Below are 54,893 nucleotides of genomic sequence, written 5' to 3'. Positions count from 1 at the left end.
TGAGAGCATTATAATAGGAAACAAACTCAAACTCATTTGAGAATTGAAAATTGAAACGAAAAAAATTTGAATCACAACATTATGGGCCAATTAATTTGTAGCAAAAAGTTGGTTTGGGGAATTTGAACCAATCTCAAATTTTTAAAGGGAGGGATGTTAAAACTTCCAACAGATTGATGCATTCGTACTAAAAGGCAACCAAATTAAAACCAATATGTGATTTTAAGCTTGTGTACATATCTGGGGAAACAGTTTATCAGTGGATTGAAAATATAGGGAGCTGACAGTAACAATCCATAAATAACCAGTTACATGAGTCACAATCAAAGCCATTTCAGTTTGATTGTATAAAGATTGATTCATAAATTATCTGCGGCCCTACTTCGAGCCTCAAGCTCTAGAATCCTTAACATTATTTCTTTCTTCTTTAGTTTTAGATTTTCAATTTCTAGGTCCAGTTTTACATTTTCCCTTTTAAGGACTTTAAGGTGCATTTCATTGATGTCATCAGTGGTGACCATTTTTCTTGAGTGTGGCTTGGCAAGTGTTGCTGGCTCCTCCAATGGTAATGATGGAACTGTATCAGAACAGATACTGGGGCAATCTAGCTGTGACAGTTCACTGGGGTCTGCGGATTCACAGGTGTTTGGAAGTATGCAGTGTGAAGCAACAGGGTGAAGTTCACTTTCTATTCCAAGAACCCCTGTATCCACTGTTGATAAGTCTAAAACTTGTGCTGCGTAGAATTTGTACAAAATGTATTAAACCTTTGATTCCTATATGGTGTAAGTTCTGACCATAAATTGGTACGCATTCCTTGAAAATTACTCTAGAAAATTTGATTTAACACTCCTATTAAATTAAACAATATATTCATTATAATAAAAGGAATTAATTTCAATGACAACAATTATCACCTGTCAAGAACTTTTAAAAAGGAGAATTTCAGACAAGTAGGTCATCTCTAAATACATTGCGGACTGCCAAGGAAACCGTTTTAAAAAAGTATTCATAATTTCCTGAAATTACCCCCCTTCAAAATTTTATGTAGCTATCAAGCAAACCAACTGAACCCCCTTCAGAAATTACTTGTGAGAATTTCTGTCAAGGGTACTTTATGGCGACCCCTCTCAGAAATATGTTTCAACCCCCCTAAGAAAAAATATAGCATTGACCCCCTCCCCCTAAGAAATCCCAGGCCTTCAATAGGAGGAGTGCGGATATTAAATGGAATGGCCCACTCAATTCAACAAGGGTCCGCTGAATTTTAGAAACGTCGACGAATTACAGGGATAATAAACTTTCCAAAAGAAGAAACATCACCTGCTACCCTGCTTCATGTTTAAACAAAGTACTGCAGAAACAATCAGCACATTGTGGTAAGTATCATCGTAAGTCAACCAACTTGTAAACATTAGTGGCTTACCTGAATCGACACCGCCCAAAATGCCACTGACAGACGGATCCGTTTCGAAGAGCTCGATAATTTTGGCTGTGGTAGCCTTTGGAGAAGCCGGTTTCTTTCCACCCCCGGTCTTCTTTACTGCCGTGGTACATTTGTTTTGCTCTCTTTTTGCTCCACTCACCATTCCTCTCCACTTTTCTTTTACCTCCACAACAGTTCTTTCGGAAACTCCGAGGGCATTGACTTTCTCGGTTATTTCCTCCCATATTCGCGTTTTGTTTTTATTACAAAGTGTGGAGGAAAATTTACTTTTGATAATGTTTATATTTTCTTCCGCCTCTTCCAAAATAACTGCGCATTCGGCGGGTGTAAAATTGGGTTTTCTAGCGCGCTTTGTCGGGGAAGGAGCAACATTTTCTGCCATGTTGTCTCGCCACTAGCACGCGCGAGCGAACAGATCACGCAATGCCTGGGCTGTAACCATGGCAACTGCTTGGATAGCGAGTTATCCATCGGGTAGTTATACTTCTCGCTATCCGTGCTTTCTGCAACAACTTTTTATCCGCCGGATAACTATCCAGTGGATAGCCTTTTTATCCACCGGATAAGCTTATCCGGTGGATAAATTTATCCATCCTTTGAACAATCGAGGCCTGGACGATAAGTCTGTGTCAGTGGTGAAGGTTTTTCGACATGCGCATAGAAGAACATATTAGACCAGAACGCGTCAGTCTAATTAAAATTTAATGTGTCTTTCGTGGTAGCGCCATTGCTTAGCGTAACAATTTTGTCTAGTGAGCGCAATCAAAGCTGGAAATAAAATGGGCGAAGTTCAGCCACAACGCAAAGATGCTGCCAAAATAGTGGAAACTTCAGCATTAATGAGTATCATAAAAACAAGGCAGAACCACGATCCAGAGATTGTACAGACCCACACCAGGCAAATCGAGTCTTTCAAGAAGGAGATCGACGAAAGGGACAAGATTCTGTCAAAATTAAACAAGGATTTGGAGGATTTACAGATTACATTGGAGTCTAAGAACCAAGAAATCGAAGCTCTTAAAGACAAGGTCGATAAGCTTGAAACCGAGAAGAAAACTTTGGAAACGAAGCTACAAAAGTTCCAACTCCAACTAGACACGGTGAAACAGGAGGTGGCGGAGTTTAGAGATTTACGGGACCAGAAGGCTGCGATTATTCTTGGTCAAATGTGCACCCAAGTGCTGGCGATGAGGTACCAGAAAGTGCATTCAGATAAATATGAAGAAGATTGTTCGTACTCACTAAAAAACATCGAAGACATCGAAGAGATAGAAGACAAAGGAGCTAGACAAGAAGCGAAGAATAAATGGGAAGACTTGAAAAAGAAACTAAACTGGAATAAAGCCTTCACCCCTAAATACTGAAAGCGATCAAGAAGGAAAGAAATATTGTAGCTCAAGCTAGTTCGCTTACGAAGGGTTTACTTCTTCGATCAGTAGAGGACATGAAGGAGGCAGGAAAACTGGGAGGCTGGAAGTCCTTGTCTCGTGTCCATAAAATATTAGACATGTGGGACCTTCTAGGACAAATGGAGTAGTGGAAACTTCAAGCACGTGCTTAATAGACTGATACACGTATGTACAATTAGAGTAACTGACTTCTTCCATGTTTGGTCCACCCCAAGTGTTGGACTAGTCGATATATGCTGTTGGTATTAATTGTACCTTTAGGGAAAAGCGATAAATTTCGCAGAGGTTTGCCTCTAGAGCGATTCAAACATTAGTTATAGAATAGCGTTGATAAGGCGTTTAACCCTTCTCACCGTTCGAACAGCAGTGTTTAAAATGGTTTCAAACCAAATTCGGGAAGCGGGCTGTCTTTGAGTGTAGTTCAAGTAGTAGAATGCTGGCTTTCAATTCATGATCTAGAGCAAATAGTTCAAGTTGGGCATCGCAAAAACTGTAAGAAATGAACGGAAGATGTGCACAAAACCTAAGACGATTAATCGAGACAGGTTATGCAATGGTAGCCAAAGCATGATCTAAATGTAACACGCTCTAACATTCATCACAAGCTTTGAGTGTCAAAAATGTTAAAGCAGTAAATACTTCCATTGATATATTTTATTATCTTTATACAATTTGGATCTTATCGCTTAGTAAATTTATATCACGAACATTCATTCATCTTGTTTTGTTTCAGAACTGTTGCAGTCCAAGTCTTTCCTAGTTTTGCATAGGGCTACTACAATCTATTTGAACATATATCTAGTTTTGGTTCGATGTAACTGAGGACATAACGTAGTACTTTCAGATAGACTTACTAAGATCCTGATAGAATATTTTTGGCAACAAAGGGTTTTTTTCGATGATCTTGCCTGCTCTCGCTTTATAGATTATAATTTCTTTGATGCAGTAAATGGTTTGAACCCGGGGTAACATGTGAAGGTGTAGTCTGATCGTCCGGGTGAGTGTAGTCCTGACTTGTGTACACCTTCACAATTTCTTTAATGGCGCCTGAAAATAGTTTTAAACTACTCACCTACGTAAGAAGAATTATAGGTCTGAACAAGAACAATTACTGTATTCCTCTAAATGTATGCTTATACGAGAAGCTCGAAAAGTGCTTCCCTCTGAGTAGCAAAATTCCGAGAAACTGTAAGGATAATTGCTGATTTTCTTTTCCGAGAATTTAACCGAGTGGAACATCGCTTTTAAATACGAGGTTACATTTCAAGAAAGCAGAAATAAATATTTGCCAAGTAGTCAATATCAACCAATTATGACAAATATTGCACAGGAAGTTAATGTGGGAATAAACTAAGACTATTAACTTCAGATGGTAAGGAAATCTTAATTTTTTTGGAATGGAACATTTAAAATGTTAGAATGTTGTTTGTCACTTCATGAATATAATTTGGACAAGGTCCAAAGGTATTCCCATTTAAGGTGGCTCAATAGGGTTATGCAAAATCACGAAGCGCGCACCAGTGACATCAATCGAAAGTTAATATTCTGATTGTTTTTGCTATTTTTCAAATCAAAGCTACTGAAACATAAAAAACAAGGGCCTAAATTTGCTGCACAACAGTCACCTCTGAAGTCAAGGCTTTTAGTCCCAAATTAAAACTACTCAAATATCGCCATTTTTTGACCTGTTTGACTATGATTTCGATTTTCTTCAATTTCCTTCGGTAAAATTTTCTATTATTCTCCGACCGGGTAGAGTCTGACAAGACGAAACTTTTAAAATCGAAAAAAATAGGGGTTGTCAAGGTAGTTTTTTCGCTTTTAACATTTTTGTTGTTTTTTGGCTAAGCGAAAAACTTGTCTTACAAATTTTTCTGATAAATTCACAGCAAGGAAAGCTAAAAGGGTATAACATCTCTGCCAAATTTAAAGGAATTTCACCGAAGGAAATACGAGAAATCTGAGGGGGAACTTTCTATTTTCTCACCTCAATGACAATCACGTCATCAGAATAGGAACTTGCCAAGATCGCTATTTGAGCATGCGCGAACTTTCGAACCACGCGGCTTTGTCGAGGACGAACGTGTAAACACGGGCGATCATTATCTTTGACGTTTTTGGACAAACTGCTTTTGACCTGAAAATCAGTTGAGAACATACCATAATTCAATGGAAATCTCTTCGAAGTGTTTCAAAATTGCGGAGACTATTCTCGTCGTGTTTGTGACCCTTGGAAGCGATGAGCGACTGGACAATGGCGGTCTCGTCAAAATACACACAAGACCTTTCCGTCCAAATCGTTGGTACAAATTATTTAAATCCTCATATCTTAGGCCACTGCCAGCAATTTTTTCGGCAATGCTTTGCTTTATTGGGCTATCCGCATGAACTGGGTTGTACAGCTTTCCTCGAAAAGACAGGAGTCTCTGAAGACGGGTGTCAAGATATTTCAGGTCTTCGGCGGCGTCCTTGACAGGGATTACAGAACTTCTGTTCACCAGCATTTCATCAGACAAAGCCAACCTACGCGAAAGCAAGATTCTTCGAAGAGCGATCACGTCCTCTAGGGCGTCGTGGGCATCAAAGGTGGTTTGAAATAAATGTTCGTAAACAGAACTCTGCCTAGGCTTTGGAAGTTTACCTTCTGCGTTTTGGATGGAAGAGTGCTTGCTTTTGATCAGTGATTTCATCAGTGTCAGAGTGTCTGCAAACCGGATGGAACTGATGGAACTGAGCTCGGCAATAAAATTTTCGCCACCGTTTCGAAGAAGTATTGGAATATCAAATGTGGCGGCGTTGTGTCCAGCCAAGATTGTGCAAACAGGCTTTGTGGATAGTGTTGAGGCTGAATCTATGCTGGCCCTCAAAAAAGTTAAGAACTGCCTAAGTACTTGCGATAAGTCAAAGGCTTCTACTGCTCGATTATCTTTGAAAAGTCGGCGGTTTCCAGTGAAAGTATTAACTGTAAGTTTGTTGACCTTTGACGCGTGAGAATCTATGTCTCTGGTTGGTAGAATATAGCATGAGAGTTTTTTACCTGACCTATCCACGGCAGCGAGCTGACATACTTCTGCTGATTTTCCCGTTGAATTTGTCTCGATGTCAAATGAAACAAAGTGATAAAATTTACTGTCATCCAATTTTTCCTTTTGAACTGTGGGTCTCGAAGTGTATTTCGGAACTGCATTTTCGTACTGTTCTTGTTGTTGTTTCGTGACAGCAGCGGTTATATCATAAAGATCAGTGATTGAAAGTTCAGAAATGTTCAACTCCAATGTTGTTGCAGAAGAGTTTAGGTTCAGGCCAATGCGACTTTCATACATGGTACCTTCTTTGTCCTCGTTTTTCGAGGTTTCTGAAATCTGGTGTTTGCGTAATTGTGATCGACGTCGCTTGAATGCAACTGTTGATTTCCTTTGTTTGTCCTTCGAAATTTTCATGTCCATTTTCGTATTATGGTCTACACAAAAAAGACCTGGCTCTATGTTAAGTGACGCTAGAGTTTGAGGAATGTACCTGTAACCTAAACTTACTATAGAGACACTGCAGGACACTCGATAATCATTGCTTTCACTTCCCCCGTAAAAGCGAATTTTGGGGTTCTTCGAGCCCACCACACTGTTCAGACTCGTTACGTTGAGAATTTGCTGCAGGTGCAAGTTTGTTTATAACAATGTCTGTGCTATATTCATCAAAGAGAGATTTCAGGGCTTATTGAAGGCTATCCCCTTGGAGGTCTTTGCTATAGGGAAGATCTCTGTGACAATAATGAGAAGGGTCTTTCTTGTATCGACACCATGTTTCTCTACAACCAGTATGGTCACCAAATGCATGAGGCACAATGCTTTGGATTGCAGATTTTATGTTTGTAGCATCCCCCTTATTTTGTGCAATACGGTATGTAAAGGATTTGACAACGTAATTTATGACTTTCTGTGACAACACTGAACTGTTGGGGAACTTACTTCATTGGCTCAAGTTGTGTAGGCGTGTTGTAAGGGATCTTTTTATGTGAACTGTATCACTCCATTTTTTGACACCATAGGGTACCTTTTGCTTTAGGTGAGATTCAGTCATTGAATCATCATCCCCAGTGTAAATTGAAAATTTGACATTTGATTTAGTTACCTCATTGAAAAGTTCAACTGCAGCTAAAGGCTCCATTGACTTTGAAGAGCCTGAATGATTTTTTCTACAGTCGTGGTCATTTGGTTGTTTTCCTGCCTTTTTAGCTTCATCACGGGAGCGGCACATTTTAGTTTTTGTTGTGTAGTCAAGGACCTTACCAGTTGAAAGGCCCATGACTGCAGCATGTCCGGTCTTAGAGTTGAAACCTCGCCCCCGTTTCTGCCACCCCATGTCGTAAGAACAGGCAATAGATACCAAATTGTTCTGGTCAGGCTTGTTGCCATTTTCAATTGCCTTCTCTCGTTCAAGGTTTAGGAATTGCTGGCAACTATTTTTGCTACTAGCTCTATTGCCTCTCCAGCTTCCCTTTCCCGATTTTCAAAAGTTGATGAGTTCAGTGCAGGCACATTGAGGATTGAAAGTAAATTGTTTAAATGGGTGTTGCCCACTCCTGTGTGTAAACAGCCAAGGGCAGCTCTCGTGTTCACATCAAAGGTCAATGGACCGCGTGCACCAGATCTGTGCTCTTTTGATGTTTTAATGGTGTTTTCCGCTTTGCATTGGCTGCATATAACAGTAAACGTGCTTGCCAAGCCACTGTGCTGTTCTTCAAAAACATTGCCAAGAGACAAAGCGCCTAGAAATATTGTAAAATACACTGTAAACTGACAAGGAAAAGAGACTCCATCCACAGTATTTGTTATGTTCTTTTATATGAAAATGGTGTAAAATATGCTATGGTGCAGTTAAAAATAGTGAGAATTTACCGTAATTTTAAAATAAGCATTCCTTCAGACCATCTGTAAGGGTTTCTAAGTCCACCAGTCTGGATCCTCGTGGCAGGTTCGCCTTCCTCTTAGCTTTATTCTGCTGATGGGAATCAGGGTTGGAGTCAACAGAACAGGTAGGCCGATAATTAGAACAAGCTTGACAGGAAAATCTTACCAAAAATTAAGACTTCCGAATAAAAAAAATGTACTGACCTCACGTGCTCGTGTCATTCGTTTTGCTGGGGGTTCGTTTTCCTTGGATATGTTATCATACTGGACCTTCCTTTTGGCATTCCACGTTTTGAACCCTTCGTGTAACCTTTTTATTTTTGTTTCTTTTCTGGTTTCGATCGCTTCCACTTTCCGAAAGCGAGCTGACGCATTACGGATGTTGTGTAGGCGTTGAGTAAACTTCTGGTCTTTCACTGTCAATATTGTGCTCATTACTGGAAAGTATCGATGCCGTTTCACCCTTGTCAAGTAAACTTCGCGATTATGTGACAAAAATTGTGCACTCGCGTGAAGCCGCCATGTTTGTTTACATATTTGATTCCATTTAAAAGCTCGCGCCATTTTCGTACCCATTCTTCGCCCGGCCAAAAAACCCTATTGAGCCACCTTAAGGTAAGGGTAATCACGAGGATACAGTGGCAGGATTGGTAGGAACACACGTGTAGCTCCACGTTGCCATGAGAATCAATAGCCATGGACTCTGAGTTTATTCTGACAGCCGTATTGTTGAGCGATCAATTGGGTGTCACTCTAACAACATACCTCAGTCGTGACAGAAAGTTTCCACCACGTACAAAAATGCACTGCGGTCACTTTCACTTTCGAACAAGTTATCATCCTCGCTATTTCTGTGATTACTATACTACTTGTTCTTCTATAAAATAGGCTATCAGCACCACATTAGCTCTTAACTGCGTTTAACCTTGCTGGTAGGAAAAGTAAATAAGCACCCAACTTCAAAGAAACAGAATTGATCCCTAACAAGAAACAGCTAGATATGTCCATTAACGTTGCTCTTAAGATACCTCAAGGCTGTACAAAATTTATTTGAGTACTGTCCATAAGGAACCGTTGCGAATCTTAAACTGCATGTTTAAATGAACACTATTTTTTTCAAGTTTGTAACAGAGAGTCTACGCAAAAGAAAGAAAATGACATCATGTAACTGGATTTTCTTAGAAATATGTATCCAATCCCATGCCCAACTGGTGGTTTTACCGGGAAGATGTCCTTATCATGTCCAACTTTGTCTCAGTTCTTACGGTGTTGTAGGATAATTGCTCAAAAATCCCCAGTCTTCTTAAAATTTTGGATAGCATCGCCTGGAATAGAACAAGAAATATCTGTCCATCTAAATTTTCCTGTTTTACAAAGCAGACTACTAGGTAAGATTTAACGGAACATCTACAAGACAATGTAATACTTTTATTACTAAATACCCCTAAAATAAGCTTTCCATATTTAATTTACCGACCACATGATGGAAGTATATAATAAAAATACTTGAAAAACGTAAGGAAAAATAGTTTCAAAATGTTAGGAGTTACAATGAAGCTCAACAATGCATATAGGCAAATTCACAAAGTTCGTGTCAGGGGTTACAACTTATATGGACATGCGCGTAAAAGAAGTTATTAGACAAGAACGCGTCACAATGATCAAACAGTAAGCCTAGCATTTTATGCGCTCAGTGGCAGCGTCCAAGGAAGCAATTTTTTCGTGTAAACGTAGTCAAAGCTTAAACAAAATGGATGATGTTCATCCACAACCCGAAGATACTGCCGAAATAATAACAGGTTCAACTTTGATGAGTGTTATCGGAAGAAGGCTGAACCGCGATCCAGAGATTTTACAGACTCACACCAGGAAAATCGAGTCTCTGAAGAAGGAGATGGACGAAAGGGACAAGATTCTGTCAAAATTAAAGAAGGATTTGGAGGATTTACGGGCCCAAAGCGATGACTTACGGATTACATTGGAGTCTAAGAACCAAGAAATCGAAGCTCTAAAAGACAAGGTCGATAAGCTTCAAACCGAGACTCTCATGGCCAGAATTTAATTTCACGCACGCGCAGTAGTTATCGACACTTAGAAAAAACCGTTCAGTGTAAACAACTGATTTTAGGGAGAAATATGTGGCACTTTAACTTCTGCGATAAACTGTACAAAATCCTATGAGCCTGGGTAAAATGTTCGATCTGATATGGACACTGCAACTTCCATGGATTAAAAATTTGCCAAAACCGAGTCCGTAGCTTAAAGTTTCGCGCTTCCTAACCAAAAATTGAAAAGCAGCAAAACCTACCTTCGTATTCCGTACAAATATCTATAACATCAAGTACCACGCTCTAAATGATGATTTTCTTTGCTTCGTGGGCACAACACCGTCTGTAAATTCCATTTTGTTCGGTCCGAAATTTCAAGTTGACATTCCCCTCTTTGAAGTTGTCACTGTTTAAGCGTCTGTAAATGCATCCTCGTCCTTCCCATCCCCCAACAATGAAGGTCAATATTCGGGTCTCTTTATAAATAACACAGCAGCGTGATGACATAGAACATTCGAAAATTTTCAGCGCGTCATGGTACTATCTTTCCTGTGATACATCGATCTTCTGCTAATTTCTAGCCGCCATTTTGCTCTCCTCACTTGATTTAGGGCTAAGTACTAGTCATCCTCTTATTACAGGACCTTTGATTGGTCTAAAAAAGGCAAAAGATGATTGTATATATCCGGATACGTGATACGAAGATAAAATTTGCCGCGAAATATGAATGAACGCGCGGCAAATTTGACAGCTTTGTTGCATTTCATTCATCAATGAAAGATAAAATCTTTCACTTAAAAAATGTCAGATACGCCGATTTGAAGGAGATTTCTACCTCACTACGTATCAGAAGGCATCCGTGGCATAACTGTCCAGCCTTGGCGGAACAATCAACTGAAATATGTACAACAACAAAAACAAAATAGTAAGGAATCCTTTTGCTGTGTTGACATCCCCATTACGTTGCTGCTCTGCTGGGAAACCATTAAAAAAAAAAACTGCGGACTTCAAATCGTTTCTGCGGGTTTTAAATGAACACATCCCTGGGGATGGATTTGCTATCAAAGACACTGCAGGAAGAATCGAGGAGCGCCTTCGCGTGAAATGTGCGTCGATTTCAAATCAGTTTAAAACTGCATCTGGCCGCAAAAAAAGGGATTTGCTGAGTAGCTGTTACAGGATGAATATTTCTTTGGAGGAAGTTCAGTCAGTTGAGATGTTGCATACAGAATTACAAAAAGAGACAAAAATAAAAAAAAAATCTAGTAAAAGAAAACCAAAAAATATACGAAGAACTCCTTGAGGAGATCAAGCAAAAAAATATCAGGGAAGATCAGATGTTAACTGAAACTGAGTCACTGAAAAAATGTATTAAAAGACTGGAAACAAAAAATGGGACAGACAAAACTGCAAAAGAACTATCAACCCTCAGTCCCACTACGAAGTGGAGATATCTGAAAGATCTGAAACCAGGGCACAAAAAGCTCTATGGTTTTTTAGAGCCTATGGCCTCAAACTGAACAGTTTAGAGGTTGAAGAAAGAAACAGTACATGCACAACCCATAATTTCAGTTTAGATGACCCTTCCTCAACAGTCCCTACCAACACGGGTAGCACTTCAAAATACTCAACACTCATAGAAGATGACAAAAAGAAAGTGGAAGAGGTTTTATTTTTAATGGACTGGTTCAGTGTGAGAGAAGAGTTCTACCATCAACTAACAATGGTGTGTGATGGACTGCCAAGATCATATTTGGTAAAACAGTGCAAGAATCATCTCAATGAATTAAGTCACCGTACTGTTACACCTGGGAAATCACAGGGTGTACAAACTTCATTTAAAGAATTGCTAAAGGAGCAAATAATCGACTTGGTAAGTTACATAGCATTCATTTGTAAAAGTCCTTCTTCAAATATGTTTATGTAATAGATTTTTTAACTTGAACCAGCATGCCACTGGGAGTGTAACAAAATACATGTACATGTACCATAGACACAGGAAATATGTTCAGCATTCAGAGCTTTTCAGTTCACACTAAAACATACAGCATAACATTAACATCATTCTGTTTATTCATGCAATTTTAGGAAGAATCACGTGATCATTCAGTGAGTGATACACAGAGACCGATTAAAGTAAAGATCAGTGGAGATGGCACACGAATGACAAGAAACAGCAACTACATTATCTTGTCATTCTCAATTCTACAAAAAGAAGACCAACTTATGTCATCAAGAGGTACTTGATGGTAGAGCTAAACAACACTGATTTACAAACAAAAAGAGCTTATAAGTCACTAATTAGCTCACATTTCTTAACATTTTATTTAATCAGGTGAACTATATTTTCACACCATATTAAAGCCTGAAGACCTCTCAAGGATACAAATGTTACTAGTCACTTTTTCTCCCTTTCCAACACAAGAGCTGTTTGCAAACACATGCTCACACACATTTTAATATTAACAGGGAACCGCACAATTGCAGTTGTGAAAGGCAGCGAGGATTACACTACAATTGCAGAGTCATTTCAGGATGTCTTACAAGAAATCAATGAAGTACAAGAGGTTGGCTTTGTCAAAGTGGGGGAAACCAAATCCCTGTGAAGATATTCCTTGGTGGAGACTATAAAGTTAGTAAATGTTACATTTGAAGATGCATGAACATGGGTTTGATTATTGGATGTCTTCGGCCCATATTATATAATCCATCACTGACATTAACTCATTTAAATGAAGTCGAAACAAATTACCCTCAAATTTCTACCATATAAACAAAATATGATGCTCAGGAAAATATACTTAATTCCACTATTACCGACACTGTTGTTACTCTTCTCAAATCCTCATATTATTATCCTCTTTTCCAGTTTCTTTTGCTAATCATGGGTCTAAGTGGTGCTACATCACACTATTCTTGCTTGTGGTGCACAACACACATAGATACAAGGTTAGTGAATCTGATAGAGAAATACTCTAGCAGATTAAAATCAACATGTCAATAGAAAGAAACCAACCATTTTTAACATTTAGTGACAGAGATGCTCCACCTGGAGTCTTTTACAAATGCAACACATTTTCATTGTGTACATTGACTGTTGTTAGTTAAGAGAGCTAACCTTATTTTTCACACCATAGGTATGATATGTCCAAGCCAGATAACTATTATGAAAGCAGCCCACAGAAACGAACACTAGAAGATTTAAATAGGTGCTGTCATTTAAAGCGAGGAAAGAAAAACTTTTCCTGTATCAACCACCCACTACTCAACATACCCCTACATCACATCATCCTTGATGAGCTGCATCTGTTACTAAGGGTAACAGATGTACTTACTCGCAATCTTCTGGATGAGATGATTGAGTGGGATGATGAGGAAGCCCACCAAAATAAAGTTTCCAATCCTAAAGCTATAGGGCAGCATTTGCAGGAGGCAGTGCAGACCATAAACAAATGTGGCGTAACATTCCATGTCTGGGAAAAAAAGAATGCCGATGGCAAAGGTTCAGGTACTCATGACTGGACCAGTCTGATGGGAAATTAAAAAAGCTGTTGCTAAGGACCTTCCCTGGACACTTTTCTACTCTTTTGAGAAAAGACACTGCTACAACTGTGGAGAAAATATGGAAGGTACCAATATTACTCTTTCAAATAAGAAATTTTTTAAAACTGAAAAGCATTATTACTTTATTTTAAACTGCATCATTTAACAGTTTTTGTGTGCAAGTAAATCAATATCTTAACCCGCTAACAAAATTCTACAAATTACTGTATGGCTCATTAGAGCAAAGTACATGCCCATACAAAGTTACCCGAGTTATATAACAATTGGTTCATGCTTTAGCGTGCACTATCGAGTTATGGAGCACGCGGGAAGTTGGGAGAGCATGAAAGAAGCGTAAGAGTTTCCCGAGGCAATAGCCGATTGATCTTGTTGCTCTTCGTTTGTTCATATCTTGCAACTTTAGAGATGCCCAACTTTTACCAATTGCTTTAGAATCTTGACTAGCACGCCAGCGCGAAATTTCGGTCGCTTATTCCTGAAAGGTGTATTTAATGCTAACGACATATATCGACTAGTCCAACGCTCAAGGTTACCAAACAATAAAGAAGTCAGTTATTCTAATTGTACATACGTGTATCAGTCTGTTGAGCCATTCTTGAAGTTTCCACTACTCCATTTGTCCTAGAAGGTCCCATATGTTTATTATTTCATTGACACGAGAAAAAGACTTCCAGCCTCCTAGTTTTCCTGCCTCTTTCATGTCTTCTACTGATCGAAGAAGTAAACCCTTCGTAAGCGAACTGGGGTGAGCTACAATGTTTCTTTCCTTCCTGATCGCTTTCAGTATTCTGGGGTGAAGGCTTTTATTCCAGTTTAGTTTCTTTTTCAACTCTTCCCATTTATACTTCGCTTCTTGTCTAGCTCCTTTGTGTTCTATCTCTTCGATGTCTTCTTCGATGTTTTTCAGTGTGTACGAACAATCTTCTTCATATTCATCTGGATGCACTTTCTGGTACATCATCGCCAGCACTCGGGTGCACATTTCACCAAGAATAATCGCAGCCTTCTCAACTTGAGTGGGGCTTCCCATTGTCAAAGGTAGGCGTCCAATCCTCCCAGAGTACTCCAATCGTTGGATATTTTCTTGAAGATCATCTACTTTTTTTTTTAAACTACTGTTTTCATCTCGAAGATCGCTGATTTCCCTTTTCAAAGTTTTGTTTTCAACCTTACTTTCTTCGCGATCCTTAGTCATTCTCTCAATTTTCTTCGAAACTTTGTCATAACTCAGGGTCAGTTTGGTTATTTGTTCCTCGCGTTTCTTGTTCTCCTCTTTCGAAACCTGAAATTCATTCTCCAATTCTTCCACTTCTACTTCAAAGTCCTCTTTTCATTTTCAAGCGTATTGATCTTGTCTCTTAGAGCATTCATTTCTTTATTTTTGAAATCCAAAGAATTCTTTAACTTATCGTTTTGGCTCTTCAGATCCTTGACTTCCCTTTGCAGGACTTCAATTTCTTCGGTTTTAGACTCCAAAGTATTCCTTAAGTCCTGGTTTTGGTCCCGTAAATCTCTAAACTCCGCCACCTCCTGTTTCACCGCTAGTAGGAGTTGGAACTTTTGTAGCTTCGTTTCCAAAGTATGGCCAGAAATTCATTTCACTTTTGCACGCGGCACCGCTGACCGAAACGCAGGCTCTTGAGACGACCAGCACATTGCTCGCACATTGCTAAATCTCCTCGCCAAATCGCACATGCTGCGATTAATTGTGGAGGAGGCTCGATCGTGTCTAGATCTTGTAGTTGGATTACAAAAAATTAGACAACACATCAACGGTGGATCTCCTTAGTCACTTATACAAGGACTACCGTTCGAAGAAGAGGAAGAGAAAGGATGTTTATGAGGTTGAGCGGCTCATTTATAAACACGAAGGAATTGAGGTGAGCAAACAAATAAGCTCATTTAAGTTTCATCTGTTCGCTCGTCACTTTGCGGCCCGTTTCCGTCGCTTGGCCGCTCTGGTTAGATTTTGAATAAGAAAAGATAAAACCTCCAAGAGCAACTTCAGAATACCTGGCCATTTATTTACATCTTTTAGAGCTATATTTTAGTCTATATTTTACTTCATATTTTTGAAATAGTTACATAGCAGGTCCACATCAGCTGATAGCTGCTGATGCAGCTATTACTTCAGTAATATTTCTAAATTTAACCTGCTTTATCAAATAAAGTATTGATTGATTGATTTAGCGTCTTAAGAAACGACGCGTATGAAAACAAAAGCATGCATTTAAATTCAGTGAGATATTCCGTTAAAGATCCTAGAATTTGACCTGAATATCCATGCCCTTTTCCATAAAGTATATTTCATATTCGATCATGGCTTTTATTTGTTTTTTACTATTTGCCAAGTTCTCAGAAGCACTGTGTTTAATGATATTTCCAGGATACAGAGTGCTTGGTTAAGTGGAGTGGCTACTCCAAGTAATTATGAATCCACGTGGGAGGTGTCGGATAACATTTCCGAGGATTGTATTTGGTCAGTTTTTTAAAATAAATATTACCATACAAGTGTAACACACTGGTCTAGTACTGCGATTTCTTTTTTGTGTGTGTGTCCTAAGTTTAATTTCATGTGAACCTTTGACATTGATGCAAAGTAATTGTTTTGTTTCTCCCTATCTAAAATTTTAAATAAACTTGTATACTTTTAAAAATTATATAAGCTTATGAGACATGGAATGAAATGCAGAGAAGCATATACAGTCTCTTATTTGTGTGAATAGTGAAAAACCTCCATTAAAATAAAGACTCTGATTCTGTATTGTTAGGTTGTTTGAAAATCCACAGCCAGGAAAGAATGAAGTAGTTCAGGCAGTAGACAACTTCAGAATAGCAAAAGAAAGAAGATTGAAATCTAAGTGCTGCCTTCCGGTGACAATCGATTTTCCTTCTCACATGTCACTCGAACACTTGTTAGAGGGTAAAGGAGAGTTCACTGGGGGATGGCATTACCTTGAAGAGAGGCACTTTGACAGAAAATATTTTCCACATGATTGGGATAGGTGTCTTGACTCTTTTGGAGAAGGGCATAGAATTTTTTTTCCAGTAAGAATGCATTTTTTCTTGTCCTGGTCATCAAAAAGGTATTTGAAGCTGCAAAGTGGGGAGGTGCAGCGATGCAGAACGGCTTACCAGGAACGTCTCTCCTTTTCCTTTGCAAGAACTCCATGTTAAATAAAACTTTTCCTGTTTTAGCTATTTACTGAAAGAGGTCAGAGAGAGTAGATGGGGTTTTACAATTCAGTTGGCTGAAAACTGCTGAACCTGGAATATTTTATTTCAGAATTCAAACTTGACCTCTGCATTGACAAGTGATAATTGTAAAGTACATTTAATCCATCTCTCACTTGCAAGAGTTACTGTCCAAAGATCTGGAAAATTCTAGCACACTACCAATCAGAGAAAACCACAATACAGTTGTCATCATGTTGACAAGCGTCTGATTTTTGCTCTAGATTCTTTAATTTCAGAATCCCAGTACTTTTAATTTTTTTTTGTTGTAAGCTCTAGGCAGTCTTTCTCTTTTTCGCAATGCCCATTGACGACCTTCTGTGCGTATAATGTCTGCTGGACTGTCCCAGTTGTTAGATTTGCGTCTCAAAACTCTTCTTGCATCGTCATTATTCTTTTCTACTCCTGCAATTAAAATTACAGCAGCTAGTTATATTTTAAACCTCTAGGCAGGCATTGAGATGTATAGAACATGGCCTATTACAAGTTTATTCAAAGCTTAAACCAGGTGTGAACAGTAACCACTTAAAAAAGACCTAAGAAAGTCATTTTTTTAGAATTCCATTCAACATAATATTTTTTGTTGACTTGATGTTCTGCCAGAGATTTTGTGTAAAATGTGTTATTTTATTGCTGAAAATATATTACAGCTGTGTAACAAGAATACTCTGCAGAGGCTTTGTAAATTCTAACATGTACCTTGTCCTGTAAACTTTTTCACATTCCTGTGTGTTTTCATGGCTTCTGGGACATGGAATACCATAGAATGCATGTAGCATGTCACATTCTTTTTACCATAACCAGTTCTCTTGTTGCCCAAGTAACAAAACAAATTCACCCAATCTTTTGCCTTTAAAAACAGCAATTATAACAACAAACAAAAATACTCTGGTAAGAACTAATATATCAAACACAAGAGGCTGTGTTTCACTGGGATATCCAAACACAGAGAAGAGAGTTGAAAATATGACATGCAGCGGATTATTTTTGACAAAATTTGAGGTGTTTGGAGAGCCAATGAGACTCTGTTTCAAGTGTTTGATATATCTTCTCAATCAAAAAAAAACTAAGGAGAAAATGGAGAATTAAAATTGACAAAATCTGTGCTAATTGAGACCAAAACTCCTTCACGTTTGTGATTTTCTTTGTTTTACCTTAGCGAATTATTAATCAGAGTTTGAGAGGTTAACTTCTGAAGCACAGACTGAACTACAAAATGAACATAATTTTAAAAAATTAGGAAAATTTGAGAACAAGAAATTTATTGCCAGCACCTTTTGGCAGAATGAAGAAGCATCTACAGAGCCCATCACTGAAATGTGATCAAAATATAGTTCTCCAAAGTCCTGTTAAATAAGATATGTGACATTATGAGATCAATATATTTTAGGTGGTTGAATAGGGGATACATGTACCTGTATTCATGTGCTGAAGGTCAGATTTGACCACCTAAGTTTTTTTAGAACATAGCTAGCAGAGCCGCACAATCAAATTCAGTATACGTAAGCGTGCTCAAAATCCCAATAGAGCACGCTGATATAGTGTGAGCAAATCACTTCGGCAGAAAATTTTTTTCGCGCGAGCGGCCATTGTTGGCTCGGGGAAAAATGATATATTTCGCGACAATTCACCATGTTCTAAACGAGTCAGGGATTGGGTTCGAGTTGGGACCGCAAAGCATCTATGGATTGATTGAAGGGACAGACGAGTCATATTTACAAAGTAATTCTGAAATGCCTCACTATAATTGTTGCGTTCCTGGCTGTACAAACAGCTTTAGGAACGCTTCACATCTGCATTTCTACAGATTACCGAAAGATGAGTTTACCAGAAAGCAATACAAAGTCATTTAGAAGAATGATTCGCTAAAATTGGACTCCACAAATACTCGAATTTGCTCAGACCATTTCGAAGGTGGCGAGAAACTCAGTCGAGCTCATCTGCCGACTATATTTCCTTGGAAAAAGGCAGAAAGCACTAGACGACAGCTAAAAAGAGTCATCAGCTTCGAAGAAAATCTGGCAATTCAGGAAGCAAAAAAGAAGAAGAGGGAGGAAAAGAAAGACATGGCACAAGCATCAGTGACAGTCGAACATGAGAACAATCGTGAGACACAAACATCTCTCACAGGATTGGAAATCGAAACAATGTTAAAGGAGTTGCAAAAGCTTAAAAAGGACATCAGTGAATTGACAAATGAAAAGAATCAGCTGCTGGAGAAAAATGCCAAGTTGAGTGAAGAAAATGCAAACCTACTCGAGGCAAACTTAAAACTCGAGCAAGAAACAAAAAGACTAAGACACTCTCTTGAAAACTTTCGTTTCGATATTGAGAAATATAAAGACAATGCTGAAGACATTGCCTTTTATACTGGTTTACCAGACTATAATGCACTGCTGATATGTTTCGACATGGTTAAAGATGCAGCAGAGCATATTGAATATGAACATGAACGAACGCACCCAGGAATTCAGTGTGGCAGACCTCGATGTTTAACCAAGTTCCAAGAGTTTACTTTGACACTAGTGAGATTAAGGCTTGGATTGCTGGAAAAGGACCTTGCTCATCGGTTTAGTGTCTCAAGACCCCTTGTATCCAAAGTTTCAAGGGCCTGGACGAGATTTCTGAGGGGACAGTTTGAGCCACTTATTACTATTCCACCCAGGGAAGTTCTCAAACTCTACATGCCTGACATTTTCAAATCCTTCTATCCAGACTGTGTCATTATTGTGGACTGTACAGAGTTTGAGATGGAGAAACCTTCAGCACTTAATTCTCAATCTGCTTGCTACTCGTCATACAAGTCTAGAACGACGATGAAAGCCTTGCTTGGTATAACACCCAGTGGTGCTTTATGTTTTGTCAGTGAGCTATTTCCTGGTTCAACTTCTGACAAGGAAATAACAGCTCAAAGTGGACTGTTGGACAAGTTACAACCTTATGATCAAGTTATGGCAGACAAAGGGTTCAACTGCACTGATGAGCTTGCTTCTGTGGGAGCAGAACTGATTAGACCAGCATTTTTGGTTAAAGATACACAATTCTCAAAAGAAGAAACCAACCACAACAAGATTGTTGCCAGTTTGAGAGTACATGTTGAGCGATTGATGGAGAGAATAAAGAATTGGCACATCTTTGACCACCGAATTCCAATTACTCTTGCCCCCATAGCATCTGATATGTTATTTGTAGTGGCTGGACTTTCTAATTTTTACCCTCCTTTGATTAATTAAAATTTATGTGAATATAAAGCAACATTTTAATACTTAACAATGGTATGGATTTATGTTTTATTGCCTTGCATTAAAATAGCATTGATAAACTAGTGTTTGATAATGTATTATGATATTGCCATCATACCACTGGACTGTAACCAGACTGGTTATAAGTCATTACAATAATCCAAGCACACTACACATGTAGTTAGTAAATATTTTACTCAGTCAAATATGAACATAACTGTGTACAATGTATAAAAATACTGAGTTAATGTGTATAGACAAAACAGATCGCTGTTTCTTTCAAGACAAAGTTTATCTAATCTTAGCTATAGCAAATACCTATAGGGTGGTTTTTAAAAAACCTGTGAAACAATTAATACTATTTACTTTCTAATAGTGCCAGTATTAAACAATAGAAACAAAAGCATTTAAGCAGAAAAGCACTAAACATGTACAAAACTTAGTACGTGTTTCACAGGCTTTTGAAAACCATTCTACCTTCACAAATAAATTGTTTACACTCTGATAGTACTAAAAACTGTGCAACATAATTTGGGCAAACCACTAATTCCCATTAAATTTTGATTTGCCTATTTCATTGTATAGTTTTCTTAAATTACACACTTTTACTGAAATGAACACATTGATTTTGACTGTTTTAAACTGAACGAGCATTCAATTTAGGAATTCCATACTTGACTCTAGGATACACAAGTTCTGGAACAATCCAGTCATTAAAAAAGGATTCTAGCTTGGGCAAAATAGACTTCCAGCGGTCTATTGAAAAATGTACTCTTTCACAAAACAGTGAATCACAGCCTGAACCCTTTACAACAAAATCTGTCCACTTTCTTCCAGTAACAAACATTTGCTGATGGACTTGGTAGAAGTATTTGTGTTTGTCATTTAATCTCAATGCATTACTGTTCTTTTTGCAAATGCTCTTGCGTAACAATGCCTTTTTTAGTGTTTCATCCTTTGATGTCTGGACATACTTAACTTCTATAAGTCCCTCTGAATCAGAGGCTGATGGATCATGTACAAGGCCATCGGGGCTAGCACCAAGGTAACCATGTTCTTTTGAAACAAAAAACCCACATTTTGAGACTGTTATGCCTTCATCTCCTTGACTTTGCTTGAGAAGCTTGTAATCATTGATAATCTGGTCTTCCATTTTCAGTCCTTCCTCCATTGACTTACTTTGATAGGCCTTGTTGTAACCAAGTATATCTTTAATTATCTTAGTAGGGGACGTACTTTCTCTCTGTACAGCTACACGGTAACATTTTGTGGCAGTAATCCTTGGTTGTCTGTGGCGATGCCATAATTCAGTGTTTGATTGACCTCTAGTTTGTTCCTCAATATCTTGCCTTTGTAAATCATCAACCATAAGATTTCTCTTTGCTTTTTCAAACTTTTCTTTTAGCTCTTTTGCTGACACGGGATGACATTTGACTGGTGAAAGCAGAGAATCCTTTACATCCTGAAGTTTCTTTACTTCCTGAGGCAGTATATGTGTCCAAGCTACAGTGTTTCCTGATACCCTCTGGTACTCCTTCATCATTTCAAAAAACCTTGACTTGTTTTCATCGCGACAAGCATTTTGGTTTGCATTTACTGGAGAGTGATGAGGCTTACGTATCTTCTTCTCTTTCGTGTAGTCGTGCTTCACAAAAGTCATCTCATTTATGGGCTGTATTGCACCTTTTCTCTTTCGTGGCACATTCCACTTGCATGGTTTGGAGGTGCATGACTCATCAGACTCATCCAGTTTTTCCCTTACTTTACAATAGTTTTCTAAAGCAAAAAGTGTTGATGCAACATGGTTACATCTCCCATCTATGCCAGCAGGGCATTTGCAGTGGGCTCTTAGCATCTTTCCAAGTGAACTAATAACTAAGTAGCATGTATAAACTTTGTCCTTTTTCATAGATGGGAGGACTTGGCTTTTGATGTAGTGCTTGCCATTTTGTTGTAGGTGGCCTATGTACAGGACATGACCAGATTTAAAAAAGTTGAATCCTTTAACAAGTGGCTTAGCAGTGGAGAGCTGCTTTTTACATTCTACACCTTCGATCATAAATCTCCACACAGTTCCAAATGATATTTTTGGTAGTGCCTTTATATCTGGTTGGAATCCTTCTTTTGGGAATGAATCCTTTACTTCAGGCTCTTGATTCTCAAGTACGCCAAGTTGAGCTTTTTTCCGTAACAAATTGACGCCGCCATCCGGATCACGCAAGTATTTAACATCAAATCCATGCTTGATGTAGTCGTGTACTCTATAAGTCAAAACTAGAGCACTCATAAGTACGAGAGGACTTTATTAAATTCGAAAATTTCGATTATATTAAATTTTTACTCTTAGGAAATTTTAATAATAATTCTGAAAAGGCATATAATTACAAATAAAGTTGTTATAAATAAAAATAACTTATTGCGTGTAAAGGTTCTTAGTTTAAAAGTTGCCGGCTTCGATACGAACCTCGACACTAAAGCTTTCTTTGTTCCCGTCGTTTTTGCACCTCTGCAAAGCAGCCACCTCTTCAACTGGACAACGCTACATTTTTCAACAGAATCCCTTGGAAGTTTTGCCCCAGGAATATCTTCCTGAGTTAGTTTAACAGTTAGTTTGGCTTTGCTCTCGCTTTCAGCCATATTGATTTGGAAAATCTGTCCCTTCAAACAATCCATAGATGCTTTGCGGTCCGAATTCGGACCCAATCCCCAACTCGTTTAGAACATGGGGAATAATGGATACAAACAGAGACTTGACCTACTAGTACCAAAATGAAGACAATTTTTGGACCTTTTCCCCTGGGCTAGAGTTCTTAAATAAGGCAGAAAAAGAGAAAAACAATGGAAAAGGAGACCCGGCATCAGCGCCATCAAGAGACGGGGGAGAGCGCGGTGCGTGACAATACCGCACGACGCCCGCTAGGAGCCTTCAAGAGACTACAGTAAGCGTGGCACTTGTGCAGTTTATTTCTGCTTACAACTGTTCAGACAACAGTGACAACAGACCACAAAATACTTGTGTCTGAGTTTATTCCATGTATACTGGAAGGGTCTTTTTTACTCTCTATCGTACGGTATTTGTTTTGGAAACTTGCTAAGTTAATATTCTTATTCTTTAACAAAATTTAAAACTCAATTTCACGGTATCCCGCTTCAACCTACCCATCCAAAAATGAAATCTTACATGCGTAGCACGCTTTTGTTTATAAAAGCTGCGCAAGCAAATTGGGGATAGGGAGACGGGGGGAGGTCTGGAGACAAGTGACAAAGTCTCCCACAATAGGCTCTTTGCAGGACTTCGTCACGTGCTTGGTTACCACATAGCAACGCATTGCTGGTGAGCAAGCAAACCAGCGTCCCGCTCATTGTACTGTACAAGAATTGATCAACTCAAGCGAAGCGAACTTTGACTTTTTGGTCGAAAATATCCCTAAAGCTAGTTGTAAAAGAACAAACGAGATTTATTGTGACTTCAGTTTCACTGGACTTGAAGTTCGCCTGATTTACCTTTGCTCTGGGAGTAAAAGCCAGGCGAAAGCTCAAATATAAGACAAGATATGGCCGATCCTTCGGGAACGAGTGACGGTGAGTTTCCTTGTTAATAGACATATTTTAGTCTTAGAAATGTAACGTTGTTCGATACAGAAAACGGTTTTTAGTGTTAGGAATTAGATTTGCTTGAATCCAGAACATTATGATCTCTATTTCTGATTTTGCGTGTTGAATTCTTTTAAGTTCGTTGAACACAACTAGTGTTCACATTCTCGCTCGCTTTCATTTTTGCCCTAAGTGAGTGGCTAAATTCTCACCGTGGTATTTCGTTATCATAATCTTTTCTCCAACCAATTGCGAACACAAAACTGAGAACAACATTTTGTTCTGTTTTAGAACCTGTCAAGAAGAAAAAACGAGGTTCTGCGTTGCATTGTTGTGTTCCACAATGTAACAATGACTCCCGTTACAACAGCTCGTTGTCTTTTCATCGTTTTCCTAAGAAAGACGATCAACTCAGAGCAAACTGGATCGTAAAAATTAGACGAGACATTGGTGACAACTTTAAGGTAGGTGCTAACTACAACCCCCTGAATAGTAGTACTTGTGAAATTTCACTCAATGTACTGTCATTCAATTTGCGTGGTTATCTACGTGTTACTTATAATTATGTTTCTCTTGGATTGCATGCAATTTTTTAGCTTTAATATCTTATTTTTTTCTAGCTCACTGAAGGCACCAGGGTTTGCTCTGCACATTTTGCAGAGGAAGATTTTCTGCCCCCTGACCGGGCTGGTCGACGGAATTTGAAAAAAGATTCTGTCCCGTCTGTCTTCAATTGGTCAGCTAGAACGACCCAAAGAAGAAAGATTGTAAGACATGTTGAAAGGTAATAATATCAATTGCAGACAGAACGCATTGACATATGGGTATAGTAATAACAGTAATAGTTATGATAATAATAATAATAATAAGGATAAAAATAATAATAATAATGATAATAATGCTAATAAAAATGACAAAAATTTAGTAGTAATAATAATAGAAGAAAATCTCTACAAAAGCCTCATTTTGCTTGTGTTTGTAGCCAATGACTCACTCTGAAGAGAATGACCCTCTGTGGCTCCACTTTCCTTTAGACCCTTTGTATCAACAGCCCCTGATTTCTTTCTCTGTATGTCTACATCATTTATATGTTTATTAAACTTCTTCCCTTTAGTGAGACACAAACAGACGAGAGTGATGTAGAGCCTGAGCCACCTAAAGCACCATCCCAACTAGAGCTAGATTATCAGGCTGCAAGGAGTGAGATTCAGAGCCTAATGGAGCAGCTGAAAATAACTCAGTTAGAAGTGCAAAAAAAGGAGGCCGAGATGAGAGTACTCAAGGAGGCTGCTGCTGCCACAAAGGAGTCATCAGAGGCAAAAATTCAAGAATTAGAGGCAAATCTTAAGATTAGTCGATTTGGCCTGGAAAGGTTCTCTAAAGATAATGCTCTTGTGAGATTTTACACAGGTTTTCCAACTTATGATCACTTTAAGCTATTTTTTGAACTTGTTAAACCAACTGCAGAAACAATGGTTTATGTGTATGCTTCAGGAATAGGTGCAAACAGGCCAGGAGTACGCAAGATGCAACTGATAGATGAGCTTTTTTTATTTTGTGTTCGATTGAAGCTTGGTTTATTTGAACTGGACTTTGCCCAGCGTTTTAGTTTGCATGTTTCTAGTGTGAGTAGAAAAATAACAACTTGGGCCAATTTTTTGTACTTCTTTCTTGGCAATCAGCCAATATGGCCAACTAGAGAGTGCATTAATGAACTTATGCCAGATAGCTTCAAAGAGCTGTATCCATCGTCACGTGTCATCATTGACTGCACTGAAATTTATGTCCAAACCCCTTCTTCATTGCTATTACAGTCTCAGTTGTATTCATCGTACAAGTCTAGCACTACTTTAAAAGGTTTAATTGGGATTGCTCCTCATGGGGCTATCACATTTGTTTCTAGCCTGTACACTGGTTCGATATCAGACAAAGAAATAACTCGTTGTTCTGGCATTTTGGATCTTCTGGAGGCACATGACAGTGTCATGGCAGATAAGGGATTTGATATTGAAGATCTTTTAAGCAGTAAACAAGTTTCTTTGAATTTGCCACCCTTTCTTCAGAATCAAACTCAATTTTCAGCCCAGGATGTTTTGGAAACAAAAACTATTGCAAAAGTAAGAATCCATGTGGAACGTGCAATAAGACGAACGAACGTCTGCTGAAACGAATGGGCACATTCCTTTCCTATTGTTCAAAACGATCTATCAGAGAGCACGTGGGGATCACCGAAGAGCCAATTGGCGCTTGGTTATTGTTCGCTAGAAAGCCAATCATAAGCTGTTATAGAGCAACCCCCCGAGAGACTGATTAATTTTCCCGCGCTTATTATTACTTACGTACTTAACTTATGAAAAACAAATCCCAAATGCATGCTTTAGAAACTCCAAAAAAAATCGTCGGAAATAACTTTTCTGTGCAGTTTTCCGTTAATCCCACACGCGAGAATAAGAGTGTTTGGCAAGAGTTCAGTGGACATCGCACACTTAATTGAATGCGCTGTGGAAATAGAGTTGAGTGCTTTTACGAAAAGCGCCCCGTTCGTCTGCAATAGGTGCTACAAACGGTTACTTCGTTTTGAAAAAGCTAAAACAAATCTGCGATCCCTTCCGGATGAGGTAAAGGAAGACTTTAAGAAAGTATCAAATAGAACGAAACGCTTACGTCGAAATACCGCTGAAAAGGATGGAGACATTGACAACATTAGCGTGCCGATCGATCCTTCAACAGCTTTAACAGTGCAGCAACGATCTGCAGCGAAATCATTAAAATTTGAACAATTCTCCTTTTTCACATTACCCAAAATACCTTGCGCTTTGGGGGGTAACTTTGGAGCCCTAGTCACAAGCAAAATGGCGGCTCCAACCAAACAAACGGATTTAAAGCTACCAAATTGTTATAAAGATGCTTCTAAACTCACGAAACCAAAGCTTAAGGACGTTTGTAGAGCTCTCTCTGTAGATTTTGAGAAAAATATCGGGAAGAAAGTGCTCGTAAACATTGTTTGCAACGCTTCAAATCTGTCAACATCATCCACGACCGCTACAAAGACCGAGAATCAGTCAGCTTGCTGGACTTTACCAACCATAGCTTATCTACAGAAGCAAAAAGAATGGAAGAAAGACTTAACAGGCATACCAATGCTCATGGATGAGTCAATGGTCAAGTCATATTTAATTGGAGTTGGTTATGAAGAGCAAACTGTGCGAAAGTATAAGACACTTCGTGCATGGGAGCACAAGCAAGATGTACATTCTGTCAATTAAGTCTGTGTTTTATGTTTGATTATAAAACATTGCGACTACACTTCAAGTAAAACATAATAGCATGTCTGAGAAAATAAACCCGTCTTCAAAGTTAAATTGCAACATTTTAGATAAGTTGAAACTTTGTCTTTATTCTGTCTCATTATAGTTTTGACCTTTCCTCTACTGTTTTGTGCTTTAGAGTTCATTTGCTGCCCGATTTCCCAAGTTTTTGGGCTCTAAGAGGAATCTGCAACCCGTCATTCTCAACTGATCAGGAGGAAAGCAAAGTGATGTACGTTGTACTGGAAACCCAATCAAGCAAACCAGTGTTTTGCCAATGCACATGCACAATTGGGTAAGCTGGCTGTATTTATTTAAAAAAATGTCAAATGAAATTGATTACTTAAATGTAGCATTTGTTTTCTAGGTTGAGAGGGGACTGTAGCCATGTGGGAGTTATTCTCTTTACCCTGTGTCATGTAGTAGCTGAGGGAAAACAGCATCTTCCACCTGACCCCACCTGTACTGATCTGCCTTGTTCATGGTCAGATCCTAAAGGTATCCTGAAAATTAACTTTATAATATTGTGGATTATTATTCTATTATATGTCGGGATTTATTTTCTATTTTTCAAATGCATTTCTCTTTTGCCCATTTTACAGGTGCCAAAGTTGAACCTTTCATTGTAGAGGATATCAACTTTTATAAGGCCAAAGTAGGTAAAGAACCACCCACAAAGAAATTCCATCCATCCCCTTCTGTAACAGAAAGTTTCTATGGAACCACACAGTATGATAAAAGGACCATGGATGAATTAAAAATGAACTTAAAGAGAGACCTTTTCTATGCAAATCATGGAAACCCCATGCCACCTATATTCTACATATTAGCCCAAAAAGATATTCTACCCCAATCACTATTACAGCAAGAATTGCCTGATTTCTTGCCAGCTGATGATCCACATTTGGCGTACAGTTTTAATGTGGACATTGAAGACATCACCGAGCATGAGAATGTTAGAGCAATAGTAAGCCCCATCATAGTTCGTAGAGGGGACTGGTTAGGAAACGCGGCAAACTTCAAAGGGCCGGCCTATTGTCTGTCCTCTGAGCTTCGCTTGAACGTCACGTGACCAATGACCCTGCACAGAACAAAAACAACATGGAGGACATGAACGACTTATTTTTCTTCGGCGACGATTTTGATGCCATATTGGAAACTTTGGAAAACGAGGAAGAATTACAAGAGCACTTTGTCGAAGCAGCTGACTCTGTACGTCTTTCAGAAGCCTTTAAAACGTTATTTTCGCCCAAAAACTTTGTAGTTATTGATGCCCTTAGCAATGGCATCGGTCGTAGTACAACAACATATTTTTTTTTACTGAAAGTCTTCGATTTTTCGGTTCAATATGAAGAGGGAATTGTTTGCGAGTTGTGCCAAAAGAAATGTAAGACTAAGGCTGGATTAAAAAGACAAGACAATAAAGCATAAGGAGGAACAAGCGCGGTGAAATCAACCGACTCAAGAAGCCAAATTCACCGCTGAAGACTTCGAAGCGTTATCAATGAAAGCACGAGATAAAAAAATTGAAAGAAAATCTACCCTCAAAGCGTAAAAGAAGAGCTACGAAGATATACGATTGCCTGGGATGAAGAAAATATGAACTTCTCAGAAGAAGAATCCATGTATATGCGTTTGGTTAAAACTGAAAATGCAGAACAATTCTACTCGAAGTACTATTCAAGAATAGGCCTCAATTCAACAAAGATTTTTGTGGGGTTGTCAAGTAATGCGGCAACATTGCTTAGTACCAAAGTGGCTGATTGTTTGATAGCTCACAGCAAACAGAAAGATGAATCACCAAATCCCAATATCCCTACTAAACTGTGTAATAGAGAAATGGCAGGGTTACAATATATTGGAGGATATGTACTGCACAAGCTTTGTAGCAAGGTGAACAATGTATATAATCCCACAGCACATACTGAACAAACAGCTTCAATACTGAAAGCTGGCAAAGCAGAAGATTTGCATGTTGCAGGGAGTCAAAAACTAATTTCATCTTTAAACCGAGGTGGACTTTGGGTTATTTCTAAACAAGCTCAAACAATTTTTAAGAGAATAGAACATAATTTTAGGATTCTGACCACAGGAAGTCTCCAGCTGAAGATTGACAATGTTAAGATAGAATCCAAATCAGCTTGTGATGTTCAATTGGTCTAAGCATATAACACCATGTTGTTGGACTCAGACACAGTGGTAGATAACAGCATTGCAAAAGATGTTTTGGACAGCATTATTCATTTATATGTTACTGTACAGTGTTTTTTACTGGCCAAAGATGTTATACAGAAACACAAAATTCAATGTAAACAAATGAAGACAGAAACACTACGAAAGGAAATTTGTAGAGCCAGCAAAGAACAAGAAAGGCAGATATAGTTAGAATTAAGAGCCTGCCACAATTTGTCAATAAGTAATTTATTACAAAAGATTAATTTGGTAGCTACAACCTGCAACATATTAAATATTACTCATTAATGATTATTTTATAGACAAAAATGAGTATAAAGGCTATATGGTTAAAGTATCTAACATAGAGTAACTTATTTATTTTCAGCCAGTCTTCTCGCCAATTCTTGTATTACAAAAGATTAATTCGGTAGCTACAACCTGCAACATATTAAATATTGCTGATTAATGATTATTTTATAGACAAAAATGAGTATAAAGGCTATATGGTTAAAGTATCTAACATAGAGTAACTTATTTATTTTCAGCCAGTCTTCTCGCCACTTCTTGTATTCTGCGTTTCGCGGCGCCGGTAGCTTCCAGATTCCAGTTCCTTTACTTCTCCTACACGTTCCACAGCCAAATACTGAAAAATTTTCACCTGGCATTATGTCCACTGACTTGATTAATGTTTTTAGCTATACTTTGAAGGTAAGATGTCTCTCGATCACGGAGAAAATCCAAAAACTTAAACGCTACGTGACTGTCGAAACAAGCCCGCGGCGCCATTTTGGATTTATGTGTGCAGGGTCATTGTCACGTGACCTCGATAAAATCGAACAATAACCTATCCGACTGAAGTTTGCCGCGTTTCCTAACCAGTCTCCTCTACTAACTATGGCCCCATCAAGTCAAATCCAGCTTCACTACATGACATCACTTCAAAGGCTGATGCAATTATTGACAAGCTCAGAGTACAAGATGATGATATCAAGACTCGAAAAGGCTACAAGGGATCAATCAAATTGTAAACAATGGTTTGTAGAAAGAACCCCTAGAATTACAGCTTCACAATGTAAACGAGCTCTCATGAAAGAGACAAGTAGTCCCACCAAAGCTGTGAGTGAAATCCTTGGCTATTACAACAAGATTCAAACTGGACACATGAGAGATGGCATTTGTTCTGAAGGGGAAATCATTGAACAATGTACCGAACAGTAGGCGAAAGCTATGATATACTGGGTGGAAGCATCTGGCTAAATGCCCTGGAAACACCGCCAATAGAAGGTTAGTTTATCTCACCTCTGCCGCATTCACTTCATTTGACATCCACGCCGATCGCAAAAACCAGTAACTTTCATTCGCAATCAGGGACCGAACCTTGTCACCCAGCCGTTAAAACATCAATTCAATACACAAGTAAACCGGTAAACAAGCATTTGCCATCGGATTATGAATCCATTGGAAAAGCTCTCGTGTATGGGTCACCCGAGAGAATTGCGAAGGCCGTCGTGAAGTGCAAACTTTTGACCAAGCACGTGCTTCAGAATGTGCTTCGTCTGCTTTCAAGCGAAGTTTGTGCTCTTTGTTCCAGGTCAAACTCGTACCTTTTGAGGAAATGCGATAAGCAAGACCTTATCAAGCTCGATTTCCTAACGCTTTGCGAAGAGTGGAAGGAAAGAGCGCCCATCTTCTACTCCTTCCTGATGACTTGTTGCTGCGTTCAATCACGAGGTGAAAGTTGGTTCCCTAGTATGGCAGTTGCTGGATCTGTTTAACATAAGCAGAGGAATTCTCAAATGAATGCCCTTGCAAGTGTGCTGGGAATCCTGATTAAAACGAGATCCATCGAGGTATGAATTTGCGCATCGAGGTATGAATCTGCGCTTGAGCTTTAAGTCCATTTTTACCCACTTTTACTAGAATGATTTAATATACGCTGACACGTGGAGTCAAGTAGAGCAGTTGTGGTAAACACTTGGACACTTTATTAAGGGGAGTTATTTTATCTTCTTAAAATAAAACAAATTACAAATTACAATAATTAGTTTAAACGTGTGTCAGGAAGCATACTTTCACCTACATGTACATATGTTGCATTGCCGGGTGGTACTCTCTCGTGTAAGGTATCATTACAAGCTTAAGTCGTTTTGGCGTGGAACTGTGGCTATTTACAATGAAACTAATGTTTTTTCCCTTGCCTTGAATCCCTTCAAAACTATGTACTTAATATTTGAGATCTGAAATAAAGTATGTCTGGCTCAGAAGTGAAATAGGGTTTCATAATTAGATTCATTCGGCTGAGTGTCTTAGATTCTTAATTTTTCAAGCTTTCATGTCATTATTAATTTAAAATTTTACTAAGAAAAATGGAGAACATGCCTGTATTTTACACTGCAGTGCAACTGAATTAAAAATTAGCAATAGCAAATGAATGAAAATTTGTAATGTCAAACGTCAAATGAAATGATAGGTATCACTATACTTCTGATCAAGAAACATTTTCCTTTTCTTTGATTGAAGGGAACTCTTGACCGATTATCTAAGTTCAAGGTGACATGTTCCAACAAGTGTGTGTTATCGAAGCTGGATTCCTTGGGGGAGAGCTTTGACCGACCACTCAAAGCTGCCAAAGAAAGAATTACAAGTGAAAACTTGAAAACAAAGGAATTGCAAGAGAGAGCTAGTGCTGCATGCCATGTTTGTTCTCCTGACTCCTGCGCTGAGTAATGCCCAGCTCAAAATTTGTCATCCCAAGTTAGACAATCCTTAAAGGAACACAAAGTCAATTGCCATCCGGGATTTGTTATTGCTTTTGACAATATTGATTTAGAAATCCCACGGAAAAACATTACCATGGCAAAACAGAACAGAGATGTCCATTGGGTCAACCATCAAATGTTTCTGAATAGGGTTTCAGGGAATTTGTTATCAAATGAAACTCCCCAACAAGATCTACAAACAGTGGCAAATCTGACATTTTTGCCAAATGCAAGAGATCAACAAAGGCAAAGGGTTAATTACATTGTTGTAGTCTCTAGGGTGCTTGTGCAATATTTTGATGCTTTCCAACCATTGAAAGATGCATGTATACAGCACATGCCTCACAAGTATTCCAAGGAGATGTCACAGAGGTCTGTTAAGGTAAATACTGTCTTGTAAATAAGTGGAAGCTATCACATGTATTGTAGGTTGTCTTAGCAACTAACTTTATCTTGCATATACCAAGTAACAGAGTGCCCTTTGTTAAATGGTCATAATGTTCTCTTTGTTTACAAAAAATTGTATACCTTGACAAAATTGTATTGCTCTCTTATACAAGTGACATAGCCTCATGTTAAATTTCTGCGAAACTGGTCTTTCTTTTTTTTACAATCCAAGTTCCACTTGGTGTTATATTCAAAAATGAATACAAAAATGAAGATATGCTAGCCATTCTGTAACAGTTCCATACCTATCTTCCCCAAACAGCAGATGGTGGCTATGACCCCCACCTTTTTGCAGGAGATCAACTGACAATAGAGAGGGCTGTGAATGTTATCTCCTCAGTTGATAAGATCGTTTGGAGGGAATTACTTCACAACTGGGTGATTGGCATGCTGGTGTTAAGATTTTGTCTGTAAGTTTAATCTTTAGCTGTAGTTGAAATTGATCTAATTTTTAATGATTTTGTTATGTGTTTACTTACATAGATTTGTAGGGAGATAATTTATTCTTGAGCAAATAGGGCTTGAGGCCCTTGGGTAAATAGCTTAAACTACACCAAAGTAGAACTAGATTCAGATTATGAGCTGTGCAATAAAACAATTTACTTTAAGATATCATACATATCATACAAAACCAATTTGAATTTAATTTAGGCCAATCTAAGTGATTGTTACTTAATGAAGACGTAGGAGGGGAGCCATAAATCTAGCCTCCTATGCAGGCACATGGCTCATTACCCAATCTACATTAATAAAATATTTATTTGATTTCACACCACAGGATTTATTGATTTTTTTATAACATTTCTATGGTTTCCTAGTGTACCCTACGGAATAGTGGTCAATTTTTGAAATATTTCTGTTAATGGCAATCAACATGCTGCCTATTTTGATCTCACTTTACAGCTGATCTTCAAGAAGTTCTTCTCTAGTAAATCTGAGAGCGACACTTGTACTTTGAATTCTGACCGCATCCTGATAAATCAGAGGAATGTCAAGTCAGACCCACACACAGCTTACCGTGCTGATAGGGACTTCCTTCTTCAATGTGATCAAGTCAAGAGTTCTGGCGGCCGCCATGTCAAAACTTGGTTTTGCAGACAAAGAAAGCCAACTATCCAAACTGCCATTACCTGCAGACATCACCAAGCAACACAAAGTTAGAAGATTGCAGTACTTACATAAAGCAGCCTCATTAATTGAAGACAAGTTTGTCTTTAATGATGAGGCTGTCAATAGGCTTCTTGGTGACATCCTGACCAGCCAGCAAACACAAGATGTGCAAGACCAACAAGAACGCACTACAGATGGCAGATTCCCATGTCGATTTCCTGGCTGTCAATTTTCATTTAAGTATGATGGTGCAAGCAGGACAAGGCATGAATTGACACATGATCCTCCTCCTGAACTTCAAAATGCTACATGTCAGGGACAGCCAGATTCAAAGTCAACCTCTAACTCCAGAAAGAGCAATGATGATGTATACAATTAAAATTGAATACAATTACCATTGTTTACGAATTTCTTCGCTTTCTTTTCCACTTGGAATGCGATGAAAGACAAGATCTTCATGATATCGCGAGTCGCCATTGCACTGGAGTACACAGCAGTGGCAACTAGATTTCCTTTTTCCTTACGATGCATATAATAGCTATGTTTGTTCCGGAGCCTTACTGGATCATTCGCGGATTCATCTAGTACAGAAAGACCTTGAAGTTTGAGTACAAACATCGTATTACGGTAGCGTTCTGTATTCCTTTTTCAAGGAAAAATAAAATTCATTCAATAATAAGTTAATATCTTGTTTTTGATGAAAGTTACGAGCCTCTAAGTTGATTTCACAAGTCTTTATTTCTATTCACATACCTTGATTAGACGCCTTGTCGTTCATGTCGCTCCGCCGACTTGAGAGATAAAAGCGACAAAATACGTAACAGTTTTGGTGTGATTTTGTTGCTGATACACTCCAATGAAGCTGTTGATTAAAACTTACTGGATTTCTCGAGTTTGGATACGTTTTGACCTGTTATCCGCTGTATTCTATGGTTGAATGCAACCCTCTGTGACCTCTATGTTGTCTGAGATCACTGGAGTTGTCTAAGCATCACTATGTCATCACGTATGTCTAAACATCACTATGTTGTCTGAGATCACTGCGAGGCGTGAGTAGTCCAGTGGTCAGTGCGGTGGACTCTGGGTTAAACGGCCTGGGTTCAAGTCCTGGCGAGGGCTTCACGTTGAGTCCTTAAGCAAGACACTTCACTCACATTGTTTCGTCTTCTCAGATAGGACGTAAAGCCGGAGGTCCCGTCTCTTACAGGGTAAGGGGTAAAAGACGTTAATTTCCCACGCACGAGATTACTGTGTGCTGGATGTCCTCCCCTGGGGTGGGTTGGGTGGGAAAACAGCAGGTCCACATCAGCTTATACAGCTTCCAATAAATTCAACCTGCTTGAACAACTAAACATGATGATGATGATGATGATGATGATGATGATGAGTGCTTGCTCTCCAGTATGCCGTATCTAAGCATGTGATCTCTAACTGCAAAAGGCCTATCATTGCATTCGATTTGTGAGAACATGCTAAGACTTTTATCGGTGTTTTCGGCTGGCAAGTTAGGTCTTTATCATTTTACTGAGAAACATTTCGTGAATACTGTTTTTCAAATCATGAAAATTATGTCCTGGGGTAATTTGGATAGAGTCTAAAGGTATACCATTTATGGTAATGTAATCACGAGGATGCACTGGCATGATTGGCTGAGACACAACTACTAGCTCCACGTTGCCATGAGAATCAATAACCCTTGGACCCTCTCATTTGATTCTGACACCTCGATTGTTGAACCATCAACCAGATACGACTCGAAACAACGGATCTCAGTAATGACAAAAGGTCTCCCTCACGCACATAAATGCGCTGTGGTCACTTTCCCTTTCAGACAATTTATCATTCTACCTATTTCCGTTACTCTTATCGTACTTTCTGTTTTATATTTGAATGTGATAAAATATGCTATCAGGACTCACTCCAGCTCTTGACTGCGTTTATTTTGCAATTAAAGTGTTGAGACGGGTGAAATATTGTGTGCTAATGAATCGGCTGTAGCTATGGCAGACAAAATTTTCAACCGACATTGAGGAACAATGATCTGCTTTTGGGGTAACTTGCTCAATCGAAGGAAATGGCGGAAGATTGTCCAAAATGAGTAGAGTCTGATCTCCAGTGGTCCTCTCAGTTCTTGATGACTCAGTAAAGTTACCATGTTTCGAGCTGAAAATCGTTTTTTCTCTCCAGACAAATCCAACCTTATCTCAAACTTGACTTACGATAGTATCGGATAAGAAGACAATTCTTGTAATGTGGTTGGGCACTGAGGCTAGGTGTCTGGAGTGGAATTAGCCTTACATTAATTGTTCATCGGCATCAAAAATTCAAGCAAAAATCTCGTGTGACTCGCATGCAATGCTGGCGGAAAATAGTAAATAGGCATCCAACCTTGCAGCAAGATAGTTGACCCATAACAAGAAAAGCTCTATCCCATTAACGTTGATCATAGGATACTTCAAGGCTGTAAAATCTGTTTAAGTGCTGTTCACATACATTCCATCACTCACGCCGCTTGACTATCGCTGTTTGGCAGAGAAACATTAACCCGTTCCGCTGTTTTTCTCCCTTTTTGTCTCTATTTCGGGATTAGTTTCAGAAAATATGCCCTCTGTATGCGTCAATTACTTTTAGTACTGGAAGTCTATAAATCGGAATCCACTACTTTAAAACGTCTTGGCTTCAGGGAAAAACTGACCACATTTATCATTTTAAGATAAAGCGAGCTTCTTGTACACATAGCCTTATCTGAACTACAGGGGCAGGTTATATTCGAGGCCTTTATGGAAACAAAGACACTTTAAGCGAAGAGGGAAGACAATTCTTTTAATGTGGTTGGGCCCTAGGCTAGGTGTTTGCAGTGGAATTGGCCTTAAAATAAATAGTTCATCGGACCCAACAATTCAGGCAAACAGCTCATGTGACTCGCACGCAAAATGAAATACATACAATAGTAGCTCTATTGAGAATTTTTTGCTTTGGTAACAAGCTTCACTTCCCTCTCAGTGTACCTGACCCCTATTTTCAATGGACTAATGTAGACAGAAAATTATCAGAAGAGCCTGGTTCGTGTGGTCGCCATTAAAAGAGGTCGCCGTTACGGAATATTGATCCGTTTTGGTGGTATTAATTTAATTTTTAATTTTAATCTATTAGATTCGCCGACAGGCAGGGACACCGCAACAGCTTGCGCCAATTACTGTGGGCCCAGTAAAACAACCCATCCCACACCAGGGGAGGAGATCCACCACACAGTAATCTCGTGCGTGGTATATCACTATGGAAAGCAAAATAACCAAAGATTTTCCGAAATGCGCAAAACATGATTTTCAATGCTCCTCTCTGTTCTTGATTATTCAAACGACACATAATCTAAGTGATCATATGTGCGACGGAAAAATGAGAAAGGTGAACAGGAACTTTTTAACCCTTAAACAGCAAACCACGCAGACATAAGAATACATAGGTGTAAAAACACCTACTACTGTTGTTGTTTGTTTCTTGTTGAATTAAGAGGCAACATTATGCAAGTGTGTACATTGCAAGGCTGTTTGATGTGACATCATTGCAGCCTAAAACACCCACAATGATTCCCGATTTCCATTGCAGTGAACCGTTAATATAACAACAAATCCCAAAAATACAGCATTCTGCTCCAAGAGCAACACTGAAAAAGTGTCGATCTTTTAAGATCAAAACTTGCTCAAGAAATCAAAAGTTTGCATTCAAAACACACCTCAGGGCCAGATCTTGCTGTTTGGCTGGAAAATGCCTTCTCAATCTAGCCCTTGTTCTTCCTTTTGAAGAAAGCTAGTGCCGCAATTACAACCTTGCCTCGTTTATGACCGAAAAGAGTTCTGGGAAATTCCACCACAACTCGAGAAAGCAAAACCTTCCATTTCCATTTTAACAAATTATTAGAATCGTGTTGGGCCACCCAGTCCTACCAGCAAAATATGACATCGATCGAGACTTTTGCCACTCAAAACTGGCCTAAAACGCCTTGGTAGGTCCTGGTAGCCATCCAAAGATGGGTCAGAGACACGACTTCACTTGTGAACTCGCCAAGCTTGCATGAAAGCATTTTGGCGGTCCAGTCTAAATGAAACCACCTCTCATCTCTGTTTTCTTTCAGAGGCTTGCCTCTACCCACATTCCAGTTTAATGATGCTGTCCTGAGGGCTTCTGTAGAGGGAAAATGGCTCGAAAAACACTTATAAACGCGAGAAAACAAATCGACTTGAACGCATTGAAACACAAGCGGGTGATCTAGGTCACGTGTCCCCAAAACCTTAACCCACGGTGTCTCAAAACCGCAGATATTGTAAGGGATACTTCATATAACAACAAAAAAGTGAGCTTAACTCTTGATTGGCCAAATTATAAGGTTTCTTGCCTGCTAGAAAAGGGTTAAGAAATAACCGACAAGTAACCACACTTGGCTCGCAGAAATATTGACCATTCAAAGATCAGATGCGTGCAGAGGAAAGTTGACCAATTTAAGATCAAGCCAGAAAGATTCTTTATCAACTGAAAAATGGCTCCGATACAAATGCCTCTCCTGCAGATATATATAGACGGCTCAAAGAATGAATTCGATATCATTCATCTGCTGCTGTGTTAGGAGATTCCATAGTGTTACGCTGAGTTTCAGGAGATATCTATAGCCTAAACAGCTACAACTGATTATATGGTTATGTTAACCAGACTCTTCCAATTATAATTCGTGGTTCGGAGGCTTTATGTATTCTTTCCAAAAGATCCAGCCCAGAAAAAACTAGATGAACAACAGGAAGAAAAAGAAAGAAAATCAAGATCAAGTGTAACAGCCCTAAACAAAGTACATAAGCTCGCCATTTCGAGTTTCTTAGCAATCATCAAGGCATAGACTAGACACAGGGGACGGTGTCTCTGTTGAGCATAAGTTTGACAACTTTTTGTTCTGAGTAGATGTACAAGTTCCACATCCCGTTGCCCAAATTCCACCTTGGCCAATAAGATCAACATAAGCCAGTGGATCAAAAACGCCTATTCTACATACCAGCGCTACGTAAGACATTTGTTGCAGAACCTCACTTGACCACCAAATCGCTAAAATGCAATACAGTCAAGGTAGATGTAATACATTGCTTGAGGCACACTTCACTGAGTCACATTACAATAAAACATAAACAACCGATGACAATGAAGGAAGATGATTAAGTTGACTACAAACTTCCAATGCAACATAACGTACTTTATACACAACATGGGAGGGGTTTCTGATTACACAATAAAATCGGACTTTTCCTTCATGACTAATACTTTGGGGGTTAGAAAGTGCAACGTAACATCACTGTGCATGTCAACCAAGCAGTAAGTTCTCTGCGGAAACACCGCTTAAAAAAACAGGCAAAAAGAGAGAAAGTCACGGCATTCAACAGTGTTTTGTTGTACAGTGTTACCACCACCGATAGTGTGCATAAGCTGTGTTGTCTTTCGCTCTTTTGTTTAGTTCGTGCTTCTTATTTATGACAGTACCCTAAATACAAACATAAATTAATAAATAAACTCACAATTGCATGTACATTCCAAATATTATTTTGCCTACTTTATGAAAGAACGGTATCAGCGATAACAATTACAAAAATAATAATAATAGTAATATTAAAAACAATATTTGCAATACACGGTAATAGAGACCGAGCTGTATTCGAATCACATGGGTTCTTTTATGTTTGAATTAAAAATATTCCTGTTTCCTTTAAACCATCAACTTTCCCGATTTTAAATGAACTCCAAACTAGAATTGCTTAATAAATATTAAGTTTGGGAATTTGGTGTCAAATCTAAAAATACCTTTCGTTTATGTCCATCCACGCATGTGTGTAAGTGTCCGTGTGTATATCCCACATAACCCGAATTACACAGGTCACATTGAAAACGATAAAATACGCGTTGTTGGTTGACGATCTGTGGTTTGATTTCTCATACTTTAAGATCTTGGCCAACTTTGCGGCTAACAAATACTGGCTGGACAGTTGTCTGCACCTTCATGCTAAGATTCTTGAGCTATTTCTTAACATAATTTGCTGATTCCTGATCTTCGAAAGGTATGACCACATGAACAATGGATATTGGTTCTTTAGGCGTCTGTGTGGGCTGTTTACCAACAATTCTTGATTGTAAGAAGGTGTTAACGGTAGAATTTACCAGTCGTTCCAGGTATTTAAGCCGCGCGAAAACTTTCTTTAGGAGATCACACTCTTCAGAGAAATGGGCCCAGGAGGAAAATAATCAGCATAGTTTTCAGTAAGCTCCGTTTGTAGCGATTGTTTACATGGCTTTGGTAGCGTAATAGTAGACCCGTGTTTGTTGGTTTCACATACACCTTGGTTTCACTCCGAGGTGCATGGTTGAGTGGTTTGGTGCCAAGGAAAGGAAGCTTGCCGTTCTTCTCCACCTCCATGGTGAATTTGACCGAAGTGTGGGTGCTGTTGAGGGTATGCAAGAAAGTAGTTGCTGTTGCTAGATCAGGCATTACAGTGAGTGTATCATCAACATGTCGACGATAAAAGGATGGAAGTTTTCTTTGTCGCTCAAGAGTATCTTCGATGGATGACATGAAGACGTTTGCTAATAAGGGCCCGAGAGGGGACCCCATAGCAACGCCATCTGTCTGTACGTATAGAGCTCCGTTAAATTGAAATAGTTGGCCTTTGGTGGCTACCTTTAGGAGGTCAATAAGTTCCGTTCTGGTAAGGGCAAGATTGTGGGTAGTATTGAACCAATTGTTCGAAAAGGCTCCGTTAACCAAGATCTCTATTGTTTCGTCCAAAAGCACGTTTGTGAATAGCGAGGAGACATCATACGAAACCAAGATTTCACCCTTGTTGATCTTCAGCTCGTGAATCTCTTTTGTGAAATCAAAATTATCAGTAACTGTATACTCATTAAGGGACAAGAGCTACAATTTCTTGTCGAGCAATTTAGCAAGGGGAAAGTTGTGCGTGTCGGTGGCTAATAATATAGGCCTCATAGCCAATTGTTCTTTGTGGGTTTTTGGCAACCCATATAAATGTGCCAATCTGGAACCTGTAGGGCTCACGGAATCTGCAATGGTCTTCTACGAACAATGGAATATAGGATCTTCTCTTTTTGTAGTAGGGGGTGGTAATATTTGGATGGTCTGCCACTGTTCTTGGGTTTCTCCAGGAGAACGGCACGGAATTGCTTGTATCATTGACTGAGGCTTCAGAAAGTAATGGCAAGTATTCGGTTTTGTCCAGAACCACAACACCAGACCCTTTGTCGGGTTTAGTGATAACTATGTCGTCGTGTCCTTTTAACTCCCCGATAGCTCTCAACAATGTCTTGCAAGTTTCGGACTCTTACGTTCGATGTAATTGAGTGCAACGAAACATAACGTTGCTGCAGATAATTCCTTTAAATTATCATAATTGAGGTGGGGTTCAAGGCTCCAACAGGCCTTTTCAAAGCTTGCTTTAACGTCTAGGGCAGACACACGTTGAGGACTGGCAAATTGTAATCCTCGGCAAAGGACCAGTTTCTGAAAAAAGGAGTGGTTGTAGGATGACAGGTTCAAAATATGTTCGTCAACGTCCATTCCAATGTTGAGCAGTCGTGAAATATTCTTCGAGTGAGTATTCATAACTTCCTGATGATATTTCTTTTTAAGGCTAACCATAGCGCGTGGAACACAGGTGTAGCGAAGCAAACTACAGCTCCGGCGAATCTCATCGTAGATGGAATTGGTCTCGCGTTTTAGATAAGCACTCTGTTTGATCTTTCCATTTAGTTCCTCAGAGATGACCTCCCTTGTAAAGGTTTCGGAGGAGTGCTTCCATTTAGAACGCCTTGCTTTGTCGACCTTAGCGTAAGTTGGAGTTAGGTCGAGGTTCTGACAGAGTCTGAGGAATTCGATTGAGCCATTGCAGTTAATCTCTTTCTTGCTACATTGTTCGAGTCTCCTGAAGAAATGTAGCTGATTATCGCGTTTTAAGATTCTTATCAATAAAGATTTGGAAATGCAAAGACAAGCAAAAACCAACGAACCAATATCCATTGTTCGTGTGGTCATACCTTTCAAAGATCAGGAATCAGCAAATTATGTTAAGAAATAGCTCAAGAATCTTAACATGAAGGTGCAGACAACTGTCTAGCCAGTATTTGTTAGCCGCAAAGTTGGCCAAGATCTTAAAGTACTAGAAATCAAACCAAAGATCGTCAACCAACAACGCGTCGTTTATCGTTTTCAACGTGACCTGTGTGATGTGGGTTATGTGGGCTATACACGCGGACACTTACACACACGCGAAAACGAAAGGCATTTTCAATATATAAACACTACCACGAATCTAAAAAGTGCAACTGAATCATCTGCAGTTTCAACACAATTTTGCTTTCAAGACGATACAGTTAGGATTAGTCTGTAAATCGTTTGGGTAAATCCTTTCAGGCCAATAAGAAGTACTATGCATAAAAAATTTCTAAATACAGTGTATATACACAATAAGCGAGATCCAAATGATTCCCTAGTTGGGTACCTAAAGCCCTTTTCCAGCTCTGTTCGTTATCATCACCGACATGGGTAATATCTAAGTATCATTTTTGAAAATTTCCATAATGACGTTTTAATGATTGATGTTATTAACACGCTATGAAATATACAATACCACCACCTTAAACTCAAGAGAGTAGCCCTGGAATTCATATATGTGAAGTTTTCTTTAATCTCTGTTAACGTGACTATGCGACCATATGAAAAGCAAAAATACGCCCCTGTAAACGGCAGCACGCTTGAAATCAAAACGCCTTCCCACCTCATTATTGTAAGCATCCAGCAGCTCCTTGGCAAGCTTCTTGTACATTCGAGCATTGCCTTTTTGCTGTTCTCGAGCAGCTGTAATAAACCATTTGATGGCCAAAAATTGACGGCACCGTTGGTTGATCGGGGTTGGCACCTGAGAATTACAGACCTGTAAATACCATTCAGAGTATGTTTTTTTTTATGTTTGAAGCGGCTGGCCAGGCTCCCGTGAGGACGGTGCAATGACTGCCGACCTAAATGTCTATTCCAACCCCTGGCTAGAGTGCAATGCCTTAGGGTTGGGACCGCAACAAACGAGGGACACCAGTCACCAAACTCATTGGGGAATCGAGCCCCACCTCACTGAAAACAAAAATTAGACTCACTCGCACCAAATGACAAACAGTAATTATAAAAGACAGAAAACAGGGACTCGGACAACAGTACAGTGCAGAACCCAGTGCAGTACACCAACAAAGGAGACCCAGCAAATAGGTTACAAAATGGAAACCTACAGGAGGCCACTGTGCAGTACACCAATGAAGGAGAACCAGCAGAAGTGGCACATAAACTCACTCATTCAAGCAGGAACGATTCACACTTCACTCAAGCAAGTAGAACACACCCACTTAAGCGAGACTATGGAACGCCACAACTGTCTTATGATATTTTGTTTTCTTATCCGCGGTGCTTTTCTTATCATCTTCGGTGCTTCTATCATGATATTCGGTGCTCTGGTTGCTATAATCAGTGCCAGTGACCTTATACTCGGCTTTTTATCCAAGGTACTCGGTACTTTCCACATTATACCTGGTGTGAAAGCCATTATACTCACTGCTAACCCCTTTATACTCGGTGCTTGGATCAATTTTAGCGGTGCAACTTTCTTTATATTCGGTGAATAGTTTGCCATGCTCTGTGCTTTTTACGTAGTCAGTTTGCACCTGATTTGTGGTCAGTTTAGCATCTGGTTTGGTGTGAACATCTTGCTACTCGGTGCAAACAACTTGCTACTCAGTGCTCCGTGATTCAGTTCATATATCATTATATTCGGTGCATTTGCAACATGGTATTCCCTGAGCCAGTATATCTGGTCATCTAAACTACTCCAAAGCACATGCTCACATCGTATTCGTGAGACTGGTCCCTAGAGCCCACCGTTTCAATTGATCATGTGGTCAGCGAGCGACTATGGTCAGTGAACATGTACGATACATGAAGTACACATCGATAATGCGCCACGAGCAATTTCTTCCCGCCTTCGTATAAACCGTAACCTATTAAATTTATGGATTATGGATTAAATTTATGGATGACATACTTTGAGAACTGAGTTTGGGAACTCTAGTTGACAGATTCAATGATGAGAAAGTGGAATTTGACACCATAATTTGAGCTTCAGACAGCGAGTTAGCTCAACTTGGTGTTTGTACCATTGGCGAACGTATACGTCTTCGCAGTCTTTGCAAGGCAAGGAAGCAGGCAGATTCAGAAGTTTCCCATGCATCCACATCAAGAAATCGAGAAGAGCAATTAGCTTTGTTTAATCTGCAAAGGAAAGGGAGAGGAGCCTCTGGGAGTGATTCTAAACGAAGAAAAACAACCACAAAGTCGAAGCTATGGACCGCTCACTTTGTTTGTTTAGCCGAACGGTTTTGTTTTTAAATGCCTACATCAGATGAAAAGCAAATACTTTTCAAAGCTGGACTTCGACTGAAGAAGATTAAGCTCGATCTTGAAGACGATGAGAATAACGTTAAGGAAAAGATTACCTCAGATGCCTTGGATAGTCAAGGGGAACCAGAAGGATTTCCCGCCCTTCGAACATGTGGCGGCTTTGAGCTAATGCAGTGCAGTCCGAACTGTAGGGACTTAACTCGAAGTACTTGTGCATGGAACACAAAGGACCTCAGAGCCAATCTGGGAGGTGGGCAAGGCAAAATATATCTGGTACCTATACAGAAATCCCTTTCTACGAGACCCCTTGCACTAAGGGGTGCTGAATCTGCACTTTAAGAAAAATGTAACAAAGGCAAGAAAGAGATTTTGGTTCGTGAACTAAGAAAGCAGCTATGGGATTGTGAAGATGCAGATGATGAGATCGATGATTCAACCCTGCACACTTCTGTGTTTCAAACACGACCAACAACTCTTGGGTCCTCAATAACTACAACAGCTGTTTCAAGCCATGTAGTTTTGGAAAGCACCCAGAGGAATCTCACCACTTCTGCTGTTTATTCCCTGGTTTCCCACAGCTCTTTAGTTGTAGAGAGAAGTTCTACTTCCATGAATCCAGATCCAACTAACGTTCCATCTTTCAATTCAAGTGCAGAAGACCCTATTATTGACACTTCCTTAACCATGGCAGAAATGTCAGTAAATGAAGAGGTCAATAAAATTGACCATTATTGCCAGACACATGATGTCAACAATTCAGTAGAGATCTTAAGGTGTTTTCAACAAAACATAGTTACTGGAAGAGACCTAGAAGTTGAAAATGCGCATGAACCAACAGAAGGAGAAACCAATTATATTATGGTTGATCGTTCAAACCTACTTCAGTCATCATTTAATGAGTTAAGTTGTCTGCAAGACTACAGAAAGACCTTAGAAGTATAATTTTATGAGGTACTACTCGTGTCACATAATTTATTAGAGGAAACAGTTTTATTTATGGCATAACTGTGTCAACAACAGAATTTTTTAATCTGATTGGTTCCCAACTGCCCTTAGATATTGCTTAATTTGGCTGATTTAGCACCAGATCTGTCCAGCTTTGCCTGTCCGTTTAGAAGCTCTATGTAATCAGACAGGTGAAGCTGGACAGTTTAACAGCCAATGGAAATCAAGCATCAATCTTTGCTATCCTATAGGGTTTATCAATCTGAATTAGTCCAGTCAGCAATTCAATTTGACAAATTTTATTTGTGTTAAGAAATTTATTCCAAAAAGTTGATGCACTTGGAGCCCTGTGCTCCATATTCTAATAGTTTGTGCAAAAGTTGTAACAAAGCTGTAAGCTGATGCATAAGAACTCTGTACTTTAATGAAAGTTCAAATCCTGAGATTCTCGTTTTTTGTTGTTGACACTATTTTTTATTTTTTATTAACTCATAGAGGAATTCCTGTCCTAATTCAGGGTATTCAGGATTGTGATGTTAAATGTTGAAAGCCACTAAGACCAGATTGCTCCTTGGATAGTACCCCATTCAATCCTATTACTGTTGCCCGTCACGCATCACGCATGTTACCCGTCAGTCTTGTTTGATGTTCTATTTCATTTAGCTATTAAACTACATGTGCTTTTGTGCTCGCTGTCTGCTGTCTCTGTTCACGGCCTATTACATGGTGTCAGGAGTGGCGTAACTCTTGCCTTCGTTCAACTATCTCGACTTCACTTGTTTTACGTTATTTCTTCGCGTTGGTGTTCAATTCGTTCACCTCTCATCATCATGGGAAAGGACAGACCGGTCTTTGATGCGACGTCTGACAATCGTCGACGTGCGTTCAAGTTTTTTATAGTGAACTTTCGCGACTTTTGTATTATGCAAGACTGCGTGGATCCTACTCAAGTTGTTGACAGCAATGAGTATTGGATTGCCGCGAAGCGGCCAAAAGTTATGGCTGCTCTTAGACAAGCGTTTCCCGCAGCGGAATAGGACGTCCTGAACATTACCATCGATGCTCAAATTACAGATGGGGACAAAGGGCATCCTGCGAGATGGTTGACCCAGCTTTCACAACACTACCTCGGCGAAGAACCCATTATTCAAAGTACTCATAGCTTTCTTCGTTTACTCAAACAGGAACTGGGTATGAGCATTTAAGCCATGCTTGTTCGCCTCAAGTATCAGAAATGCAATTTCCCCACACAAGTGGATGATAGCCTGCAAAGAGATATTTTCATCATTGGTCTAAACGAAACTTTTAAAAAATTTCGCAGTGATGTAATTTCTCGAGAAGACATGTCGACACTCACTTTCGCTCAAGTAATTTCTAAGGCTTGTGATTTTGAGGCTGGACTCAACACGGAATCCGCTATCACCAAACACCAGCTGGAAGAAATGGTCCATAAAGTTGCCTCTGCTGGCAATAAGACACCACATCGCCTTCCCCGACGTCAACCCCATGTTCAGCCTGGCGTGATTTCCTCCTCAGCTTGTCAATGGTCTGGAAAGGCTACGTACTCAGCCAGGCAAGACTGCCCTGCAGCAAATGCTACTTGCCATCGTTGTGGCAAAAGGGGCCACTGGCAGCAACTTTGTCGCTCCTCCTCTTCAGCAAATACTGTGTCAGAATCACTGGAAGCCCATCCTGTTAACTCACAATCTGCATGCGTCATCACTCAAGAGGTCCTTCATGTGCGCTCCACACCTAAAGGTATATTTGTTGACCTAGACCTAGACCCAGCATCCTCCAGCCCCCACCGACTTCACTTCCAAGTTGACACCCGATGTTCCTGTAACACCATACATACATACATATACTTTATTTAATCTCGAATTTGGAGTAGCTAAAGAATAAGCTAGTATCTTCGAGTTACAAGTATAATTCTAAATACTACTAAAATGTAAAATTGTAACATTCTAAAATTTAACTATGAGGAAGAGTCCTACTGTAGAATCTTGCGCTTGAAATCAGAAAAGTCAGACGTTCTAAAAGAGTCCAGAAGAGAGTTCCATAGTTTTGAAGCCATATATGAAAAGGAGCGAAGACCATAAGTAGTAGTTTTTGTAGACGGTAGAGACAAAATATAATTTCCACGTAGATTATAGGATACAGACCGGAAACTAAACATATTCTTTAGATAGCCTGGATAGCAGTTAAAAAACAAGCTCTTGTACAATAAATTAAGAAAGTCTGAAGGCATCTTTTATACAGAGATTTGGAGTTAACTTTGCCAAGTAGAGAGTCATAGGGAGAATTATAATCCTGCAAGATAACTCTAAGAATTCGCTTGTTTAAAGTATCTATCTTCTCAGTACTACGCACACCACAAAAGTGCCATACAGACGAACAATAGTTGAAATGTGGCATAATAAAAGCCTTATACAATCTTAGTAGAGTATCTTTAGAGATAAGTTTACGAAATCTTAGCATTACATTGAACTGGCCATTTATCTTCTTACAAATAGCCGATATATAATTATCAAAACGCAACCTATTGTCAATATTCATTCCAAATATATCTAAAGAATCTTTTAATGGAAAAGAGAAGGAGTGGCCTGTTTTTCCCAAGACTATAGCCTGGTGTTTTGTCTCATTTACAATCATTCCATTGCTGAGATACCACTTATTTGCAACTCTCACTTCCGGACAAATACAGTTCTCTAGAGCTACTGGGTCGTCATCAGAAGAGTATAACTCATGATCATCGCATATGCGTGAAATTTACCTTGCGTAACCGAGTAAAACAAGTTGTTGATGAATATATTAAAAAACACAGGCCCCAAAACACTTCCTTGCAGAACTCCTCTTTTAAAATCTTTCCAACTGGAAAAGGTGTCCCCAATCTTGACTCTCTGCTGTCTCCCCGAAAAATAATCCTTGAAGAGTGCTAAACTTCTCTCTCCCACACCATAAGCTTTGAGTTTTGCTAAAAGTAGATTGTGTTGAATAACATCGAAAGCCTTAGAAAGATCCATTGAGACTACCGCAACTAATTCCCCTTTATCGAGCATAGCCCTCCAGTCCTCAATTAACTTTAGCAGCGCTGTCTCGCAACTGTAGAACCTTCTGTAAGAGTGGATGGAATCCGACAGAATCACTTGATAAAAGTCTCCCAGCTGTGCTATTAGCAGCTTCTCATGTATATTGTTTAGTACAGGTAGGACTGTGACAGGCCTATAGTTTTCTTTTTTAAATTCATCACCCTTCTTAAACAGCGGTGTCACCTGCCCCATTTTCCATACACTTGCGTAGCAACCTTGAGCAATTGAGGCATTAAACATATGAGCAATGGGCTCAGCTATCACAGCTGCCAATGCTTTGATTAGTCACGGCGGTATTCTTAGTACAGCTGAGAAAAGGTGCCCTACAAAGATACTAGTTGACTTTATGTCAAAAAGTAAGAAGTTTTCCACAAAGGTTTTTCCTAAACTTTATAAGAATGCAGCAGAAAAATTTGAAACTTCAGACATAAACATGCTTAGAAGTGTTTCAGTTTTCTATTCAAAAGGGGTAATGGGTAAGAAAAAGTACAGATCTGTGTACAGATCTCTTTCAATGGCTACCAATCCTAAGAGGAAAACCAAAACAACACGCATTCAAGTAATGTCATGTTCCTTGCCTCGGTTAGTTCCCTATGACAAACTTATCAAGTTTCTCAAAGAAGTTGACATAGGAACCTTAAAAAGTGTAAGAGAGAGCTTCTGTTCTGATTTGGAACCTGAGGATCAGGTTGATGGCTGTTACAGAAATTTAACTGAATGTCTCGTTAGATTAGCAGCTTTCTACCTTACAACATTGAAAGCTGAAGATTTTGATTGGTTTGGGGAACCAAATACTTTCCAAATAGCCATTGGTGGAGATGGAGCCCCTTTTGATAAATTTGACCCGTCTTGTGCCTGGCTCATTAGTTTTCTAAATGTGGGTCACAGGGTTTTGAGTAACGAAGGTAACTTTTTGATCTTTGGGAGTAACTACTCAGAACAAAGTACTGCAGCCAAAAGGTACATTGCAATGATTGCTAACGAAATGGAGCAAATAGAGAAAGGCTCATTTGATGTCAATAACACCATCATTAAATTTAAGTTTTCAGAATTCCCCAATGACATGAAAATGTTGGCTTTTCTGGCTGGGTAGCTTCCAAACAGTGCCAAGTATTTTTCAACATTTGCTGACATTTCAACTGATGAACTGCTTGATGTAAACAAATCATTTGGCCCAGAACCCCATAATGATTTCAGACCATGGGAATATCATAAAAGATTATCTTTTGCTAAGAAAGTTGGTGACCTCAAGGATAAATTAAACAAGACTCAGTTAGCTCCCAACACTAAACGCTGCAAAATAACAGCATTCATTGCTTCTAGTAAGAGTAGGCAGGAGTTTGAGCCACTCATTGGTAAATTCATTGACAGAGCACATTTAGATCCTTTGCATCTAAAGAATAATGCCTGTCAGCATATCCACAAAATAATGTTGCATGAAGCTATCCAAAAGTCTGCCCTTGGAGGTAATGTAACAAATATGAGAGGGATTCTCCATTTTCCAAGTTTGTACAGGCACTGAAATCTAGATGCCAGCCGTCCCGCTTAGCAAACAAAGTCACAAGGTGGTTTAATGAAACAAAGGCAGATGGGAAAGACTTTGAGTATAGATTTACAGGTGGAGATTCCAGGATGTATTTACATAATTTTATGCATCTAGTTGTGTCTTTGGAGTCCCCTGCAGACACTGCAAGGCAAACCTTCAGACTGCACACTTTTGCATTTGTGAGCTTGCAACTAAGAAATGCAGTGTCTTTATTCTGCAGAATGACTATCAGTGATGATGAAATTAAAGTGCTGTCTTCTTACTGCACCAACTATTTCAGCGCTTATAGTTTTTTTATTGGGATAGTAACACCTACTGTATGGACAATAGGTCACATTGTCCTTGTGCATACCAAAGATGTTAAGTCCGAGTATGGAAAGGGTCTTTCAGTTACCTCAATGGAAGGGAGGGGAGCTAAACACATTGCTATTTCGAGGTACTCCCAAAACACCAACTATGGCATGAGATGGCAGCAAATTTTTTGCAATGAATTTCTTTCTTTAATCTGGTTAAGGGAAAGGGGATATAACCTTGACAATTACATTCCTTCAAAGGACAGGTATGTTCCTAACAGAGTTGCCCTGAACAACTTCTGTTTTTGTGGTTGCCCAAAGCCAGAGGTGTCAGAAAGGTGTGGGCATTGTTCACATCCACATAGGCAGGCTATTTTGCTGTCTTGTCAATCAGGAAAGCTGGCTGTTGATAAGAAGCTCTACTAAAGCAATTTTTAACTCAGTGAAATCACTGTCCTTTAAAATGTGTAAAGCTTTGCATGTTGGACAATCAAAGTGCCTTTCAGAGGTTTATGTACATTTTATGCAACAATTGTCTTTGATGTGCAGTTAGATCCTTAAGTAGTTACATGCAAATCAATGATAAAAATTTGGCATGAACTATTACTTGCATAACTTGTTTAAATAAGGTATCAAATACCAGTTTTTGGAATATTACATTTCGATGGCTGTATTTATATTTGTATGTTACTTGCTGTATTTGTATTCATTGACCATGCATTAAGTACTGTTAATGTATATGAATAATTTATCATCATTCCATTGAATAACATGTATTTACAACAAACTTTTAGTCCATAGACCAGAAGTATTTATGCATACCTTACATGCATTGTAGTATAGTATTAAAATTTTCAATTTTCATTTGTCAAGAAGAAATGTTCAGAGGTCTTAAAAACCCATATTTATTTCCAATCTTGTAAACAATCAACAATGCAAGAATCTTATTAAAAGCATTTTTAACAGACTACAAATTGTACATAATAAACTTAGTCGTGTAAAGGAAACCCATGTATGTTCCAGAAACCATTATGACACGAAACAGTCATTTGCCGCTTTGAATACTTGTAGTAAAGTTTGAATTCCTTAAACCTCGAAATAAGGACTTTTGCTTTGCTCTTCCTAGGTGTCTTCCTTCTCAAGTAACTTTTCAACTGTCCTATTGATTTTCCTGTCAAAATTCGAAACATGTAAAAAACAGAAGGCAAACATGTAATTCTGATTGAGAGGCCCTTACGATTTCCTTCAATGTCTACATTGCTCCTTAGCTCATGATTTGTTGTGGTTGAAAAGGCCCTTTTAAGAGCTAAAAAAATTTCCTTTGGAATGTCATGGGTAAACTCCACATACCACGGTCTCCTAATTCGCTGACCAGCTGACAGCCTCCTGTAGATTAAATCCAACCATGTACAGGCTTCGTCTTTTAATACTGCCCCTGTGTTGAGTGATGATTCACACAAAATGGCAAATGAATCGTTCCCTCGAGCATGTTGTTCGTAAAGCCCTTTTAGATATCTTTTTACCTCTTGTTTAAAAAGTGCGATATTTTCCCCCAGGTCACTGCATTCTGCAAAACAATTGACAGCCGAGTCTATAGCTACAGTTTTTTGGTCGCTTTCCTCATCAATGGAGTCTTCTAGCTCTTCAGTGTCACTACGAGTGACTTCTTCAAGAACATCCTCAAATGCTACAGAAGCCGCCATTTTGAAATTTGTTTTGCATTTTGAAGCGCACGTCCGCTGTCCCGAGATGCGATCACTCCGGCTTTTTTGATGGCGCATGTGCCCAGCGTGATGTGGTGGCAGAGCACATCCATCGTAAACTAAAGCAAAAACAAGCATATGACAAGCATGCTGGGCCTTTACTACCTGAACTCTCTCCTGGTAGCCATGTTTACGCCAAGCCTCCCACCTCCTTGTCAACCAAAGCATGGATTCCTGGTCAGATAACCGGCTCTGCTGGTCCATGCTCCTACTACATCCAGACTGGCAACAAACAAGTTAGGCGCAATCGAGTGCAAATTCAACCTGCCCCACCTCAGGACCCAAGCTCCCTTTCCCCTACTCCTGGTCATAGCCTGACTTTACCGGAGAAACTTCGTCCGAACTCCTTAACTGCCACTTCACCGATACCCTCTCCTCATTCAAAACAAGTGGAACCTCCATCTCCATTGCTCTTATACCCAGGTGACAGCGACACCACTTCCTCAGCACTGGAGAACACACTAAGTAAATCACACCAATCGTCACCCCTTTCAACACAAGAGACTCCATCAAAGGCATCACATCCCTTACCTGTTTTTCAGTCATGTGTACCATCCAGGACACCCCCTCTGCCTTGCACATTCACTCCTCAGTCTCCTCTCTCCTTTCCAGTCCATGACCCTCCAAGCTCCCCACAAAGAACTGTTACTCGAAGCAATAGAATAATTCGTCCTCCTGCCCGTTACTCTGACTAGAAAGTCTCCCCAAACATTGTTTTTGTTTACTTTGCAGGTGATCTTTACCCTAAATTGTAGAGTCCTTCCAGTGCACCCTGGAGAAGTGGAACAATGATATCTGATTTGATGGGCCTTTGAGGAACCACACCTTAGAAACATTGTTTGGTTGAGATGTTTTATTGATCAGTTACCATAAGATCACTATTGAGACATCCTTTTTTTTTGCTTCTTGACACTGTTACTGCTGTGGAAACTGAATGTTATTAGTTTTAACTTTCTGTTGTTTAAAGGAAAAGGCGTGTTGCCCGCCACACATCATGCATCTTACCTGTCAGTCTTGGCAGGCTTGTTTGATGTTCTATTTCATTTCGCTATTAAACTATGCGTGCTTTTATGCTCGCTGTCTGCTGTCTCTGTTCACAGCCTATTACATTACTATCACTGCACGTATATTTTTTTTTCTCTTTTCTAAATAACAGGTAATAAGCATTTCATTTTGTCAAGCTGTCCTTTATCAAAATCATATCATTCTATATTTTACTGAAATAAGTGCCACAGCACAGTTATGTCAATAGTATTTGGAGTGACTCATTTAGGAGCAGGGTTTATTAGAGTAAACACCATACTCAGAACAGTTTTTAACAAATGTGAATGGTGGTTAAATGTTTGGTTTCATATGATAATGTGGTTTTTGTTGTTGATCTTTTTGGTACCACCAGGAAGCCGAAGACTATGGTGGTACCCGTAAGGAATACTTTCGTCTGGTGTTAATGGAAATTAAAAGTGCCTATTTTGATAGTGGATTGCGAGAACTGATGAGAGAAAATTACGCCTTGATTGGGATTATCTTTGGTAGGTAACAAGCAAGTGAAATTAGCATGTAAATTTGTAAAGTGTATGTGTGTATTATAGGGACAGAATGCCCAAAATCAATTGATTAATTAGGATGTAATTCTTACAATTAAAGGACTCAGTATCATCCAGAATGGCAAGATACCTGCTTTTATGACTGAAGAAATGATACAGAGCATCTTTAGCACAAGTGAACTTACACCTTGTCTGGCAGAATTACAAGATGGATTAAGGAAAGTTGGTGTTTATCAGGTAGGGACACAAAATCACACATGCTTTCAGCATTTTCAGGTGTCTTTCCTCATGTAACTTCACCTCTGCAGATTATTGTTCTGCACGTTATAGTATGGCTTAGAGTGTTAATAGAAGACAACAAACATGACCCATAGAAAAAGGGTTCTCACAAACATTTATAAAACAATAGATCAAAGTTTTAAAAGTGCTTTTGTTATTGTTATCAGCAAAACATAGACTATTCCTCATCAGACAGTCACTCATACAGTCATACCAAGGCTGAACTCTGGCAGTGTTCTTTCTGGGTGACTATAAAATCTTATTTTTCTTGTAGAAATCATATGCTGCACTCCCTGGATAGCACTGGTTAAGAGCATTGGTGAACTCTCTTCAGTTTTTTTTGGAACACAACCTTGCATACTTGCATACTCTGTGTTGATGAACATACTTGACTATTTCGGCCTTGTAAAAATTTCCTAGCTTAAATGTGTTTTGTGGGCATCATTCAATTCTTTAGTATTTTTATCTCAACAGCTTGGATTCTGTTTCTGCACCTGTTGAGACCTAGCCAAGCAGCTCTGAATGTGAGAAAAGTCATTCATTTTTTGAACCTGAATTCAGTGAAGAAGGATCAAACAACAGAAAATTTGAAAATTGTAGTCATTCTCAGTTTTTGAAATACTTGAGAGAGGTTGGAAGTAATTAAGTTTATTTGGCATTAAATATGAACAATATTTCACATTCACACATCATGCATCTTGCTAATAAAAATATCTCACTTTGTGGAGGCAACATATATTTTGCCTCAGACAGATGTAACACAACAGCTATCACACCTGTTGATAACACAAAAGCCATGAAATGTAGTTGTAATCTTCTGTTGCATGTTGCTATTTTTATTTATTTCTAAGTACCTTGCCAAAAATCTACATATAATCATAACTTATATCTTTATCTTATATCTTTATCTAAGATTAACAAGGATCAAACTGGATCAGACAAAATATGACTTAAACCAGGAATTGAAAATTGTTTTTGACTATCAAGGATGGATTTATCATGTAAAGGCTGTAGATCTTACTTGTACAGTATCTATTTGCAATATTATACCAGATAGGTTTTTTGAAGCAAATATATTCAAATGATGTAACTAAAACAGTTGGTCATGTTTCTTTGACCTACAGGTGGGAGAAGAGCTGGTTTTAGCCTTGGCCGCATACTGCAGTTTACAACAGGTGCAGACAATAAACCTGCTTTGGGTTTTCAAATTCAGCCAAGCCTTGCATTTGTAGAAGCAACAACTTCGTTCCTTCCCTCAGCCAATACTTGCATTTGCCGTTTAACTCTGCCACGGCCAACCGTCAATCATGCCCTTCTGACAGAAAAACAGTTATATAACTTGTATGACCTAGCATTTTCAAATGCTTAATTTGGTAATGCTTAAGTAAAGCTATCACCACCCTCCAGAAAATTATGAACTTTTGTTCTTCTTCTTTTTCCATACTACAGGTCATGAAGTACCAGTAGTCTTTACAATGTAGCTGTTGTTTTGTTACAGTTGAAATGCTAAAAAATATGCAGTGCTCAGGTTTGGGGCACTTCATACAGTTTTTGCCTGTAGATTTAGGAAATGTCAGTCAAGAGATTGATCATGACTTCAGGTTATAGAATTTCTGCAAAGTACAAATGAATCTTGTTATCCATTCTGAAGTAAAGGGTAAGGCTTGCTGTACCCTTTTAAGTTCATGACTTTGTAGGTCATAAAGG

At 39.1% G+C, this 54,893-nt stretch overlaps 8 protein-coding genes, 1 long non-coding RNA gene and 4 pseudogenes across 11 annotated transcripts in view; 7 read left to right on the top strand and 6 right to left on the bottom strand.

Annotated features, from left to right (window-relative positions):
* Positions 1–359: 359 nt before the first annotated feature.
* LOC111336075 (nuclear apoptosis-inducing factor 1-like) lies at positions 360–2,067 on the bottom strand. Its single transcript, XM_088735944.1, has 2 exons — positions 1,427–2,067; positions 360–736 (listed from the first exon to the last, which is right to left on the bottom strand). Exons 1-2 carry the CDS (start codon positions 1,827–1,829, stop codon positions 360–362), a joined length of 780 nt encoding a protein of 259 aa, XP_088592070.1. The 5' UTR covers positions 1,830–2,067.
* Positions 2,068–5,000: 2,933 nt separating this feature from the next.
* Positions 5,001–7,554, bottom strand: LOC148721827 (uncharacterized; annotated as a pseudogene).
* Positions 7,555–8,788: 1,234 nt separating this feature from the next.
* On the bottom strand, positions 8,789–10,352 carry LOC148721826 (uncharacterized). The gene is made up of 2 exons (XR_015992445.1): positions 10,072–10,352; positions 8,789–9,088 (listed from the first exon to the last, which is right to left on the bottom strand). It is a non-coding gene; the product is annotated as an uncharacterized LOC148721826 (long non-coding RNA).
* A 313-nt stretch (positions 10,353–10,665) lies between these two features.
* Positions 10,666–13,043, top strand: LOC148721825 (uncharacterized). 2 transcript variants are annotated; one of them, XR_015992442.1, is made up of 5 exons: positions 10,668–11,684; positions 11,900–12,050; positions 12,281–12,443; positions 12,681–12,760; positions 12,949–13,043. XR_015992442.1 is itself a non-coding variant. In XM_088735947.1 (4 exons), exons 1-3 carry the CDS (start codon positions 11,490–11,492, stop codon positions 12,415–12,417), a joined length of 483 nt encoding a protein of 160 aa, XP_088592073.1. In that variant the 5' UTR covers positions 10,666–11,489; the 3' UTR covers positions 12,418–12,443; positions 12,681–12,799. The 2 variants fall into 2 exon arrangements, 1 of the variants encoding a protein (XP_088592073.1); XM_088735947.1 differs by lacking the exon at positions 12,949–13,043 and having other exon boundaries at positions 10,666–11,684; positions 12,681–12,799.
* A 3,596-nt stretch (positions 13,044–16,639) lies between these two features.
* Positions 16,640–18,230, bottom strand: LOC148721824 (uncharacterized). Its single transcript, XM_088735948.1, has 3 exons — positions 17,884–18,230; positions 17,309–17,459; positions 16,640–17,014 (listed from the first exon to the last, which is right to left on the bottom strand). Exons 1-3 carry the CDS (start codon positions 17,917–17,919, stop codon positions 16,845–16,847), a joined length of 357 nt encoding a protein of 118 aa, XP_088592074.1. The 5' UTR covers positions 17,920–18,230; the 3' UTR covers positions 16,640–16,844.
* Positions 18,231–18,232: 2 nt separating this feature from the next.
* Positions 18,233–20,428, top strand: LOC148721823 (uncharacterized; annotated as a pseudogene).
* LOC148721822 (uncharacterized) lies at positions 20,028–22,545 on the bottom strand. Its single transcript, XM_088735934.1, has 2 exons — positions 22,316–22,545; positions 20,028–22,112 (listed from the first exon to the last, which is right to left on the bottom strand). The coding sequence occupies exons 1-2, from the start codon at positions 22,522–22,524 to the stop codon at positions 20,489–20,491; spliced, it is 1,833 nt and encodes a 610-aa protein (XP_088592060.1). The 5' UTR covers positions 22,525–22,545; the 3' UTR covers positions 20,028–20,488.
* A 618-nt stretch (positions 22,546–23,163) lies between these two features.
* On the top strand, positions 23,164–25,625 carry LOC148721821 (uncharacterized). Its single transcript, XM_088735936.1, has 4 exons — positions 23,164–23,433; positions 23,737–23,909; positions 24,066–24,229; positions 24,560–25,625. Exons 1-4 carry the CDS (start codon positions 23,406–23,408, stop codon positions 25,608–25,610), a joined length of 1,416 nt encoding a protein of 471 aa, XP_088592062.1. The 5' UTR covers positions 23,164–23,405; the 3' UTR covers positions 25,611–25,625.
* A 672-nt stretch (positions 25,626–26,297) lies between these two features.
* On the top strand, positions 26,298–27,729 carry LOC148721820 (uncharacterized; the record flags this gene model as incomplete). The annotated part of the gene is made up of 4 exons (XM_088736964.1): positions 26,298–26,656; positions 26,860–27,048; positions 27,121–27,251; positions 27,356–27,729. Coding segments are annotated over exons 1-4 (1,053 nt in total), but the record flags the coding sequence as incomplete, so codon positions are not given.
* A 15,986-nt stretch (positions 27,730–43,715) lies between these two features.
* On the top strand, positions 43,716–44,669 carry LOC148721819 (uncharacterized). The gene is made up of 2 exons (XM_088736963.1): positions 43,716–43,977; positions 44,068–44,669. The coding sequence occupies exons 1-2, from the start codon at positions 43,716–43,718 to the stop codon at positions 44,667–44,669; spliced, it is 864 nt and encodes a 287-aa protein (XP_088593089.1).
* Positions 44,670–45,405: 736 nt separating this feature from the next.
* LOC148721818 (uncharacterized) lies at positions 45,406–47,199 on the top strand (annotated as a pseudogene).
* An 831-nt stretch (positions 47,200–48,030) lies between these two features.
* Positions 48,031–50,293, top strand: LOC148721817 (uncharacterized; annotated as a pseudogene).
* A 176-nt stretch (positions 50,294–50,469) lies between these two features.
* LOC148721815 (uncharacterized) overlaps positions 50,470–54,893 on the bottom strand; it is a 26,537-nt gene continuing 22,113 nt past the window's right edge. The window contains exon 2 of one of the 2 annotated variants that reach the window (XM_088735941.1): positions 50,470–54,501. In XM_088735941.1, coding sequence (XP_088592067.1) covers positions 50,590–51,567 — 978 coding nt within the window. In that variant the 5' untranslated portion in view covers positions 51,568–54,501 and the 3' untranslated portion in view covers positions 50,470–50,589. The remainder of the gene's footprint in view (positions 54,502–54,893) is intronic. The other variant, XM_088735942.1, reaches the window with a different exon arrangement.

Source organism: Stylophora pistillata, chromosome 10 (assembly GCF_964205215.1).
Source record: "Stylophora pistillata chromosome 10, jaStyPist1.2, whole genome shotgun sequence".
In the NCBI taxonomy this organism is placed as follows: Eukaryota; Metazoa; Cnidaria; class Anthozoa; order Scleractinia; family Pocilloporidae; genus Stylophora; species Stylophora pistillata.
This window is presented reverse-complemented; position numbering and strand designations above follow the sequence as displayed.

Excerpts from the sequence above, each read along its gene's own strand:
- LOC148721819 (XM_088736963.1), top strand. The coding sequence starts at position 43,716 with ATGCCTACATCAGATGAAAAGCAAATACTTTTCAAAGCTGGACTTCGA. Across the intron at positions 43,978-44,067 it reads CCTCAGAGCCAATCTGGGAG|AAAAATGTAACAAAGGCAAG; the intron begins GTGGGCAAGGCA and ends CTGCACTTTAAG.
- LOC148721825 (XM_088735947.1), top strand. The coding sequence starts at position 11,490 with ATGGACTGGTTCAGTGTGAGAGAAGAGTTCTACCATCAACTAACAATG. Across the intron at positions 11,685-11,899 it reads AGGAGCAAATAATCGACTTG|GAAGAATCACGTGATCATTC; the intron begins GTAAGTTACATA and ends ATGCAATTTTAG. Across the intron at positions 12,051-12,280 it reads CCAACTTATGTCATCAAGAG|GGAACCGCACAATTGCAGTT; the intron begins GTACTTGATGGT and ends TAATATTAACAG.
- LOC148721822 (XM_088735934.1), bottom strand. The coding sequence starts at position 22,524 with ATGGATTGTTTGAAGGGACAGATTTTCCAAATCAATATGGCTGAAAGC. Across the intron at positions 22,113-22,315 it reads AAGAAAGCTTTAGTGTCGAG|AGTACACGACTACATCAAGC; the intron begins GTTCGTATCGAA and ends TTTGACTTATAG.
- LOC111336075 (XM_088735944.1), bottom strand. The coding sequence starts at position 1,829 with ATGGCAGAAAATGTTGCTCCTTCCCCGACAAAGCGCGCTAGAAAACCC. Across the intron at positions 737-1,426 it reads TTTGGGCGGTGTCGATTCAG|CACAAGTTTTAGACTTATCA; the intron begins GTAAGCCACTAA and ends AATTCTACGCAG.
- LOC148721824 (XM_088735948.1), bottom strand. The coding sequence starts at position 17,919 with ATGGGCTCTGTAGATGCTTCTTCATTCTGCCAAAAG. Across the intron at positions 17,460-17,883 it reads CTTCTTCATTCTGCCAAAAG|GCAAAAGATTGGGTGAATTT; the intron begins GTGCTGGCAATA and ends CTGTTTTTAAAG. Across the intron at positions 17,015-17,308 it reads GAAAAAGTTTACAGGACAAG|GAGTAGAAAAGAATAATGAC; the intron begins GTACATGTTAGA and ends TTTTAATTGCAG.
- LOC148721821 (XM_088735936.1), top strand. The coding sequence starts at position 23,406 with ATGGCCGATCCTTCGGGAACGAGTGACG. Across the intron at positions 23,434-23,736 it reads TCCTTCGGGAACGAGTGACG|AACCTGTCAAGAAGAAAAAA; the intron begins GTGAGTTTCCTT and ends GTTCTGTTTTAG. Across the intron at positions 24,230-24,559 it reads ATTGTAAGACATGTTGAAAG|TGAGACACAAACAGACGAGA; the intron begins GTAATAATATCA and ends TCTTCCCTTTAG.